General features: G+C 42.5%; 1 protein-coding gene and 1 pseudogene across 9 annotated transcripts; one reads left to right on the plus strand and one right to left on the minus strand.

The window, feature by feature from the left end:
- Positions 1–4,974: 4,974 nt before the first annotated feature.
- Positions 4,975–5,205, minus strand: LOC118009443 (annotated as a pseudogene).
- A 1,834-nt stretch (positions 5,206–7,039) lies between these two features.
- Positions 7,040–40,213, plus strand: CYSLTR2 (cysteinyl leukotriene receptor 2). Of its 9 annotated transcripts, none has more exons than XM_035003402.1 (6): positions 7,040–7,249; positions 7,746–7,825; positions 20,480–21,238; positions 26,839–27,030; positions 33,422–33,494; positions 36,653–40,213. In XM_035003402.1, the coding sequence occupies exon 6, from the start codon at positions 36,654–36,656 to the stop codon at positions 37,689–37,691; it is 1,038 nt and encodes a 345-aa protein (XP_034859293.1). In that variant the 5' UTR covers positions 7,040–7,249; positions 7,746–7,825; positions 20,480–21,238; positions 26,839–27,030; positions 33,422–33,494; position 36,653; the 3' UTR covers positions 37,692–40,213. The 9 variants fall into 9 exon arrangements, 8 of the variants coding, with proteins under 8 accessions (XP_034859293.1, XP_034859294.1, XP_034859296.1 ...); XR_004678929.1 differs by lacking the exon at positions 7,040–7,249 and having other exon boundaries at positions 7,414–7,825; positions 36,653–38,499; positions 38,539–40,213; XM_035003403.1 differs by lacking the exon at positions 7,040–7,249 and adding an exon at positions 31,966–32,126 and having other exon boundaries at positions 7,414–7,825.
- Positions 40,214–72,089: the final 31,876 nt, after the last annotated feature.

Genomic DNA, 72,089 nt, shown 5'->3' on the forward strand with positions numbered 1-72,089 from the left:
ATTTATTTATTTGACAGAGAGAGAGAGGCAGAGAGAGAGGGAGTACAAGCAGGGGGAGAGGGAGAGGGAGGAGCAGGCTTCCCGCCAAGCCGAGAGTCCCCCCCACGCCTTAGCTGCCTACATTAATTCTTAAAGCTCTGGCTTCAGACTCAGACTCAACCCAGGGAAGGCAGCTCTGATGCGGGGCTCAAAGCCAAGCCGGGAGCCCAATGCGGGGCTCAGAGCCAGGCAGGGACCCTGGGATCATGACCTGAGCCGAAGGCAGATGCTTAATGACTAAGCCATCCAGTGTCCCTCTTCTCGGGATTCTTCACTTAGTCACAGCTTTTGCCATATAAGGGCCATATTTGTTAATTTTTCCAAGTACCAGAGAGCCCACACTGGGGAAGGGCAGTACTTCAACTCTCATGGATGCTCTGTGGGTGGTTTTCTTGTTTTGGTTTGGTTTGGGTTGGGTTTTTAAACTTTGAAACATGAATGCTAGGGAGCAGCCCAGTAATTAGATTTTGCAGTAAGTAGTAAACTAGTAAAGTCCCGGGTAGGCTTTGTTTCACTCAACATCAAGCAATGCCTGAGGAGTGATTGCCCAAAGGATGGCTCGGAGGGAAGGAGGTCCCAGAGGGTAGGGTGTAGGTGGATTTATCCCACGAAAGCTGCTGGGGCTGTCCCCACACTTCGGTCCTAGTAAACCATGCTGGCTTTGCCTTTTGTATCTTTAAACTTCTGTGTATCCAGTATAAGTAAGGAATAAACATTAAAACTGTTTGACTGTGTTAACATCTATCCAAGGATTATGATTTGTAAGCAGTTGAGCCACTGCGAACACAATTTACTCTGATTCAGAATACTCTGGGATTAGGATGGGGACATAGCTTTGGTGTCACCATTCAGCCCACTACACTGGGTAATTTTTTTTTTATCTGTTTGTCTTATCATCTGTCCCGTGCATAAACTTTGGTGCTTTCTAAATTCCCTGAGCTTCGCTTCTATCCTTTCCCTTTGTTATTGACCTAAATATAAACATGACTCCCAGGGACTTCTTCCTTGGTGTTTAATCTTGCATCATGAAAATAAGCTACGTTCTCTGATGCCCTAGCATTTTAACAGTAGTTCTGACTTTATAGGAATCCCAGGTTTGTGTTTACAAGAACATACCTGCTAGATTCAAGCTTATGTCTCTACAGCTCTGAGTAAAAGGTTCTGTGACTGGTGCATCAGTGTAATCAGCAAGAAATTGACCCTGAATTTCCCTAATTCACTTTGTCATCCAGGATCAACTGAGATCTCCTTCAAAATCAGAGCTGATTCCTATCTCTCCTGCAGGAGTTTGGCAGGCCCTGAAGAGTTCCAGACAAGTTCTCTGTGCACTGAAACATGCTGTGCATGAAACAGGCTGACTTTTTTGTTGTTTTTTCTCAAGGTTGTCAGGAACAACAAATTAGAAAAATATGTTGATTTATTTCTCTGCTCTCTCAGGATTTTATTTTTCTGTTTGAAGAAATGAAATCTTTCCGTTTCTACTCTAAACAAATGCCTTCATTCCCCATCCTGGAAATCTCGTATTACAGTGAGATTTCATCTCTATGTTATCAGGCAAAGTGGTACAAAGAAAGACTTTCTAATGGGTCCTTTGCAGTGAAGTGACTGCCTGCTTTTGGAATGCTTAGAAATTCCAGACTGGGCTAAAAATAAAATTCCAGCCTGGGAGGCTCAGTTGTTAAGCATCTGCCTTCGGCTCAGGTCATGATCCCAGGGTCCTGGGATCGAGCCCCACATCTCCCTGCTCAGAGGGGAGCCTGCTTCTCCCTCTCCCACTCCCCCTGCTTGTGTTCCCTCTCTCGCTGTGTCTCTCTCTGTCAAATAAATAAAATCTTAAAAATAAATAAATAAATAAATAAATAAATAAAAATAAAAGAAAGTCTTGATGAGATTTCTCCTCTACCAGAGGTTTACAGAGTTAGAGGTAGAGGGGATAAAAAGAGGTTTTCCTTCCTTGTCTTTCTAACCACTGAAGAGAGTCTTATTCTGCTCCTTGGAAACCTGATACGCAAGAGTTAATTCGGGGTGTGTAGGGTTAAATTTTTTTCACTGTTTTTATTTTAATGAGTCGGACATTTGTCAATTTGCTAGATTTTGGGGGGAGGAGGATGAAAACCTACAGTGATTGCTTGTAGACTTTGTTTCTCAAACTGTCTTTTTTTTCCTGAAGGTGAGAATAGTAATGTAATACTTGTACACTGTTAATTTCCACTTGGGTCAATCAAATACTAGAAACAGAGTCCCAGGCCCGGGAATGACCTTGTTCTCCAAGCTGCAGCTGTAGCCCCAGCCCCCTCTCCACAGCTCCACAAAGAAGCGGCACAGATAAGCCCCCGCCCTCACCCCCGGGGTTCTGCAGTGTCAAGGTCACCTCACCACACTGTCCTGTGCACAGCCGTTGCTGGAGAGCTGTGGGATGGTCACACAGTGGTTCTAGAAGCCTCTTTCCTCTTCATATTCACAGCTGCGGCAGCCCAGAGGTTTTGAGGAAGACCTTTTTTTTTTTAATCCTCCAAGTTTCAAGATTTTTGTCACCTGTGGGACCTACAGATGGGATGAGGAAGGATTTGCCATTCCAGCTCCTATCACCAGGCCAGGGTCAAGGCTGGGAGGGGATGGGGCCAGGTGCTAGAATCAGTGGTTTCCAAGGTTCTAGGAGACCTAGGGTGAGGGTGTAGTCAGAGCCAGCCTGTCTTTACCGTGGCCTTTGGGCTGGCAGAGGACACTGGTGGAATGGGGTCCGACGGGTGGGCCCTGGGAACTGTTTGCAGCTTTTTAGGCCCCCGCCTCGGGTTCTGGGCCAGCACCGAGCTCCTTAGCAGGTCCAAGCCTCCGCTTCTTTGGAAGAATCGTGTTGATTTGTAAGGTCTGTTACAGCTCCAGCAAACAAACTATAAGCAAGCAAAACAAAGTTGTCCTTATTTATTTTCAAGGAAGCATTTTCTGTTTTCTATCCAACACAACTAAACTTACCATGCTGTGCTACTCTTGGGCCCTAAAATAGTGCTCTTTATTTTGGGAGATAAGCAAACAATTCAGTTTGGTGCATGAGAAGGGAGCAAGAGAGCCATGAACAGTAAATGTGACTTGGAAGGGAGGCTGGAGTGGGTCCATGAAAGCAGGCAGCTCATACATGGGCATGAGGATCACTGCTCTGGGAGCCATGCTTTGGAGGACCCCTCACGGGTCCTCCTCTAGCCCTTCCTGTCCCAAGGGCGCCGGGAGTCTGTGGAGCTAACCTCCCCCAACTTTGCTGTCTATAGTGTGCTCAGGATACTTGAGAATTCACCAGCCAAATGTCCCCAAGGGCTGTGTGTCCGCCTCCCCAGCTGTGTCAGAGCATACAGTTTGTGGAGCTGTCTTGTCCTAGTGGTGGTCAAGGGCAGCTCTTTGAAGGGGCAGGGATATGGACAAAGAAAGGTGGAACGTCCACAGGCCTAAGTGTGGGACTCCTGATAACGTGTGCGGGAGCCAAGGGTGGGACCAGGACACAGGCAGCTGCAGACATCTGAGGTGGCCAGAACCCCAAGGAGTCGGAGAAGTCTACACAAACATATTATAGGAGTTCAACAACTTACAAATATATGATATTAAAGAAGTAGAGATGGTGATGAACACTATAAAGCAAAATAAAGCAGGTCAAGGTGGGGATAGAGTGTGTGGAGTGGGGAGCTCTTTTAGAAAGGGAGATCAGGAGGGGTGCCTGGGTGGCTCAGTCGGTTCATCGATTGCCTTCGGCTCAGGTCATGATCCTAGGGTCCTGGGATCGAGCCCTGCATCGGGCTCCCTGCTCTGCGGGGACTCTGCTTCTCTCTCTCTCTCTCCCTCTGCCCCTTCCCCCTGTTCGTTTTTTCTCTCTCTCAAATAAATAAAGTCTTTAAAAAAAAGAAAAAGAAAAGAAAGGGAGATCGGGAAAGTCATCTCTGGGATGGCGGCATTTAAGCAGAGACCCAAATGAAGTGAGGGAGTCAAGGGGCAGGGACATTCTGGCCCAGGTGCCTGGAATAGCAGTAGGAAAGGGACAGAGATGAAGTTGTACAGATATGTAGGACGACGGGCTGATAGGTCAGGCCTTTGTAGACTAGAAGGATTTTTTTTTTATTAAGAGGATTTTTATTCTGAGAATTTCGGGAAATCATTGCAGAGTTCTGAGCAGGAGACTGCCGTGATTTGATTTACTCTTAAAAAACTTGACAGTAGGGGGGCGCCAGGGTGGCTCAGTTGTTAAGCGTCTGCCTTTGGCTCAGGTCATGATCCCAGGGTCCTCCGATCTAGCCCCACATCGGGCTCCCTGCTCCTCAGAGAGTCCGCTTCTCCATCTCCCTCCACCTGCCGCTCCCACTGCTTGTGTGCTCTCTCTCTATCAAATAAATAAATAAATAAAATCTTAAAAAAAAAAACCCAACTTAGGGTAGAATAACAAGAGTGGAAATGGGAAGACAGGTAGGATGTTAGACAGCATTCTTTTTTTTAAAGACTTTTCCAATTTATTTAAAAAATTTCTTATTTTTAAAAATGTGGTAAAACATACATAACATAAAATTTACCATTTTTAAGTGTACAGTTCAGCGGCGTTGAGTCCGTTCACATTGTTGTGCAATCACTATCCATCTCCAAAACTTTCTTCATCTTATAAGACTGAAACTCCGCACCCATTAAATAACTCCTCACTTACCCCTTCCTTTAGCTGCTGGCAACCACCCTTCTACTTTCTGTCTCTATGAATTTGACTACTTTAATTTTTTTTAATTTTATTTTTTTAAGAATACGAAAGTATTTTTATTTTTTCATTTAATGATGCAAAACACAAATGCTGATTTGACATCCATTCCCTTTATCACTTTTTCTGTCACATTTACGACTCAACAGATTGGTGGATCCGAGGGAACTGCTATAATCAGTGTATGGAGCATACTGCATTAGTGTTTCAGTAGTTTATTCCAACCCATTTCTTCTTTGGTACGCTAAACCATCTGCATCAGGTTGTTTGATGAGATAGATCCGCAAGAAGATGGAGGTGGCCAAGGTCAGTCCAACTCTCAGCCAGTCGGGTCTGTCATGTGGTGGCTTCTGAATGTAGAACTTTGATCACACTGAGGAGATGCTTGGGAGCCCAGCCAGACCCAACAGCTTGCAGAAGGGGTGCAACGATGTGGGTGGTGCCATCTTGCTCTTCAAATGTACCTGGGTATGCGGTAGATGCTTTCACTTCTCTGGGGTATATACTCAGAAGTGGAATTGCCGGATCACATGGAATGTAATTCTATTTTAAATTTTTTGAGAAACCACACACATTCTACCAGCAATGCACAAGAGTCCAATTTCTTCATATCCAAGAGTCCAATTTCCTCACATCCTTGTTAACACTTGTTATTTTCTTTTTTTTGGTAATGGTCATCTTAATGGGTAGGATGTAGTATCTTATCGTGGTTTTGACTTGCATTTCTGTAATGATTAGTAAGGTTGCATATCTTTTCATGTACTTATTGGCCTTTGTATATTTTCTTTGGAGAAATATCTATTCAAGTCCTTTGCCCATTTTTAAATTGGGTTGTTAGTTTTAATTGTTGAGTTTTGGGAGTTCTATTTTTATTCTGGACATTAATCCCTTATCAGATATGTGTTTTGCAAATATTTTCTACCATCGTGTGGATTGCCTTTTTACTCTGTTTATGTGTCCTTTGATGCACAAAAAGTTATAGTTTTGATAAAGTCAAATTTGTCTACTTTTTCCTTTTAAAGCCTGTGTCATATTCAAGAAATCATTGCAAAATGCATGAAGCTTTCCCCTATATTTTCTTCTAGAGTTTTATAGTTTTAGCTCTTATGTTTAGGTCTTTGATCCATTTTTAATTAATTTTTTGTGTATGGTAATAGGTAAGGGTCCAGCTTCATTCCTTTGCATGTGGATATTCAGTTTTCTCAGAACTATTTGTTGAAAGTGTTTTCTTTTCCCAATAAATGGTCTTGGCACCCTCATCTAAAGTAATTAGAACATATATGTGAGAGTTTATTTCTGGAATTTCTATTCTACTTCATTAGGCTATATATCTATCTTTATGCCAAGACTATACTGCTTTGATTACTCTGTGTTGTAGTAAGTTTTGAAATCAGGAAGTATCAGTCCTCCAATTTTGTTCTTTTTCAAGATTGTTTTGGCTATCTGGGAGTCCCTTTAGACTCCATATGAATTTTAGAATAGATTTTTCTACGTCTGAGAAAAACATCTTTAGGATTTTGATAGGGATTGTATTGCATTTGTAGATTGATTTGGGTAGTATTGATGTCTTAATAATATTAAGTCTTCCAAACCATGAACATGGGATGTCTTTCCATTTATTTATGTCTTCTTTAGTTTCTTTCAGCAACGTTTTGTAGTTTTCAGTGTACAAGTCTTTCGTCTCCTAAGTTAATTCTTAAGTATTGTTTTTGTTTATTCTTCTTGATGTTATTGTAATTAGAATTTTTTTTAATTTCCTTTTGAAATGTCCATTGTTAGTATATAGAAATGCAACTGATTTTTGTGTGTTAATTTTGTATCCTGCAACTGATGAATTTGTTTATTAGATCCAACAGTTGTTTGTGTGTGGAATCTTAAGGGTTTTCTACATACAAGATTACATCATCAGCAAACAGACATAGTTTCACCTCTTTCTTTCCAATTTGGATGTCTTTTAGTTCTTGCTTAATGTTACTGCAGCATTCTATCCAAGAAATGATGAAGATTTTAATGGGGGTGGGGGGAGTAAGAAATGGTTGGATTTAGGACACATTTTGCAGGTAGAATGAATAGAATTGGTTGGGCTTGGATATTGGTTGTGGGAGAAAGAGAGGAGTTAAGAATGACTTCTAGACTTACAGATAGAATAACTGGCTGAATCATTGTGGTGCCATTTGATTAGATGGGGTAGATGCTGCTGTGTATGCTTGGGAGGGGCCATGTTAAATGTATCCATGGATGTGGACAATATAAATAAAAGCAAGAGAATACGGTAGGAAGAGGTCAGAAGACAGACTTCTGAGGCAAAGTCACATTTAGAAAAGGAGTAGAAGAAAAGCATCAGAAAGGAAGGCAAGAAGAAGCAGCCCAAGGGGTAGAAAAAGAATGAGGAGAGTCAGAGAAACAGAAAGGAGAAAGTTTCAAGAAAGTGGCCTTTAATTGCACAATGAATTGGGGAAGGAAGATAAGAACTGAGCAGAGACCTTTTATGTAAGCAATGAGGAGGTCATTGGTGACCTCCAAAAGAACATTTGTAGCAGAATGGAGAAAGCCTCTGCCCATGTGCAAGTAAATCAGAAAAAGCAAGTCGGTGATGGGAAGTGCTCTAAACAGCTCTAAAGTGCTATACCCATAAGGCATGTAAGGCAGCATTGCTGTTACTGTTGTTAAGACACAAGAACCTTTTAGGAGAACTAATAGCCACTTAATACTCCTGAGTCTAGCCCATCACATCCCCAAGATCTGTTGTGAAAGATGCTAATCAAAACAGTCGTTAGAGGGACAGGGTTAATCCAGTCTTCTTCCTTTTAGATGTAGTCCCTAACTGAAATAGTTCCCCTTCTTCTTAAGAAGGAAGCCAGACCAACGCCCCCACCAAGTCCTATAAAGCCCAGACAGACCAGCTGACCAAAGTTCCTTATTCTCTTGCTGTTAGCTGAAACTTTTTATAAAATAAATTTGCTGTTTCACTTTTCTTTTAAATAAGCAAACTGAATTACTTGGAGGAGGAAAGCAGGAGGAATAGAGGAGACAGAGCGAAGCCAGCTGGAACACAGAGACCTTCGGGTGAGCATTTTTATCTTTGTTTTGTTCATTCGTTATTGAGAATTGGACCTTGCTGATCACTTCATGGTCAGAAGCATGCCTTCTGAAAAGTAAGTTTATTTTGTTCTACTGTACATTTCTTTCTACCATATACATGGCTGTTTAAAAGATATTGGGAAAGTACAAAAAAAGGAGAAGAAAGCAAAACCACCACTAAGCTAATCTCTATTGACATTTGGGGGTGGGTATTTCTTTCCATTCTTTTTTGCACGTCTGCATATAATTTTAGTTTGATTTCCACTGTTGTGTCCATATAGCATGGATTACTTGATGTTCATTTTTTCCATTAGAGCATAAACTGTTTCTACATTGCTGTAAATTCTTCACAATCCTAATTTTAAATTGCTGGATACTGTTGCATTGAGATTTACCATACCTCGCGCAAGCATTCCCCTGGTTTTGACCAGATAGCATCTTTCCTATTTTTCATAGATTGGGTCATTTTATTACGTAAAATGTATTTTTTCCCATTCAGGGGAGAGAAGGTTTTTTGGGGGAGAGGAGGTTAAATTTGAGAATGTAAGTGTCAGTGGTTTTGCTCAGAGGTTAAATGAGAAGGAGAGCATGTGTGAGAGCGTATATGTGTATCTGTTTATTACCCCTTTGGGACCTGAATTTGGTTTAGCTGCACATTCAGCCAGAATCACCTGATTCTGAGGAAAGTAAAAAGTATCCCTAGAATAACTGAAACTTTGATTTTGGAGATAAGCCAGTCATCTGTAGTAGTTTTTGTTCTGTTTTGTTTTTTTCAAAAAATTTCCCAGGTTGTTCTAATGTGTGGCCAGCATAATAATAGCTGTCATTCACACCTAGGTCATTTGAAATATTTTCCTGTCTCTGACACATACCTGAGATCAATACATATTAAGGGAAGGAGAGGTACAATTTCAGGCAAGCCACCCAAATCTCCCTTTGTATACTATATTAATAATGCAAAAATAATTTGTAGGAAACATAAAATGAACAAAACCTCTAGAAATTTTTAAAAAGATTTTATTTATTTATATGAGAGAGAGAAAGTGAGTGAGAGAGAGAGAGAGTGTGCACGAGTAGGGGGGAGGGGCAGAGGAAGAAGCAGACTCCTGGCTGGGCAGGGAGCCCAACCCTCTATCCCAGGACCCCAAGGCTCCATCCCAGGACCCCGGGGTCATGACCTGAGCTGAAGGCAGACAGACGCTTAACCGATTGAGCCACCCAGGCACCCCAAAACCTCTAGAAATTTCTATCACCCACCTTAACCACATAAACTCTTGTGATGAGAATCTACAAATTTCAATTTACTAATGCTTTAAAGAGATGGATTTGTTTCCAGTGCATTGGTTAAAAGTTAGAGAGGTTGGGGCTCCAGAATGCTGCAAATGAATCAAAATTATGCCCAGCATCTGTTAGTATTCTGCCTTCCTACTGGCCTGGGGTCATAAGGGGTACAACACAACATAAACAACACCTGTTCTGGAAGAAGAATAACATCTTTTTGCAATGTGCTCATTGCTATGTATCAGGATCACCTTGGGCATTTTTAGTGTCTCATGTGTATTCCAGACTCAGGGACTCCCATTTTTCAAGTTTGTCTTACACACCAGACATCTGAGGCACACTAGTCCTCCAAGGCTAAGCCTGGAAGATAAAAGCCAAACAAGGGCTTGTACCATTACCCAGGGGGCTCTCCTGGATGCAGTAGCCAAGCTGGCTGACGCAGAGAAAGGCAGGCATTTGTTTGGGTTGCTCAGCTTTGCTATAGAGCCTTATCAAATGATTGTCAGAACCGCCAGCACTGCATCCGTGATTTTCTCGGGGCACTGACCATTGCCTCCTTTGTACTGGAGTTACTTATGTGCAGGTCTCAATCCCTCTGCTGACCAAGAATGCTTGAGGATGGAGTCCTTGCACAAAACCTAGCACATGGGTTCCATTAAGAATAGACAGAGGGGCGCCCGGGTGGCTCAGTCGTTAAGCGTCTGCCTTCGGCTCGGGTCATGATCGCAGGGTCCTGGGATGGAGCCCCGCATTGGGCTCCCTGCTTCTCCCTCTCCCACTCCCCCTGCCTGTGTTCCCTCTCTTGCCGTGTCCCTCTCTGTCAAATAAATAAATAAAATCTTAAAAAAAAAAAAAAAAGAATAGACGGAAAGGTATAAATAAATTAATTCATCAATAAATGTGAAGGTTAGTTAACAGCTTATGTTTATCGCTGTTGAAACTATTAACTTCTTTATATTAACTCATCCATGGAGAAAATGGTACAATGTCTGGCAATATTTAAAGGAAACTTCTCCTATTGGAATGATGACTTGGTGGTGGTTTGGGCTGACGCCCTTGACGAAGAAAGAAATGGAAGCTGGAGCAGTGAGTTGGAACCAAAGAATCACAAAGGTGGAAGGGTCCTCAGGAAGAGCCAGGGTCAGGAAAGAAAGCTTTTTGAATCTCTAGTGTTTGAAAAGAGATTTTAAGGAAAGGGGGAAGCAGATTTGAAGAAGAACAAGAAGGAAGAAAAGAGGAGAAGGGAGAGAGGACAGGCCAGGGGAGGGACAGAGAGAAGAAGCAGGTGGAGGGAAAGAGAGGGGAGTGGAGCCTATTTGCTCTAGAGGTTTTAAGATTAAGCCGGAGGAATTTAAAAGGATCCAGTCCACATACCTTTATTGTACATTATAGAAACAAGAATTTTTTATCACTAAAGAAAAACTATGTCCCACATAAGGGTCCTTCTATGAGGCTGTGGAGATAGCATTTTACCTTGTTTGCGCCTCTAGTACAGAAGACGTGATTGTCTACAGAGTACTTGGGGGCATCACAGAATCTTTAGAGGAAGTTGATTTCTTTTTATTTTGCGTTTTACCTTGACAGTAATTTTGTTCTCTTATAAATTCTCTGAGAGAATTGAAGCCAGTTTTCCTCGTTAGCTATAGCAGACACAAATCCTTACCAGGAACTTGTTGGGCATAGAGTGAGAAACACAGCTGTCAACCCTCAGATACATAAATAGTGTCCCTTTCGGGGCGCCTGGGTGGCTCAGTTGGTTGAGCGACTGCCTTCGGCTCAGGTCATGATCCTGGAGTCCCGGGATCGAGTCCCGCATCGGGCTCCCTGCTCGGCGGGGAGTCTGCTTCTCCCTCTGACCTTCCTCCCTCTCATGCTCTCTGTCTCTCATTCTCTCTCTCTCAAATAAATAGAAATAAAAAAATCTTAAAAAAAAAAATAGTGTCCCTTTCTACAGTGTTTAGCACAGAGCACCATTTGGGTCTTTTCTGTCAACCCCCCATTACCCTCATGCTGTTGATTCTGTATTCTTGTCCCTAGAACCTATATTTGAAGAAACAGTAAGTTTGTGAGGAAAAATACGCCAACATCATTTTGCTGCAAAAGATCATTGGGAATTTTTTTCCTTAGAAGATATTTATGGTGAGACATAAAATGAGGGAGGTGAATAATACCTTCCCCAGCTCATTCATTGGTCGTTTACTGGAGCACATTTATGTGCCACGAGCTGTGCTAGGGCCTGGGAATGCCCCAGTAGACAGGTGAGACCCCATTCCTGCCGTTGGTGGAGAACAATCTGGTGGGTGTGGATAGACAGGAACTACGGCTACCCCCAGGGGTAAGTGCTGGGACCGGAAGCCCATGGCGCTGCAGGGCCAGGTGGAGTGGCAGCCAGCCAAGACCTGGAGGGGTCAGAGAAGGCTTTTTCTGGAAGAAGTGATGTCTAAAAAGAAACCTGAGGTGCGGTAAGAGATGGCCAGAGGAGCTGGAGCTCGGAGTGAAGAGACAAGAGAGAGCCAGGTGTGTTTCAGGCATTGAAATAAGTTCCATGAGGCTAGAAATGGATTTTATTATTTTTATTTATTTATTTATTTTTTTAAAGATTTTATTTATTTGACAGAGAGAGACAGTGAGAGAGGGAACACAGCAGGGGGAGTGGGAGAGGGAGAAGCAGGCTTCCCGCCGAGCAAGGAGCCCAATGTGGGGCTCGATCCCAGGACCCTGGGATCATGACCTGAGCCGAAGGCAGACGCTTAACGACTGAGCCACCCAGGCGCCCCTAGAAATGGATTTTAGTGAGGGAAGTTGTGGGGAGAGAACATGCTGGTTGACAAGATCCTCATTGTGATATGCCTGGAGTTGAACTTCATTTTGATGTGATAGTGGGTTTTAAGCAGAAGTCAAATGGTAAGATAGGCATTTTGGAAAGGTTACTCTAGCCACTGTGTAGAGAATGGACTGAGAATAGCAAGAGTGGAGACAGGAGACCGTGTCCTTTGTGCAGGGGAAAGATGACAACCTGTACTGGGGACCACCATCAGCTGGTCCCTGTGATGGAAAAGAGGTGTTGGTGGAGACGGGTGCGTAATGGGGCCGGGTCTGTCTCGGAGGAGACACTGGACAGTAGGGCAGGCCGGGGAAGGAGGAAAGCCCGTGGTTTGCTTTCGTTCCATACTCTCTCCTCTTTAGGCTACAGATGCCCACTGCACACACGCTTCTAGCAGCTTCCTAGGGCACTTTCCCGGGCGATTCCCCTGGTTTTCCGTTTTTCCAGACATATCGGAACATTCTCTCCTTATCTGTTGGTTTCTTACTCTCCTATGCAGATAGCCTACACCCAGCATACTAAAAAGTTCTCAGGCTCTTCTTATCTTGGCAACAGACAGGGTTGTACGAAGCATGATAATGCATCAACTGTGTATGAGTGCGAGGCTCGGTGCAGCTGTGTTGGAGGCTTTCACCTGTGTCGCCTCCTTTGGCCTTCTGGATAACTCTAAGAGGTTGAGTACTTGCTGATGCTCACACAGTTCACAAGGGGTAAAGCTGGGATTTTGCTCTTGTTGTGATTTAAAGCTTTTCTGTGATATCATAATACCTCTATATCATTCCAGGAAGCAAAGGCTGTTTAACCAGCTACTTTTGTAAATAATTTCTTGGCTCTTAGAAGTGAATTTAATGGCGGCATAGGAAATGCCTCGGTAGGAGGGAAGAGAAAGAGAGGCAGTTTTAATTTGAATGAGTGGGTTTGGGGGAGCCCCTGAGTCATGTCATATAGTCACTTTGATTGTGGGCAAGGACAGTCCTAAGGCTGACACAATTCCTAGGAAATTTTTTTTTTTAAAGACAACCTATTTTTTTTTTTTTTTTGAGAGAGAGAGAATGAGATAGAGAGCATGAGAGGGAGGAGGGTCAGAGGGAGAAGCAGGCTCCCCGCCGAGCAGGGAGCCCGATACGGGACTCGATCCAGGGACTCCAGGATCATGACCTGAGCCGAAGGCAGTCGCTTAACCAACTGAGCCACCCAGGCGCCTAGGAAATTATTGGACTGTGGTGGGTGATGGCTTCTGAGATGACACTTGCTGACCTCTGTCTTCCTTCTGTCTTTGATGAGAAGACTGGAGGATTAGAGGCAGATATAGAGTGGCCCTGCAGCCTTCCTGAGGTTAGAGCCTGGGTTAGTCACAGATACCAGCATATCTTCCCAGATACACTGGTGAAGTGCACTAGGGGACAAAAAATTGTTGAGATATTTTTATAAAATTAAATCCATAATCAGCGTCATAAGTTCATTTGTTCTTTTAACAAACAAGGACTGAGAAGTTACAAGAGCCAGGGAAAAGACAGCACTTAGTCAAAATAATGCTTAAAGAAAATGAAGTCATATCTTCAAGGGGCTCAGAGTGGCCCTTACACACTCAGTTCTTTGCATTCAATTTGTCTTTGTTTGTCGTGGTGGCTGAGTGTTACTGGTTAAGAAGAACACGGAAGAAAAGCTAGCTTTGGGAGAACATTAGAGAATGAAACAAGGAGATTAAGAAGACAGAGGTGGGAAGAAGGATGTGAGACATGATGCCAGGCATCTTACTCTTGCGGGCGGAGAGAGGCCCCCTCACATGCTCAGATGCCAACCTTCTGCTAGGGTTCAGCTACTGCTATGCCCCTGGGGATAAATTGTTCTCTGGAAGCATTTGTACCCTCAAAATACACAGGAAAGAATGAAATTGTGAAAAGAGTCCAATTTTAAGGGGCAGTTATCCCCAAATATATCCAAAATACATCGGCACCTTTTTGCACAGGAAAATTATCCAGAAAGGAACTTCACAGGGAGAATGTGCAAACAAGAGGAGAAGAGCAAGCAAGCAAACAGTGGAAGAAAGCTTGTCAGCAAAGGGTAGAAAAAAGGCAAATCTTGCTAACCCGTAAGTCTGATGCTGATATCTGACCTCTGACACTTCCGACATGGTCACTTTTCAGCCATGTGGACCTTTGCCTGAATGTGGCGATACACATTATGTTCTTAAGGTGCCTCTTCTTCCGTCTGTCCATGTACGTCAGTGGTGGTGGTTGTCATTTTACCATACATTCTGTGGTCTGAGCAAGGTTCTCCTTTCTGTGGAAGAAGGCCACAGCCAGTGGGTGCTGCATGGCTAGCCCCACCCCCAAACTGGGCCTAACAGTCAACATTTCAAGAAGGCCCAGCAGCTTTAGGCAGAGCCCAGGCCAGGAAGGCTCTGGTGGCTTCCCTGAGTTCTCAGAAGTCGGGGAAAGTGCTAGAAGGAGAGGAAGGCAAATGCAAACTGAAGGGCACATGAGGATCCGCAGCTGGGCGAAATCATTGAAAAGCTAACAACCCAACTGCTGTGATTTTAAGAAAATGTTCTAATTAGGAAACTTAATATGATAAGGTGTCTGGTCTTTAGAACTAAAATTAGAAACCAAATTAATGAAAGGCAGAATTTTGGGGGTTTCTGAACTTTCTTGGAACATTCTGGAATTTAGTCAGCAGGCAGTTCAGGGAGACGGACCAATCAGCAGTATCCTCCTTTCCGATCCTGGCAGGTTGCTGAAGAATCTGAGGAGAGATGGCAATGGGGGCTGGAAAGTCTGGTTACAAAAGAAACCACTTAGGTCAGACAATTACAAGGGAGAAAGTGCTCAGCGCGCTCAGGAGCCCGCAGAGATCCCCGGCCTATTGCGACAAATGCTTGTGAAAGCTTTCCCATCCTTGCGGTAAGGGCTCACTCAGGTCTTCCCCAGATGGGAAATGGGCCAGATCCAAAGACTCTTGCTCAGGGATTGCAAGCTACTCCAGAAACCCGCAGCAATCCTATGAACAACCACACGTTGAATTTTCTGCCGGCCGAGCTCCAGGGCGAGTCAGGCACAGGTTGGTGGGATCTGGGAGGACAGAGCTCTGTGAGCTTTCCAACTTCCAAATGTGGAGTCCTAACTAGAGGACGAAAACTAGACAGTAAGACTCTGCATCGGCCACAGAGCAGAAACTCCAATTATCCTTCAGGGTGAATTATCAGGCCCTAGGACTCTGGCTGAAAAGTCTCCCTGGCCCCAAAGCTGTTAAGGAGAATCTCTGCAGTACAGAGAAAATGAATTAGAGAATTTCCTCCTCAGGGAACTTGCAGAGCCATAAACACTATTCAGCGTTTACTGGTTTACAGCAGATCTGGGCCAAGGTGTTGACTTCTCAGTGGCTACGAGGCATGGCGAAGTAAATGGCATTTGGAAGACAACGGGTGTTAGCTTGGTGGTTCGTGAACTGACTTGCACTTTGGGGCCCTTTGAGGCACTTTGGGAGAGACAGGGCAGAGGACAGATGGGAGCAGCAGAATGCTCCAAAGTGCTGACTCCATGGAAGCGGGCCCCTCTGTGGTTCACCCCTCCTCCCCGCCCCCCATGTATTCTGGAAGCCTGGGGACCAGCTCAGTTCCTCATTCAAAAGATGTTGTAATCTCAGTTCTTTTTGTCTCTCTTTCTATTTTGGTCTCTAAAACTTAATTTACTTTATCCCTTTGGAAAAATTCTGAAAGCACAAGACTGTTCTGAGGAGGCAAGAAAGTATATGAAGCTTTACGTGTCTGCCGTGACATTTGGGGTCAGTTTCAAGTAAGGGCTAAGCTAGCAGTCTTGCATTTCAAGAATCAGGCACTCGGTGATACTTCCCTGTTTGGGGGGATGTATCAGTTCAGCACTCTGGGGCCTCTGGGATTTCGAGGGACAAACATGTTGTAGAATCCTCTGATCCAAAGGGTTGCATCCTCTGTGCACAACTTGGGGGGCTCAGTCTGTGATCCACACGGTGCCTTCTCTCACCCCAGCCCTGGTCTGGGTGCCATTCAAGCATCATTGCCCTTCAACCTCAGAGTAACCCTGTGAAGGAGTGGCTAGTCTTATCACTGCCCCCATTTTACTGAGGAGGAGTGGAGGCACAGGGCGATGCAGTTACTTGCTAGTAACTAGTCACAGCGCTAGTGAGTGAAAGAATCAGTGCTCACATCCGGAGTCTCTGCCCACACCTGCTGCCCTCCACTGCTTCCCCGCAGCACAGACACCATACTTATTTACTTTTTTTTTTAAATTTTATTCTTATGTTAATCCCCATACATTACATCATTAGTTTTAGATGAAGTGTTCCATGATTCATTGTTTGTGCACAACACCCAGTGCTCCATGCAGAATGTGCCCTCCTCAATACCCACCACCAGGCGAACCCATTCTCCCACCCCCCTCCCCTCTAGAACCCTCAGTTTGTTTTTCAGAGTCTATTGTCTCTCATGGTTCGTCTACCCCTCCGATTTCCCCCGCTTCATTCTTCCCCTCCCGCTACCTTCTTCTTCTTCTTCTTTTTTTTTTTCTTAACATATATTGCATTGTTTCAGAGGTACAGATCTGAGATTCAACAGTCTTGCACAATTCACAGCGCTTACCAGAGCACACACCCTCCCCAGTGTCCATCACCCAGTCACCCCATCCCTCCCACCCCACCCCCCACTCCAACAACACTCAGTTCATACTTATTTACTTTTAAATCAAATCATCTCTCAGGCTCGCTTTTATATTTTTTACTAATACTCTGAGAGCCTTTTCGCCTTTTAAATCGTTTCCCTAGGCCCCAAATTTGAAGTTTCATCATAATAGTTAACATTGTTGAGTGCTCAAACTGTGTGAAATACTTCACACTCCTCGTGCCATTTACAGACAAGGAAAGTGAGGTGCAGAGAAGATACGTCACCTGCAAAAAGATCCCCACGCTCGCAAGTGGCAGATCTAGCTCCAGACCTTACCCCAACTCCCTCCTCTGAATATTTCTGTGAGCTATATAAAGAATGTCCTATTTGCCATTCCACAGTATACAGCAGCTCTGGGGGCTAAAATCTAAGTTATACTCTAAAGTCGTCAGAGAAAACGAAGAGCATTTGCGGGGGGGTTGTGAACTGCAGGGTGATTATTATTTTTTTTTTTAAAGATTTTATTTATTTATTTGACAGAGAGAGAGACAGCGAGAGAGGGAACACAAGCAGGGGGAGCGGCAGAGGGAGAGAGAGAAGCAGGCTTCCCGCTGAGCAGGGAGCCCGACGCGGGGCTCGACGCGGGGCTCGATCCCAGGACCCTGGGATCATGACCTGAGCCGAAGGCAGATGCTTAACGACTGAGCCACCCAGGCGCCCCTGCAGGGTGATTATTAAAGCAGAAGCCTCATACTGTGGAGAACTTCAAACTCATGGTGACATGGGGGAGGATGTAGACATAAGTGAGGGGGAGAGGGAGAGGTCTGACGGAGCCGGGAATTCCCCTGGACCAGCAAATCTCATGGTTCTGTGATGTTTTAACTGCTTTACTCTTGCAATGGTATACAGGTCAGGAGATGCTAATGGTTTCTAGGCATCAGCTAACAAAACCCAAGGTTACAGTCGTGACTTTGTACGTAGAGAGGAAGGGTAGAGTTCAAGGCACATCATATAAAAATAGTGGAGATAACTCTGTCCATTGATTGGATGTGAGATATAAAAGAAAGAGAAAAATGAAAGAAAACATTCCCCAAATGGTCACCAGCTATATTGGTCCACTCCAGCTGCCATAAGGAAATATCAGACTGGGTGGTTTAAATAACAAAAATTTATTTCTCACAGTTCTGGAGGCTGGAAGTCCAAGATCAAGATGCTGACATGATAGGTTTTATTCTGAGACCTTTCCTCTTGGCTTGTAGGTGGCCACCATCTGGCTGTGTCCTCACATGGCAGAGTGTGCTTCTTCTCCTAGGACACTAGTCCTACTGGATCAGAACGCTACCGTATCACCTCATTTAACTTCAATTACCTCCATCAAAGCCCTGTCTCCAAATATAGTCACATTGGAGGTTGGGGCTTCAACATACAAATTTTGGGGGCGCACAAACATTCAGTCCCTAACATCAGCTGAGTGGGATTGATTTGAGAGGGAGGATAGACCCAAGTAAGATTTGAGGTAGAGACAGAATCTCCAAATAAGGCTATCCTGCAGACGACTAGAAATGTAGGAGTATAGCTTAGGTTAGAATTCGGGAGAAACCACTTACATTTTCTAGATCTGAGTTCTTTTTCTTTATTTGTAAAATTGAGATAAAAATGCCAACTCAGCCTATCTCAAAAGATAGTCAAGTGGAACAAATGAGGTAACTGAGAAAAAAAAATTCTTTGTAAATTTTAAGATGAAAATATGGTATTTTCATATGTAAGAGACCTCTGGGAGTCGGAGGCAGAGAGATGGGGTATCGTCTCCATGGTGGGTGAGTTCTTGTGGGGGGTTATAGAGAGTGGTGAGCTGAGGACCCCAGTGGGGCTCCAGTGGTGGTCCACAATTGGGTAAAGAAGAGATAACAGTGGATTCAGAAGGGCTGAACAATCAGAAAATGGAAAACCACAAGTACTCAGGACCACAGAAGACAGAGAAGGAGTGGAGGTTTCACTGATAAGACCGGAAGATCAAATTCTAGAGTAACTGAGAAGGAAGTTGGAGAAAGAGCAGCAGAACCCGCTGTTGAACAAGAACAGACGACCTTATCCCAGTCCTGTATGATTCACAGGCGGCTCTGAGATGGTGGGGATGGGGCAGGGCAGCGATTGCCATATATTAAAAAGAGGAAGATGAGAAAGATGTGACAACAGTGAGCCCAGAAGTTCAGGGAGATAAAGTGTGAGAGGACAAGCAAAAACAAAAAGTCGAATAGGTTACAGAATTAGGTAGAAGAGAACACTGGCATTTGCTTGACCACCCACTGTGTGGAGTGAGCACATTCTTGATTTACAACTCAGAACAATCCTACAGGCTCTCTTTTTTAGCCACACTTTGAGGGTGAGGAAGCTGAAGGGCAGAGAGTAAGAGTTACGCAGCTAGAAAGTGGGAGGGTTGGGAGTCAGACCAGGTCTGCTAGCCTTCAGGTACAGAGAGTACATTCTAGTCTAGAAGTTCAGGTGGATGAAGTTGGAAGAGAGAAGGAGAAATGAAGAGAGAAAGAGACCCAAGTCACTGGAGGGAGTTTGGCTAAGAGTCATAATCAAGGTGTCTCCAGAGAAAAGAAGACATGCAGCTTCCTTCCCGGACTCAAAATCTTCCTCCAGCAACATGCCCTTCACAGCTGCAGAACTGGAAGGTGTCCTCTCCCAGCTCAGCAGTCATGTTCTCCACTGATACACCTGTCCTTGGGCTTCCACCCACCCCTCTGGTCACTGATAGCCTTCTTATTGCAGAGTCCCCTGAGACTTTTTGTCCCCACTGACCACCTGCTCCTTCAACAAGTCTTTCTCCTGGCCTCCTTAACACTGTATTCTTGATTCGTCTCTTCTGGTTTGGGGTTTGACCAGCCTTTGTCAACCATCTTTCCAGGCTCCTGTTCTCTGCCTGTCTCTTAATTGGTGATGTCACCCCAAGGTCTTGTCTCTGGCCCTCTTTCCTTCTCTGTTCTCATGCCCCTGTGTGAGGTCTTCCAACTTTTCTGGCTTCAGTCACCATCAAGTGCTGATGAGCCATACATTCAGCAGGCTCCCTTAGCCCCTCCACCCCAGCTCTAGACTGCAAGGGGACAGTTCCATTTACATGTGTCACAAAAGCCTCAAATTCAAACTCATTCCCTCTCAAACTCAAATTGAACTCATCCCCCGCCTAAAAACAGCATCTTCCTCTTATGTTCTTTTTATTAGTGGAAGGCACCATTCTCTCAGCAAAGACCTGAGAAGATCCACGCCCCCCCCCCCCCGCCCTGCCCACTTTCCTTGACATTCCATAACTGGTCCATCAGCAACTCTGGCCACCTCTCATTTTTCTTTATATCTCTCAGTCCCATCCAGCTATGTCCACCCCCTCTGCCCTGGACAAGCACAGGAGCATTCCTTGCAGTCTCTCCGAACCTAGGCTTGCCTCCTTCCCAACTGTCCTCCACCCGCTGCCAGAATCACCCTTCTAAAAAATACACATCTGCTTTCTGCAATTCAAGGGCCCTCACTGCCCTCAGAATAAAACCCAAACTCCTTTGTGTGGATTTAGGTCACTTTCAAACCACCCTCTGCCCACCTCATCCTCCCTTTCATGCTTCACCTAGACTGTTATCACTTGCCATTCCCCAAACTTGCCCTGTGCTCTCAGCAGCCAGTCTCTTCATACAGCCTGGTGCTCTGTCTGGAACCCCTGGCCCCTCTCCCTAGCCAACCTTTCCCCTTAGTACCTTAAAAACGCTCTTGTTCCCCAAGGCCATTCCCTATGTCATTTCATTCTGATGGCCCTTCTCGCCCGGCTTTGTCTGTTAAGTTGTCTGGTTTATTCACCACTCCGGAGGTTCCTTTAGGTCTGAGGTTGTATTTTCTTCCCCATCAGGTACCCAGGACCCGGTATTTGCTGCGCAGACAGAGACAGAGGAGCTTTGTGACAGAGGGCTGGAGCTGGGTTTAAGCCCCATCCCACCACTAAGTGACAAGTGAACTTGGGCACACAAGCTATTCCATATCTTTGCACTTTAATTTTCCTCATCTATAAAAGAGCCAGTTCAGATTACCTAGGGCTGTTTGGGGACTAATTGAGCTAACACACGGAAGGAGTTTTGCAGAGCGCCGACCGCATGCTGCTCATTTTGAATGGGCAAACATCTGTGGCTGACAGAGGACGTGTACTTTCCCAGAACCCTCAGGCAGGCCTGGCCCAGGCGGGTAGCTTGAAGTGAGGGAAGTGAGGGTAGCTGACGAAATCAGACAACCAAGGGCCTGCTGTTAACTTGCTGGAAGGATTCTCAGTGGGAGAGTTCGAAGTCCCAGAGACAGTGGCCAAACGGAGGACCCAGGACGTCACCTAGTGGTAATCTGGGAGGCTACGGCGGTCAGCTCTCCTGTCCTGGGGCTCACAGCTTAGGTGCTGCACCCAAATCCCATCATTAATTCCTTGTAAAGATGCTGCGGACTGCAACGACCTTTATTCTCCAGCAGATTCTCTGTTCTTCAGCGGTGTATCGTGATCTCACAGCCTCCGGTTGTGTAATGCTTGTCGCTTGTTGCTCCCCGGGACGTGTCTGTGTCGGCGTGTCTGAGTGCCTCGGGCTTCAGGTTCTGAGACAGGTCGCAGGCCCCGAGCTCAGCACTGAAGGTGAGCACACCTGCGGGTGCACAGTCCCAGCCAGGGCTGATGGGGGTGGCGGAGGGGTGGGGGGCGGGGAGAGGGACTCTGTGACAGGAGGTCCTCAGGCCCTGTCCAAAAATGTATTTTTCTTAAAAAAAAAAAAAAGGTATTTTTCTAAGTACACATGAAAATAATCTCTGCGATGTTCTGGACGGTTGCAGCTTTGCTCTGACCACACAGACATTCCAAGCATCAATGGAAGCCATTCGTCCACAGCAGATTCTAACCGGCCATGCAACACATTTGGTTTTCTTCATAACCGAAATATGGAATCCCTGTCTCCTGCTGCTTCTCGCTGTTTCTTCTTTGTTGTTTCCTTACCAGCAAAGCCGCAGGAGACAAAGCCTAATTCTTTCTTTGTCCCCGGCTCCTTTTCAGTACAGGAGCTGTGCACGTGCTCTTTCTCCTTTCCTGCCAAGGCAGTGGAAATTAGGCTGTCCATTTATTTCCTAATTTTCCTTGAATGTACCTCTTCGTGTACTTCTCAGCTTCCTGGCACGTACTTAATTGGTCTGGCTGGTTTCTACAGTCACGTATAGCAGGCAGTTTCTTTTTCTTTTTCTTTTTAAAAACAGTCTAAAATGTTGAAATGTGAGGTGGTCAGATGTATTTTATATGGGCGGGAAAGAGCAATCAAAATGTTTTAAAGGATTCTCTAGAGAAAGTATTGAGGTGAACGGAATTTTGGAACTGAGCTAGTCCTGCTTTTAGCCTGTGGCTGTTAGTTAGATGAGGCTTCTAGGAAGGGAATCTGTATTTTCTTTCTTAAGCTTTCCAGGGATTAAGATGCTCTTGGAATCCAAGCTCCAGCTTCTGTAGGGTATCCTTCCCCTGCAACTGAGGCTGTTTGTCAGCCATCGGCCACTCCCACTCCAGTCTCCTCCAGGCCCCAGAACTAATCCCAATCTCAGGCAGAGGCATAGAAGCAGCTCTGGAACTCAGTTACCCTAGGGGGTGATCTGATCCTGACTTTGTGCCTTGACTCTAAAGTTGGGCATCTCTCTTTTTCATGAGATTTGGTCTCCACCTCATTAGGGAAAATGGACCCCTGTCTTGGCATCCCTGGCCTGAGTCTCTGTGCCCAAGCCCTTGGGCTCTCCAAGACCAAGGGCCTCCAGACTCAGGGCCTCTAGGACTCAAAGCCTCCAAAACCCAGGGTCTCTAAGACTCAGGGTCTCCAAAACCCAGGGCCTCCAGATTCTAGGATTCAGGGCCTCCAGGATTCAGGGCCTGTAGGACTCAAAGCGTCCAAAACCCAGGGCCTCTAGGACTCAGGGTCTCCAAAACCCAGGGCCTCCAGACTCCAGGATTCAGGGCCTCCAAAACCCAGGGCCTCTAGGACTCGGGGATCTCAGGACTCAGGGCCTCCAGGACTCAGGGACTCCAGGATTCAGGGCCTCTAGGACTCAGGGATCTCAGGACTCAGGACCTCTAGGACCAGGGCCTCCAGGACTCAGGGCCTCTAGGATTCAGGAATCTCAGGACTCATGGCCTCCAGGATTCAGGCCTCCAGATTCAGGGCCTCCAAAACCCAGGGCCTCCAGGAATCAAGGACATCAGGACTCAGGACCTTCAGAACTCAGGGCCTCCAGGATTCAGGGCCTGCCTATACTGACCCTCTTCTTGCACTGTGGTCTGGCTCTAAATGGTCTTACAGCTTACAGACGAGCTTCCCCATGAGTTCTGCCTTGCTGCCCGGTTGCTCAGGAGTCCCTGTTGCTAGGGTGTGGTTTTGGTTCCCCCACACCCCTCAACTTCCTGGTGGAACACCTGTTACCATCTTTTTTGATGACCTCTTGTCTGTGGTCATACCTGCTGGATTCCATGCTCTGCCTATGATAAGGGACTTTCCTCAGCATCCGTAGCTGACAGTGTCCCTGAAGGCTTGCTACACCCTAGTCAGGGAGGAGTGCAGGCTGCTTCCAAACCTTCCCAGGCTGCCCTTCTCATTGCAATTCACAAGTCCTGTGGGTCTTGAGATAGGAGAAGTGGTCTTCATGGTCAAAAAGTCTAAGGACTTGATTGTTTTTAGGTCTAATTTTACTTTTTTCAGATTATTCCCTGCTCCGTTAGATAGGAGCTTTCCCTAAGATTCTATCAGAATCCTGGCTCCAAAGTCAGAGTCTTTAAGACCAGAGTAGGTTCTCTGTGGCCATATGGAGAGGACTCCATCCCTTAAAAAAAAAAAAAAAAAAAAAAGGCCATTTGTAATGAAACCCATGGAAATATAAAAATTCCTTTGGCTAGTCACGTACCAGTCTTATTTCTCTCATGCCTTGTCTCTTTGTCCCCTGAGGCTCTGTTTGTTGACGCTGGTTCTAGTGCTCTGCCCTTCCAGATACATAATTGTGACATTTAATCCAGCTCCGTGCTTGCTTCACGGACTTGGGTTGTGCTGCCTGTACCACCTCTAGCGTTTTCGATTCGGAGTCTGATTCTTCTGTCCTAGCCCTGCCAACCAATAGAAAGGTTTTTTAAATTTTTTATTGTTATGTTAATCACCATACATTACATCATCAGTTTTTGATGTAATGTTCCATGATTCATTGTTTGTGCATAACACCCAGTGCTCCATGCAATACGTGCCCTCCATAATACCCATCACCGGGCTAACCCATCTCCCCACCCCCCTACCCTCTAGAACCCTCAGTTTGTTTTTCAGAGTCCATCGTCTCTCACAGTTCGTCTCCCCCTCCAATTTCCCCTCCTTCATTTTTCCCTTCCTGCTATCTTCTTCTTTTTTTTTTTTCTTAACATATATTGCATTATTTGTTTCAGAGGTACAGATCTGAGATTCAACAGTCTTGCACAATTCACAGTGCTCACCATAGCACACACCCTCCCCAATGTCTGTCACCCAGCCACTCCATCCCTCCCACCCCTCCCCACTCCAGCAACCCTCAGTGTGTTTCCTGAGATCAAGAATTCCTCATATCAATGAGGTCATATGATACATGTCTTTCTCTGATTGACTTATTTCACTCAGCATAACACCCTCCAGTTCCATCCACGTCGTTGCAAATGGCAAGATCTCATTCCTTTTGATGGCTGCATAATATTCCATTGTATATATGTACCACATCTTCTTTATCCATTTATCTGTCGAGGGACATCTTGGCTCTTTCCACAGTTTGGCTATTGTGGATATTGCTACTATAAACATCGGGGTGTACGTACCCCTTCAGATCCCTACATTTGTATCTTTGGGTAAATACCCAGTAGTGCAACTGCTGGATCATATGGTAGCTCTATTTTCAACTTTTTGAGGAACCTCCATACTGTTTTCCAGAGTGGTTGCACCAGCTTGCATTCCCACCAACAGTGTAGGAGGGTTCCCCTTTCTCCACATCCCCGCCAACATCTGTCGTTTCCTGACTTGTTAATTTTAGCCATTCTGACTGGTGTGAGGTGGTATCTCATTGAGGTTTTGATTTGGATTTCCCTGATGCCAAGCGATGTTGAGCACTTTTTCATGTGTCTGTTGGCCATTTGGATGTCTTCTTTGGAAAAATGTCTGTTCATGTCTTCTGCCCATTTCCTGATTGGATTATTCTTTGGGTGTTGAGTTTGATAAGTTCTTTCTAGATTTTGGATACTAGCCCTTTATCTGATATGTCATTTGCAAATATCTTCTCCCATTCTGTTGGTTGTCTTTGGTTTTGTTGACTGTTTCTTTTGCCTTGCAAAAGCTTTTTATCTTGATGAAGTCCCAATAGTTCATTTTTGCCCTTGCTTCCCTTGCCTTTGGTGATGTTTCAACCAATAGAAATTTTAATTCTCTATAAGACTGAGTTAAAACACTATCTCCAAGTTCCTCATTTTGCTATATTCCCTTTCCTGTTAGGCTTACAGACTTCCAGGCTCTGTGTGACCATCTTTCTGAACTGCTTCTGTACCCTTGACCTTTCTCCTGAGCTCTAGAGTGTGTGCTCCTCATCCCAGCTATGACCTCACCATTCTCCCTATAACCCAAGCAAGAAAACTCAGACTTGCTTTTGAGACAGATCAAAAGCAGAGAGCCATTATTCATGTCATCAGAACTAAGGCCCTATAGTCATCTCTGAAATAAGAGGTGGCCCTCAGCTCTGCATTATGAGAACTCTCATCTTGTCAGTCTACTCCTAGGCCTAAAGAAATCAATTTACACAAGTCAAACTCACCAGGAAATAATTTTTAACCCAGAATTCTGGTTATTCTGGTTTGAACGTTTATAATGGGGGGTTCTACATTCCCTTTATTGTAATCTTCCAGTTCACGATTCAAAGTCCCCCCTTCCAGAGAGGCCTGTTGAAGCAGGTGGGTTATTAGAAGGTTGCCTGGTAGAAATAGACTGCAAGCAAAAGAGTGGAGTGGTTTTGAGAGATTTTCATCATAAACATGTCAGAATGATCCAAGAGTTATCAGTATTTCTGTACAGTATGCCCTTCTAGCAAACACGAAGAGGAGTCTCCTTTTTATACTCCATATGAACATAAGAACATCATCCTCATGGTCAGTGGGATGACAGATGTTGAAGCGAGGTCATTTCTACATACATTCCTGAGGGTGGAGGAGCTGGGGGGCATTTACTCAGTACCAAGTACTGTGTGAAGCTCTCTCTCTTTCTCATTTAATGCTTACAATAACCCCATGAAATTGATGTTAGATATCCTTGTTGTGGGTTGAATTATGTCCCCCCAAAAAGACATATCCAAGTCCTAATCCCAGGTACCTGTGAATGTGACCTTATTTGGAAATAGGATCTTTGTAGATGGATTTAGTTAAGATGAGGTCATACTGGATTAAGATAGGCCTAAGCTGAATGACCTGTGTTCTTGTAAGAAGAGGAGAAGACACAGAAACGCAGAATATGTAGTAGGAAGATGATGTGAAGACACGGAAGAAAATACCATGGGAAAGTCAAAAGATTGGAGTGATGCATCCACAAGCCAAGGAATGCCAAAGATTGCTGGTAACCACTAGAAGCTAGAAAAAGCAAAGGAGAATTCTTCCCTAGGGGATTCTAAGGGAACATGGTCCTACTGACACCTGGATTTCAGACTTCTAGCCTCCAGAACTGTGAGAGAATAAATTTCTGTTGTTTAAGCCTCCAGGTTTGTGGTACTTTGTTAAGGCAGCCCTAGGAAATGAATACACTCTCCATTTTATAAATGAAGTAATGGATGCTCAGAAATGCTAATTTACCCAAAAGTAAGTGCTTAGAACTCCCTGACTCCAAACACTTTAACACTTGCTGGTTGAACTGGCCCATTACGTGGGGGTTCTCTTTCTCTTCTATAAAAATTCTGTTCCAGAAAAATTATATAATAACATCAGCATTTCCCAAGTAAGATTGTATAGAACATTAGTTCTACGGGGTATTAGAATGTGTTAATGTGCACAAGAGTTTTTAGGATCAAAAAAAGGGAGGGATACTGTGTGTAAATCAGGCTTTTTTTTTTTTTTTCTGTCTTCCTGCAGGACCCCCATAGAGCCTTTAACGTGCATTATGAGTCCCCAAGAGAGGAATACTAGAGTTTACAGTATTTCTCAAGCTGATTTAAACATGGAAGGCTTGTCTTTTACAGAGCATCTTATGGAATTCATATTCTGTGGAAGATACTTCGGGAAGTGCTGAATTAAAGAAAAAAGTTTTTCTTTTTTGACATCATTTACATGTCAACCATGTTTTCTGAGTTACACCTTCACATAAGTGTCTGAAGGAGAATTGAAAAACATCCTTGCTGCATCAGAAATGTATTAACAAGCCATCTCTTTGGGTAGGTTAATATTACTAATGTTTTACCCTACCTTTTTTATTGTTTAGATCATTACGTGGATTCTCAGAGTCAGTGTCTTCTAGTCAAAGGCCATTGGGAACATACCTGTAGTTGAACAAAGTTGGGTCTATTGACTTGTGTCAAGGGGGAATGCACATGAAGGGAAACTGGGGCATCTCAGAAAGAGGATGTTAGGAATTATAATAGGATTTATGCCTGCATTAGATAATTTGGGGGTAAGATTCAAGGAAGCAGGACTTTGCAGGGACAAAAATGGTTATTAGTTCATGTAACAGACTCTGAAAAACAGGGACCCATACTATCATACTCTGATAATGAAAACATGTCCCCTGAAATCCTCCTGTTCTTTTCTAGACATCCAGGAAGCTTCCCTCCACCCATACCTCAAGTCATAGGCTGTTATGTAATATTTATCCAGGTGCAGTAATAAGTGTTTACTCTAGCAGAAAATTTTCTTTGGCTAGGCAAGGAGAAATTAAGGACTGTGTTATTATCCATGACAACTCTACCTAATGAATTTACATTTAAACCTGGGCTTTGCCAAAGATAAACAAAGCCACATGCTAGTTAAAGGAGAGATTTTAATCGGTAATATACTATTGCAGTAGAGAAGAGTCCAATATGAACTGAACTCAACTTCATTTTTTACAGAGGTGAGTGGATGTTTTTAAGGAAGAATGAAGGAATAGAGAGGGGGTAAACAGGTGCTCGGCAGAGTCAGGGAAGTGAAAAATTACAAAAAATGGGAAGGGGAGGTTGGCCCATGTGAATTCCATCTGGGTTTGCTAACTGACACTTTCGAAGCTTAGGATCCTACCCTCCCACAGAGGCTGGGAGACAGGAGCCCTATCTTCAGGTGTTGTCTGGAACAAACAGTAAGTTCTTTTGATAGCCTTGAGTTTTTTCAGGCTCTACAAGAAGAGGAGGTTTTGGTCATCCTAGAGATGTAGCCCTGAACTGTTAAAAAAAAACCAAAAAAAAACCTGTTAGTCCTTCATTAAGGAAGGCATGTGATGTAATGAGCACTGGGTATAAGACCGATGAATCACAGACCTGTACCTCTCAAACCAATAATACATTATATGTTAATTAATTGAATTTAAATAAAAAATGTTAAAAAAAAAAAAAAGAAGAGTGTGGCAAACACAGGTTGAGAAGCCCTCATAAACTGTAAGAACAGTTGTTGCATATTTATGTGGTTAGGCTAGGCCATCTACCCCTTCAGAAATGTTTTCTCCTCCATCCTACCATTAATCCTTATGTGTTTGGGCATGAGGCAGAGTTCTCTGGCTTAGAGTCATGTTATATCCTTAGCATTTACATAAGCAATCTTTTTTTTATCTTGTAGTAGAAAATCTATTGAATGGGAAAATGATCATGACATTTTGTTTATAGAAAAATTATTTATAGACTACAAAAGCATTTACAATCTACTGTCATTTTTATAATTAAAAAAATGTTAACACTGAAAAACAAAAAACAAAAAACTGTTAATCCTTTATTCAAGTCTTTATAGAGCAGGTTGGAAGCCTATCAGGAAGAGGGCTCAGAGGAGCCTGGCTAGAGTTTGATCAAGGAGCGAGTCTTTGTCAGCTTCCAGAGCAGAAGTTGTACACTGTAAATAAATAAGACTCTTGCCAGGGTGAGAAATAAGTTATGAGTGATTCTTTCCAGTTGCATTATTCCAACTCTGGTAGTTGTTGCTTACACAGTATGCACACCAGGCAATTGGTTCTCTCTCCTGAGAGAGACTTCTCTCAATTAGCCTGTACCTGCCTCTCTCAGATGTCTCTGTGTATTCTTTTTAGGGAAACACAATTCCTGGAGGGGTGGTAATTTTAAACATCTGACATCCTCTAACAATGACCTTGAGTACACAGGGTAAGTTAGTGTGTGGCAGGTGGGTGTAAGCCCGATGTCCACATAAGAAGTAGACGAGTGGTAACGGGGAATTTAAGAATCATTTCTCAAAATAGGAATGAGCCTTTTTCTTTATTTGAGCATCTGTGGGTGGAAAGTCATTTGATGTGGACAGGTGCCTTTAGTGGAGTCAAACAGGTCCTGCAAAGCAGGCTGGAAGGTTGTTGAAGAAAATAATGATTTCCATCCGGGTTAGACCCAATCTTTGTTCCCACTCCCAAAGGGTTAGGTTTTGCCGATAGGGTTGTAAGGACTTCAGCAGAAGCATTTTGTTGATATGGGGTCAATATACAATTTTTATAAGACTGAAATTGGGGTTAATTATGTGAGGGGAAACTTAACTATCAGAAGGGATATGGAGAAGAAAATTTACATCTTGAAGTGTTTTTTTATTTATTTGTTTTTTGTTTGGTTGGTTTTAGTTATTAAATGTTGTCAGCAATCAGTTAAATTCAGAACAGTAGCTATGATCTAAGAAAAAACAAACAACCCAGAGGGGTGCCTGCGTGGCTCAGTCAGTTAAGTATCCGACTCTTGAGCTCAGGTCTTGGTCTCAGGGTTGTGAGTTCAAGCCCCACATTGAGCTCCATGCTGGGTGTGGTGCCTACTTGAAAAAAAAAGAGAAAACAACTCAGAGAATTCTGTTTTCTCTTAAGTGGCAAAGACTGTAATGGGTCTCAGGATGAAGATAAGGGAGATCATATTAGTTAATAGACAGGGTAAAAGTACAATGATGAACAAAATGAGTAGTAAGGAGAAAGAAAAGGGTGCTAAAGAATTAGAAAATTAATTTTGTTCTGTCTTGTGTGAAAGCTGTCTGCTTCTGTAGTCAATATCTGCCCTTCTATAAATCAACAGCTTCTGGAGAATTTCTAAAAATCTTCAGTTTGAGGTTTTTCAAAGGAATGGACTTCCAGTAGTTGAGGGAAAGTTCTGTGTGTCTTTTTAGTTGGGAGACATGAGTCCAAAAGTTAAAATATTGGAGTGTTAATACAGTGTCTGTTGTTAAAGATAGCAATAGGATCCTCTCCATCTAGGGTCAAGAGAAGTTTTTCTCTGATGTCTTTTCTGGAAGACCAAATATCTAGGTTTCAGATCACACGGAGACAGCTTTGGAGAATATTTTGGAAATGCAACTTCCCTGTAGTCATCACATTAGATCACAATAGAATAGGATCAAGGATTGGAAGTAATCCCCAAATGCACAAGGCAGCTTGTTATGTACTCGGGAGGAGATAATTTCTGGGTTCCAGGGGGGATTGATCTCATTGCCTGTAATCAAGGCCAATGGAAACACTTCAATCCTTAGAAGTTTGAGGGTGTTAGAATTCCATTAGTTCTTGTTACATTCCCTGTTGTCTGTGGATAAGGACAGCGACGTTTCTAAGTAAAAGTTAAAGCTTTACTGTTCTTTGATGACTCTATCAGTGAAATGTGTGTCTCTTACAGAAGAGACAAGCTGGGATTCCCAAATTAAGCAATTTTTTTTTTTCCTACCATACCCCAGACAGAGCTCTATAGCAAAGAAAAGCCTTAACACGCTCTGAGAATAAACAATAACCAGAACACATTCATAGACCTTCTGGAGATGTTCAAAGGAGCCTTGGGACTGTGGTTGTCCATGTTCTACCTTTACAGACTTGCTAGCATTGTGTTGACGGCAGATAGGGCATGCATGGGAGCATCCTTAGCAGTAGCCTTCAGATTACCCTGCCGGTGTTGGTTTAATACCATCGCCAGTTCATCTCGGTTGTTGTAGGTAATACCATGAAGCAGCCTTGCTAAACTCTACTTTTATTATGGCTGTTTCTTTGAGTGGTAGCAAACATCTGAGGGTTCTCTGATTCATTGTTTACTTTATAGGGAGTCTTGTAGTGTCAGGAAATCTCTATTTCTAACGTATTTTGAATTCATGGATGAATCCAAAATCATATTCCGGGTATCCATATAAGTATTTGTTCTTTTATCCTTTTGTCAGCAAGTCTGGGTAAAGGCACTTAACTTGGTCATCTGACTTTATTTTATTTCAAGATAAAGCTTATATTTCAAGAGTAAATTCAAATCAGAGATAGCATAGCCTGCTTGGCAATTTTCTCTTTCTTTCTAAGTATGAGCCAACAAAATTAAATCAGGGATATGCAAGGGAGAATCTAGAAGGTCCATGCAAGGTATGGACACCTCGGTTACTAAGATAACCAGTCATGGGCTTTTACACACACACACACACACACACATAGGAGGAAATCAGGGTAGCTTGGTTTAATGTTACAGTAATGGATCGTTATGTTTTAAGGGAAACCAGCAGAATTGTATAGGAGCTTATGTGATTTGGCTGAGAAGTCCCAAGTCATATCTAATAAAAGGAACAGGGGGAAACTATTTTTTTTTAAGTAATCCCTACACCCAATGTGGGGCTTGAACTCAGAACCCAGAGATCAAGAGTCCCACGCCCTGCCTACTGAGCCAGCCAGGTGCCCCCAACAGGGAGACTATTAAGTTTAGTGGAGACCATAGAACTAAGTTGACAAAGTTGACTTAAGGCTTCTAGAAGCCTTGCTGGAGCTGCTATAGCTCTTAAACAAGATGGTTACATGTGGCTAGTAGGTCTGATGAAAGACTGAAATCAAAAGTTGACCTCTGACGATTCCCATGTAACTGAATCAGAAAGTCTAGTGCTTGTTCAGATTGGTCATGACCAAAAAGGAGAAAGGGTTCGTGAATCTAGAAACCTGGGAAAAAATCTTTTTATCTCGGTTATAGTAATCTTTGCATTTAAATGCAAACATGCTTCTTTTAACTTAAAAATATGTAATCCCTGAAAGATATTTGCATTAGCATATTTTACCTAAGTATAATCAACTTTTTTGGGGTAACTTATCGGCTTTCTTATTACTTGTTTGGCAAACCAAAACGCTCTCGCAATAGTTTTAGATTAATTAAAATTCAGAGGATTTTTAGAAATCTAATTATTCCCACTGTTCCTTCCTTTCATAGGATGAAGGAACAAAGCTTGTATTACCCCTTGGCCATTTTAATAAAACCCCAAGATGGTTTGGGCACAAAAAACAAATTAATGGCTTTATCCTAAATTTGGGTGTCTGAATTTGGGAAAGAAAGAATCAGGAATAGTTGCTTAAGGAGAGAAGATATAACTCGTAAGTATTTAGAGTCAAGAAATAATTATAGGAAACATTGTAAAAACACTGAGAAATTAACAATAGTTATTAAAAACTTTATTTTGAAAGCAAGGAATCTTTTAAAAAATGACTTGAAAGTATATCAGAAGCACTGAAATTTAACAGAATATTTTATTGATGAAAATATCTTTACTACTGAGTATAAAATAACCTAATTATTTTATGTTATAATTTTACTCTTTTTGTACATTATTCATGTTTAACAACCTACAGTTAAGGATTTATTAGTATGTCCTCATATGTATGCATTTAGGCATTCACAAATATATAAATACACTAATAAGTAATGAATTTAAAGTATTAAACTATAGCTTTAAAATTAAGTCTATTAAATAAAACAGTGTGTGTATAAATTAAATTTGCCCTCTGAATAAACTATTCCAGCTTTCTTAATAAACAGAAAATCATATTCATTATCTTGTATACATATTTGTATTTCTCTGTATTAACTATATTAATTATCATCTTGACCAAGGTAATCAACCTTCCTTTTCATCAAGCATAAGAACAGTTAGAGGAGAGAAAATAAAGACTAATTTAGATATTTTTCTGTCTACTAGCATTTGTCATACAATCTAAACAATTTTAAAATATAATAGAATTTAAAAGTATAATCCAAAGGCATTTACACATTTTGTTCATCTATTACCCTTGTAAAAAATAAAGTAAAAATTTATATTCATTCAATTCATTATATTGAATAACCACTGTTTTGTATCTATTTCTTATTTAGAAATTGTTTGGGCTTCCAAAGATTATTTATTAACTATTTGTCTAAGGTCTTTAAGTTAGTTAAAGATCAGGAAATTACAGTTTTAGTTAAAACATTAAATTCTTATGATTTGTCCCAAAGTAAGAATGTCATAAAATTAAATCTTTAAAAAGAATTCATTGTTATCATTCATTTTAGTTAAATACAATTTTATATGTATAATTTTAAATTTTAAACAAGTTATGGAAATAGTGGAATATTGCTTAATTCATAAATCCCATGCAGGAAATTCAGTTTAATCAAAGGCAATTTAACCCTGGCCTTGTTCAGATCAAAATATTGTGCTGACACTTGTTACCATATAATAAATTAATTTTTTAAAGACTTTGAAACATGCCAAAATTGGTATCTTCTTTTAACTTGAAAAGAATGCCCTTTCTTGTTTTCTTACAACTGTAATAATAAAAGCTATTATGTAAATACACTTTTAGTGTCCACAAAATGAAATACCTCTTAATAACTTTGTCTTCCTTTATTTCAGACATTGTGCCTGTTTATTTAGACCATATGTTCCTAGAACGTGCACATAAAGAGTGAAGGACTCTTTTGATCAGGTAATCATTCATTTCCTAAGAGAGGGAAAAAGAGAAAGAGGAATTGAAAGAAAGAAAAAAAGGAAGAGGAAACTGCTTTAGATGAATATGACATTAACACTAAAAAAAGACAATTTTTACGTGAAATATATTGAATATTGAACCAGACTTGAATGCATGAAATAAACCCTACTTGGTTGTGGTGCATAATTCTTTTTGTAATATTGCTAAATTTTATTTGCTAATATTTTGCTAAGAGATTTTGTGTCTATATTCATAAGGAATATTGGTTTGTAGTCTTTGGTTTTATACTGTGTCTGGTTTTAGTATCAAGGTAATACTAGCTTCATAAAATAAATTGGGATGTGTATCCTCCTCTCCTATTTTCTGGAAGAGATTATATGGAACTGGTGTTAATTCTTATTTAAATATGGTAGAATTTGGTAGAATTCTCCAGTGATACCACCTGGACTTGGAGATTCCTTTTTAGAGTTTTAAATTGTAATTTTCTCAGTAGTTCTAATTATCATTTTGTATGTGGTGAGTTGGGGTAGTTTTTTTTTTTTTTTTAAGGAATTAGTCCGTTTCACTTAAGTTATCAAATTTATGTGTGTAGAGGTGTTCATAGTATTCCCTTATACTATTGATGTCTGCAGTGTCTATAATTATGTCCCCTGTTTCATTCCTGATAATGGCAATTTGTGTCTGCTCTAGTTTTACTTTTGTCTGTCTTGCTACAGGTTTGTCAATTGTATTGATCTTTTCAGAGAACAGTTCTTTCTTTCATTGATTTTTCTCTGTTTTGTTTTTAATTTCCTTGATTTCTGCTTTTACCTTTATTATTTCCCTTCTTTTGCTTGCTTTGGATTTATTTCACTTTTTTTTTTTTTTTTAAGTAGGCTCCATGCTCAATGTGGAGCCCCATGAGGGCTTGAACTCATAACCCTGAGATCAAGACCTGAGCTGAGATCAAGATTCAAACACCTAACCAACTGAGCCACCCAGGTTACCCAAGTTTATTTTACTTTTAAAGGATTTTTTTTAGCTTCTTGAGATGGTAGCTTAGATGACTGATTTAAAACTTTTTCTTTGGTAATGTATGCATTTAGTATTACACAGTTTCCTTTCAGCACTGCTTTTGCTATACCCCACAAGTTTTGATATGGTGCATTTTCATTTTTATTCAGTTCAGTATATTATTTGGTTTCCCTTGAGACTTCCTCTTTGACCCATGGAATATTTAGAAGTGTGTTGTTTAGTTTCCAAGTATTTGGGGATTTTCTATATTTCTGCTATTGATTTCTAGTTTGATTCCATAGTAGTTAGAGAGCACACTCTGTATGATTTCAATTCTTTTAAATCTGTTGAGGTTTGTTTTATGGCCCAGGATGTGGTTTGTTTGGGTATATGTTCTGTGGGCACTTGAAAAGAGTGTGTCTTCTGCTTTTGTTGAATAGAGTATTTTATAAATGTCAATTGGTTCCTGTTGGTTGATGTTGTATTTGAGGTTTATCATACTCCTACTGAGTTTTTGTCTATTTGCTCTATCAGTTATTGAGACAAGGTTTTGAAATTACCAACTATAACTGTGGACTTATGTATTTCTCCTTTCAATTCTATCAGTTTTTCCTTCACATAGTTTGCAACTCTGTTGTTTGGTGCATACACATTTTGAACCTGTGTGTCTTTTTGGCAGATAAACTATTTTATGATTATATAATGTCCCTTTCTCAGAATTTTCTCTGTTCTGAAGTTTACTTTATTTGATATTAAGAGCCATCCCTGATTTCCTTTAATGTTTGTATGACACATACGTTTTTCATCCTTTTACTTTCAACCTGCCAATACTGTTATTTGAAGTGAATTTCTTATATACAGTATATAATTTATATATATAATATATATATATTCCAGTCTGCCAATCTATATTTTAGTTGGTATATTTAGACTATTTATATTTAATGTAATTATTTATATTTAATGTAATTATTGATTTGTCAGGGATAAGTCTGCCATTTTTTTGTATTTTTCTATTTGCATGATCTATTTTCTTTTTCCTATCTTCCTGCTGGTGACGTGAACACTTTTCAGAATTACATTTTGATTTATCTCTAGTGTTTTTGAGCATATCTCTTTGTATAGCTTTTTAATGGCTGCTCTAGGTGTTACATTACACATACATCATTTACCACAGTCTATTGGTGTCATCATTTTACCAACTCAAGTAGAGTGTGGAAACCTTACCTCCTTTGTGTCCCTTTACCCTCCCCCATTTACAATATAATTATCTTTAAAACTTCCCCTACATCATATCAAATCACATCAGGCAATGTTGGAGTTTTTGTTTCAGTCATCAAACATAACTTAGACTCAAAAAGAGAAGAAAATCCTATTGTACTTACCCATATTTTTGCTTTTCATGATCTACGTCTTTTTTGATGTTCTAGGTTCCTTCTTTTATTGATTCCTTTCTGTCTAGAGGACTTCTTTTAGCCATTCATTTAGGGTAGGTTTGTTGCTGGCAACAAATTCTCTTAGTTTTCTATCATCTGAGAATGTCTTGACTTCTTCATATTTGAAGGGTATTTTTGCTGGATAAAGAGCTCCGGGTTGGTAGACTTTTGTTTTAGCACTTGAAAATGTTGTGCCACTTCCTTTTGTCTTCCATACATTCTAATGAGACATCTGCTGTTTGGTAGATTTAGACTGCAGTATTAACATAGGCACTGGACCAAAGGTCCCCCAAGTTTGAGGCTTCAGCTTCAGTCAAATAAAATTAATGTTTAGTTTACATTCTAGAAATTTATCATGAAATATAATGGAGCATACAGTAAAGACTTTTCTGGTATTTTTTGACTCAAGTAGCAAAGAAAAGCTAGTATTTCTCCATTTCATTAAAATCTGGAAAGATGTAGGTAGTGAGCAAGAAGTAACTTCTTTTTTTTTTTTTTTTAAAGATTTTATTTATTTATTTGACAGAGAGAGACATAGCGAGAGCAGGAACACAAGCAGGGGGAGTGGGAGAGGAAGAAGCAGGCTTCCTGTAGAGCAGGAAGCCCGATGTGGGACTCAATCCCAGGACCCTGGGATCATGACCTGAGCCGAAGGCAGATGCTTAACAACTGAGCCACCCAGGCACCCAAGAAGTAACTTCTTATGTCTGTTTCTTTTTAATCCAGCATGGAGAGAAAACTTATGTCCTTGCCTCCATCCATCTCCATACCAGAAATGGAACCCAATGGCACCTTCAACAGTAACGACAGCAACAGGAACTGTTCAATTGAGAACTTCAAAAGGGATTTTTACCCCTCTGTGTACCTGATAATATTTGTCTGGGGAGCCTTGGGAAATGGCTTTTCCATCTATGTTTTCCTGCAGTCTTATAAGAAGTCCACGTCTGTGAATGTTTTCATGCTAAACCTGGCCATTTCAGATTTCTTATTCACAAGTACACTACCCTTCAGAGCTGACTATTACCTCAGAGGTTCCAATTGGATATTTGGGGACCTGGCCTGCAGGATTATGTCTTATTCTATGTATGTCAACATGTACAGCAGCATTTATTTCCTGACTGTGCTGAGCATCGTGCGTTTCCTGGCAACTGTTCACCCCTTCCGGCTCCTCCATGTCACCAGCATCAGGAGTGCCTGGACTCTGTGTGGGATCATATGGATCCTTATCATGGCTTCCTCGGTAGTGCTTCTGAAAAATGGCTCTGAGCAGAAGGGCGGTGCCATATTATGCTTAGAGTTGAATATCGGTAAAATTGTTAAACTGCAGACCATGAACTACATTGCCTTGGTGATAGGCTTCCTGCTGCCATTCTTCATGCTCAGCATTTGTTACCTGCTGATCATTCGAGCTCTGTTAAAGGTGGAGGTCCCAGAATCGGGTCTGCGGGTTTCTCACAAGAAGGCACTTATCACCATCATCATTGCCTTGATCATCTTCCTCCTGTGTTTCCTGCCCTATCATGTACTGAGGACCCTGCACCTGCTTGTGTGGAAAGTGAATAAATGCCAAGACAAGCTGCATAAAGCTGTGGTCATCACACTGGCCTTGGCAGCAGCCAACAGCTGCCTCAATCCTTTGCTCTATTACTTTGCTGCGGAAAATTTTAAGGACAGACTAAGGTCCATACTCCTAAAAGATCACCTACAGAAGAAAAAGTGCAGCATTCCTGTCTGCATGTGGTTGAAAAAGGAAACACAAGTTTAAGGGGTTAGGAGGTGAGGCCTGTTCTTGTATCCTTATGCTGACCTTCATTCACACATAGTCTCAAATGACCATGTATTTACACCATTTCCACAAAGGTCAATCAAGTCCTACTCCAAACATTTTATTAGGTGTGTTTTCAGTGGTTGAGTCTAGATGAGAAATGTAGCAAGCAAAATCTCCACTAGTCTTGCAACCTAAAATGTTAGACTGGGAAAAAATACTTAGCAATTGTGTGCTTCTTTTCATCAGATTCTGTACCACCAGATCTTGGTCCCACCAGGCATTCTAAATTAACTTTAAGATAAGCTCAGATTCCCCAGCTTCTCCAGTTCCTCTTGCATCTTCAATCCCCTAAGATATAGCCAGTTAACAAAGCTAAAGGAGGTTCCAGAGCAGATAAGAAAAGCATCCTAAGAATTCACTGAAAAGACTTTGTGAAGAAGGCTGCCCTTTGACAAAGCAGAGTCAAGGTCCCAAACAAGAACAGTGAGAGAAAAAGGGAGAGAAGGACTGGGGGCAAGAAAGAGCTGGTGAAAAGTAGGGAGAAGGAGAAATTTCATTTTGCACTGGGAAAGAGGCTCTAGTACACTGAAGGCAAGAAGGTTCTCTTTGCCTGTCTCTTGCCAGGGGGCTAGAAAAGATAGGAAGAGTAAGAGGAGGAACTGGGCCATTGCCTAGGGGTGGCGGGATTATGTGTGAAATAGCCGAGAAGAGGGGGTCAATTTTACTCGGGATTTAGGTTTGGACTGACTTCACTGCAGTTCTCAGTCTTGCACATTAATCTATTGGGATGGGAGCCAGAAGAGAGGTGGTTGCTCTAAGTGTTTGGCTGGGCACTGAGAGAGAGGGTGGGGTAGAGGACAAGTTGTAAAGGTTGTTGTACCCCTGACGTTCTATTAATATTTTGGCAAAATATGAATAGGGTGGCTTTCCTTTTGAAGGAGTACGGAAAAGAACTGGATAGTGGGAAGGGGTTCTTTCTGTCCACTGAAACAAAGCTAGGGAGACTACCAACTTCTTCCTCCAGACCCCAGACCACTGTACCACCAACAATTGAATGCTCTCTCCATGCTGGGCAGACTGTGCCAGACACTTCACATTCAGTAACCCTACTTAACCCTCACACCAAAGTCTTATGTTTCTACTTTACGAATGAAGAACCTGAAGCTCAGAGAAATTAAGAAGCTTGTTCAAGTTCACACAGCTTGTAAGGGTTTAAAAAATATCTGTGGAGAAGGGTTAGCTGGTGCTTACACCACCGCTCTCCCTACAAATCTCCAGGAAGATTGGTAGAAAGTGAATAAAAGTTCCCTTTCCCCACCAGGCACCTACCTCTCCTCATTCTCACAAGATTTTCTCTTTGGAGTTATTGACCTCAGGGGGAGTGGAGTGTGGGAGGGAGGTGGTCACCTCAAGCTAGGGAGAAAGGGAATATCTTCATAGTAAACAAGAGCCCCAGGGCCCTTCCCTTACTCAGCTGTCAGAATGCTGATAGACTCATATCCTGTCAAAACAGGAGCCCGCAGGATCCCCCTGTGGGGAAACTGTCGGACACAAGAAAAAGACTAACAGATACAGACTGTTGAGGATTTCCCAACACAAAAGCCAACACCTGCCCTATTACCTACCTGAAAGGGAAGCCCACAGTGCAACTAATCCCTTCCATTCAGAGAGCATCTAGTCAACCTGTTAGAGCCTCACTCTTAATTATGAACAGTCAATGACCACTACACTTTGGGGGCAGGGGGCAAAGGCCCAAACATGAAAAACACCTACAAATAAATGAGAGGGTAGACAGAGACATTTTCAGTATGAAAGGTCTCAACACTTTTATCACCCTTGCACTTTTTATCAGAAACCCACTGGAGGATTTGCTCCTCCAAAATAAATGATTAAGCCAAGATAGAAGAAAACATGGCATCTAAGAAACAAGGAATCCAACACAGGAGAAAGGTGAACAACATAAGATGTTGGTGGTAGCAGAAAAACAAGAAACTAATTGATTTGCGTGCATTGGAGGGATTTGTACTTTTCTTGAAGAACTTGGGATGAAGTGGTGAAAATACATAGAAAAATAAGCAAGGGAAAAGACACTGTGATCAATGAATGCTAGCAGAAAAACAGTTGTTTAAGAACAGAAGTATAATCGTAGTACACTACATGGCTCAGCTGTGACTAATGTTTACACAGAGAATAATGTAAATAACAAAATACTGTGATATAACTTTTTTAAGAAATGAGAGGATATGTATGTGGGGGAGGGGTGTAAGAAGTCTAGGTCTCCATCTGCCATCACAGAAAATGCATAACAACTAAAGCTAGAGAATGATAAAAGCTGTAGAAAAATCTTATTTAGCAATAGGAGCTACAGTCCAGAAGAAACTGTGAAAAGGACGGACAGGGATGGCCTCTGGAGAGTTTGGGGTGGGACAATACAGTGGAGATTTCTCTTTTCCTTTTAAGAACTTTTTAGCCATCTAACTTGTAAATATGTATTGTTGAAATAAAAATTAAGTTTAAATTAAACTTTAAAAGTCGAATTAATTCTGTGGGTTTTGTTTGTTTGTATGTTTGTTTTTTAAGAAATGAGACAGAAAATAAAGGTCACCAGAAATGGGCACTGAACATTGACAGGAGAAAAGAAAGCAGGAAATGGCTAGACTTGGATTTGGGCCTCTGAGGGAGGCCCACCCAGCCCTGCCATGGGAAGGGAGGCCCCTCTCGGGATGATTGGAGTCACTTCCCAGGATCAGAGATGATTTAGTGTATCAGGATATTTTTTAGTCACAAGCAGCAGAAAACCCAAGTCCAAGTGGCTTAAACAATCACTATCTCACATAACATCCTGAGAGAAGTTGGACTTCAAGCTACTGAGCAGGGGCTTCTGTGAGCCTTCTCCAGGTATTGGCTTGGTCTGATGGCTGAATCCCCTCATGGGAACAAGCTGATTACAAGCAGCCTGAGGCTACATGCTTCCCTACTTATATCCAGGAGAAGAAACAGGGTATCTCCTGCTCTAAGCATTTAACCAAAGTCATTGGGCTTCCTTTTGACCAGAACTACGCAGATTACACCCTGGCTCCTAAACTAGACCAAAGAAGGGATTGCTCTGATGGAACAAGGATGGTCAGAGTCTACACCGGCAGGAGGGTTAAACCCACTGAAATCTCAGCTAGGAGAAGAGGTGAAATGGAACTTGCAGAGGCCCATATCTTGCACTGCAAGTGAGGTGGAAAAGAACTGCCAGCCAGCCAGGCATCCGAGCCTAACGTGGCTGGTACCTACGCAGCAACCCCGTCAGCTCAGGAGTGTGAAGGAATGATGTGTTAGAGGAAGGATGAAAGGTAAAATATGAGTTTATATTGTAAAGTCATAAGGATTTTCAAAGGGTGATTAGAAATCAACAACTCTCCAAGGGTAGTTGGGATAAAGATAAAGATAAAGTTGGGAGGGCGCCTTGGTGGCTCAGTCGTTGGGCGTCTGCCTTCGGCTCAGGTCATGATCCCAGGGTCCTGGGATCGAGTCCCACATCGGGCTCCCTTCTCAGGGGGAAGCCTGCTTCTACCTCTCTCACTCCCGCTGCTTGTGTTCCTGCTCTCGCTATCTCTGTCTCTGTCAAATAAATAAATAAAATCTTAAAAAAAAAAAAAGATAAAGTTGGACTACCTGAGAGCAATCAACGTCCTCGGGGTGAACAGTAATGGAGGCGTGGGAGTCACTGTGTCTTTAAATCTATGGTGCCTGGGCGTATGTGTGTGTGTGTGTGAGAGAGAGAGTGCACGCTTAATGACTTAACTTTTTCTTTTTCCAAGACACTCCCTTTCTCCAGTCAGGGTGAAGCATCTCATCTGGTAAAGAATGTTGTCCCTGAGGAAGAAAACAAAATGGAATTCTTTATTTACTAAAGTGAAAGCCAAGAGTGTCCCGAAGTTTTAGATACAGTTTTTTGTTTGAGAGATTAGATAGCCCCTCAAGCAAGTACATAAATTGTTCAACTGGGAGAAAGGATGTTTGTTGTGTCAGCTTTAGAGGAATTATGATACTGCAACCCTGCTTTTTCAGTGGGGACCTAAGAAGCAAATGGCATTAAGTTTTGTAACTATTTTAAATGACCGATTGATTCTCTGTGTTGGATTTAATTAAGATGATTTACAATTTATTCTGCAGCAGAAATGATGTCAAACTGGCCAAAAACAGGTTTAGGAGGAGAGATTGACAAGGGATATGGCTTTCTATAGAGATTCCATTTTTCTTCCTGGAAAAGGGCTTGAAAATACAGACCCCGTCAGGGGAGAATGGGGGTGAGGTGGGGACAGGGTAATCCAGAGGATATGGTGATAGGAGATCCTTCCTCTGAGACATTTTGTCCCCAAGTAGATAGGGGCAGCTACTCAAGGCTAATAAAAGCCACAGGGAGAATTTTAACAATAGAGAACTTGTTAAAAAGTTAGTGTGTGGGCGCCTGGGTGGCTCAGTCGTTAAACGTCTGCCTTCAGCTCAGGTCATGATCCCAGGGTCTGGGATCGAGCCCCACAATGGGCTCCCTGCTCCACGGGAAGCCTGCTCCTCCCTCTCCCACTTCCCCTGCTTGTGTTTCCTCTCTCCCTGTGTCTCTCTCTGTCAAATAAATAAACAAAATCTTTAAAAAAAAAAAAAGTTAGTGTGTATTTGAAAGCTCTAATAAGGAAAGAGTATAGCACTGACGTGAGAATCCACAGAGAGTTCAAAGATACACAGCCAGGAATGGAGGCTAATTTACATGGGGAGTTGGAAAGGTCTCAGAAGGTTTAGCTGCATGATATGCTGAGGAAGCTAAATTCTAAGCCCAGGGACCCCTGGCCCCTCCCCTGCTCCCTTGTCCCCAAAGATCCCTGCATGCCAAGCGTGGGGCAGACATAGCAGGGCCTGTGGGACATGGAAGGAAGCTACTACATCCTGGGCCAGAGGGGCCTCCTTGGTGTGTTGGCTCGTGTAGAACATCAGGACCTTTGGATAACCCTCAAGTCAGGGAAAAACAAACTGTTGTATAACTCTCAAATTGGAGAGCTCGTATAACAGCCAAAGTGGAATTTTCTATTAGCCTTGTGGGATGGATGCTTTAAGTCTGATGTAAATTAATTTTCTTAAAACGACGCATGAGGCTTTCTTTATTCACAAGATCTTTCATACAAACAAAAATGTTTGAATTAAGGAAGAATAAAACTGTTGCCTCAGTTCTTACTCCTTAGCCTAAGAATTAGATTTTTTTTTTAAGATTTTATTTTAAGTAATCTTTATACCCAATATGGGGCTCGAACTCACAACCTCCGAGATCAAGAGTCACATGCTCCCACCGACCGAGCCAGCCAGGCACCCCAGAAATAGAATCTTATTAGTACCACCACACTTATTTATGTACCCCTGATCCTGGAGGTAACCATTATTCTGAATTTTGTGTTAATAATTCCTTTACCATATAAGTGTATCTCCAAGCAACACTTAAACAGCGTAGGTTTGAACCATGTGGGTCCACTTATATGTGGAGTTTTTTCTATAAATACAGTACAGTACTGGAAAGGTATTTTTCTTTTCCTTATGATTTTCTTAATAAGATTTTCTTTTCTCTCACTTACTTTATTGTGAGGATTCAGTATGTAATACATATAATACACAAAATATGTATTACACACCATTTATATTTTATCAGTAAGACTTCTGGTCAAGAGTAGGCTATTAGTTAAGTTTTGAGGGAGTCAAAAGTTATACGTGGATTTTCAGCTGTGCGAGAGGTCAGCGCCCCCAATACTCACATTGTTCATGGGTCAACTGAATTTAGTTTTGCATGTTTTTGCACTTTCTAGATAAGGACTCATATGGTAACTTTTTTTTTCCATTCAGGTTTATCTTTTTGAGGTTCAATCTTGATAGTGCTGCTGGGATGAGCATAACATTTAATTATCCATACTTCTGTTAATGGAGACAGATTATTGTCAGATTTTGTCTATTAGAAACAATGCTTCTAAGAATATTCTCATACGTGTCTATCAGTGCACACATGTAAAAACTCGTCTAGATTATGTATTTGGGAATGTACTCATGATCAACAGTTCTGTGTAATACCCAACTTTTTCCCAAACTGGCTTTACAAATTCAAACCCCTGACAGCGCTGTATGAGAACTTCCATATATCTGTCTCTTTGGAAGCATTTGAGATGGCTAGACTTTTAACCTGTTGAAACCTGATGAGTTTCAAATGACTTTCACTGTGGTGTTCATGTTTCACTGTGATTTTCATATACTACTTACACTTAGGGGAGTTAACAACCAATGAACTCTCACAAAAGTTCATTGTAAATGAACTTGAAAAATTTCAAGATTGTACTTTTGGCAAAAGAAAAACGGTAACAGAAAGGCATTCTGAAATGCAAGAAGGAATAGTGAACAAAGATATAGATAAATAATGGGTAAATCAAGAGTTCTAGGTTGACAGATTGATTGTCTTCTGCTTTTTGTTGTTGCTAAGAGAAGTCAGCTGTCCAATTCCTTTAATAATAATAGCTACCATTTTTAAATGCTAGATACTCTTCTAGGAAATATGTGTGCATTTTTCATGTAGTACAAAAAATTGAAAATGGTATTAATCATATTTTACAGATGAAAAAATTAAGCCATAGAGGGGTAAAGTAACTTGCCAAAATGTACTTGCAAAGGATAGAACGCGCATTGAAACTCAGTCAGCGCATCCCAGAGCTCATGCCCTTAGCCACTGCACTTGCCACTTAGCCCTTATTTGCTTATGTACTGCACTAAACTATAGTGTGATATTGCTTCATAAGTGAGTTGACTTTCTTTCTGGTTGGTCTTGAGATCTTCTCTCTATCTCTTGTATTCTGAATTACTTTGATGCATACCATTTTTGCTGCCTCTCATCCATGGTGATTTGGTATGTTTTGTGATTTTTGACTCCAGGCCCCGCTTCTTTGGAACTTCATGAGTAGGAATTTTTCGAGGCTTATGTGGCTTTCCTCCAGAGAGGTTTTATGTTTATTTCTGCCAGGTTCCTGGATGCATTCCAATCCTGGGACCACATTAAATTAAATTCACTACTTGATTTTTTTTATACCACATAACACCAAGACATAAGTGAGAAACTGATGGGTGCTATAAGCAAGGAACAGACAGAGGAACCACCAACAGAACACAAAGAAGAAAGAATTCTAGTTCAAGTGATGGTTTTATGGAAAATGAGCTATTTATCTTAACCTTTAAAGAAAAGGCACAGTTTAACAGACAGACATTGAGGAAGGGAAAAGGGAAGGGCATTTCAGTTGAGGGACATGGATAGAGACCCAACCCAACAAAATCTAGTGCTTTTTGAGAATTGTAAGCACTCTGATGTGGACTGGTGAGCATATAGCTTCCTGGGGTGGGGGACAGTGGTAATGCATAAAGCCTGTAAAAGCAGGTTGGGTGGGATCATGGATGATTGTGAACATGATTTGAAAGGCACTGGGGAGTCATGGAAGACTTCTGAGGAAGACTATATAATGACTAGAGTCATCTGCATGTGAGAAACATTACTCTATAAGGAACGTGTAGACTAGATCTTCAATATAAAAACAGGACAATGCCCTACAGCCAAGCGGAATTTATTCTTGATTATCTTCAATTGTATATGATTCATTCTGTCTTTTCTGCTGGAGGAGATAAGTACAAATTAATTTTATTAGGTTTGCCTGCAAGGAAATGGCATAAGTCTTTTTTTTTAAGATTTTACTTACTTATTTGAGAGAGAGTGTGCAAGCAGGGAAAGGGGCAGAGGGAGAGGGAGAAGCAGACTCCGCACTCCCCCCACCCAGCAGGGAGCCCAACACAGAGCTCAATCCCCCATGACCCAAGTGGAAGGCAGATACTTAACCGACTGAGCCACTCAGGAGCCCCATGAAATGGCATAAGTCTTTGAGCACTCTTCGAAAATCGATGACTCTCTTCACTAGTCCTCAGTTGCCTAACGTTGGCCACATTTGAACTTGTGCTTGTTAGTTTGGGCTGAATCAACTCTTCAGCTTTTAAAACAAACAAACAAACAAACAAACAAACAAACCCACACCTGGAAATTCTTATTGAATATATTTATAGTCATGCTTGATTATCTGTGTTTTTTAAAAGCTTTGCTAGGTCTCCTGATGGTGTGTATCTTCAGATACTCTCTTCAGAATGTTGCAGACCTCCAAGTGCCCTCTTTGGAAAAAATCAAATCATTTCTTAGAAACAGTTCTCCATTTCATTTGAATATATGCCAAAATAGCTCCTGAGTATCTGAGTTCTATTTCAAAGGAAAATACAAATCTGGAAAAGAAGCATGTTTATAAAGGATAGAGTGTTTTAACACGGAGTTAAATGAGCTGAGACCCAGCCTCAGCTCGGACACTTTCCAGCTCTGTGACCTTGGGCAAAGAACTTAGCTGTCTTTGCCTTAGTTTTCTCATCTGTAACATGGGAGTGACACACTTGCCCCATCTTGCAAAGTAGTGGTGAGGACAAAATAAAATATGAAAACACATGGCAATCCTCTTGGAATCTATAAAACCCTACAGAAACGCAAGCTATCATGTGCTACTAGATGTTTTGTGTAAACTGAGCTTTTATTATTTACTTTTAATTAATTATGAGTCGGTCCCTAATTTGTTCTTCATAGTTGAATTTTGTTATTTTGAGTGTTCTGAAAACGCATACTCATGTTTCTACTTAAAAGAATGCAGTGATTATGCTAAGCATAATGCAGCGCAGGACGGTAGGGAGCCCAGAAGACAGCGCTGGCCCTCGTGATGAGGGGGACGCAAGCATCCTGGAACTGCTCCAGGTGGCCCCCCAGAGGCTGTCAGAAAAAATGACTTTAATCCTCCGCGTAAGAAGTGATGTCATGGAAGCCAACTTCATCATGACTCAAAGCAACGCTGGGTCTCCTTCACCTCTCAAATGCAGATATCTATAAACAGCTTCTTACATAAATATATTTCATTATTTCCAGAAATAAGGGAACAAAGCCAGAATCTCAGAAGATAAAGGTTAGAGATCAGAGATGTGTGCTAGAAATCAAGAATAACCCAAAACCTGGTTCTGACTGAGAACCCGGTCCTGACTACCTGTTCTTTAGGGATGGTTGAAATTCACAAGCTTAAACTAAAGGTTAGGGGTTTTACCTTGTGGTTTGTTTCATTTTGTCACAAGGCCCCAAGAAAGAGAAAGCCACAGAATGGTGAGGACTAGGCTATGGGTCACAAACAAGACCCAAGGCTAAGGTTTAGTGCAACAGGGAGGCCATGGGCTCGCAGTCTGGGAGTCCTCTGTCCGAACTCTGGCTCTGGAGTTCTCAGGCAATCTCTCGAAATTTCAATTTTCTAGTCGGTAAGCCTGAAAATATTAAGCTCTTTCTCATAGTGCTGTGAAGATTACCAAAGACAACATATGTAAAAGCACCTAGCAAAGTACTAGGTACAGGGTAGGCCTCACAGAGATGTTCTCCCCTGAACACCACCATCTGCCGTCTATAAGCCAACTTGGACAAGTCACATTGCAGACATTTTAAATTTAGTCTGTCCTTACTTCCCAGAAGGGAAGCCTTTGGGCTATTTGAATAATAATGCAGAGAAAACTGCTTCATTGTAATAATTCTGTGCATTTGCCTTGCACATTTGCTCCTGTAACCCGTGTGAAGTCAGGTACTTGTGTGGTCCAGTTACAGCATGGAGGCACATTCAAAGAAACACCAGAAAGAGTAATTAAGCAATTAGAATCTTTATTACATCCCTTCAAGAAACTGCCCAAGAGGATTTGTTTTCTTTGCATACAGCAAGTCTCCCCCCATCCTTCTTTCTGTCATTACCTCTCAAACATTTGGCAGCTCCTCTAGAGTCTCTCTATACACCCCCTACTCTGCACTGTTAACAGCCCTCCGCTTCTTCCCATTGTTTTGTTACCTTGGGGTGGTACATAATGTTGTAATCTTACGTATACATTTATTAAATGATTAGCATTTCCTTGAACATTAAATAATCAACAGCCTCCCAAATATTCTCAGACTATGTACATAACTAATAAATAAAAATACATAAATTTAATAAGGTATTTTTTTCTAAATATTTAAACACTGCAAACCTAATCCAATACTTTTAAATTTTTAATTAAATTCACAAATATATTGGAGTCTTGTAAATATTTTACCACCATAAGAGACAATACTTCGAAGGCGATAATGATTACAAAAACCAGTGCATTTACATTAAACGAATAACAAAATTATTAACGTTATAGGAAAAAACCCGCCTCATCTAAAAATGTGACACTCCCAAAATGCTTTCACAACTATTTTATACACATACATTATTTTTGATTGAAATTTCCCATAACAGATCACACACTCGTACACTTAAATTCTTGCCAGTACAACACTTACCCATAAATAATGTCAGCAACTATTTAATCAGTTGAATTTTATACTTAAGACTTCCCCACAGCACTGGTAGGATCATTTCCATTTTACAGATGGAGATACAGAGCCACAAACAAGTTAAGGCATCTTGGACTCTGAACTCTGCCCTCCTTAGCCCTTCTGCAAGCAAAACTGCCTTTCCCAGGAGTCGGAGGGCATGCTCCTCCCCAATCTGGCCCACCGTCGGACTGGAGAGGTAGGCCATGGCCAGGCCTGCTCCAGGTCCAACAATGTGACAGAAAACAGAAGTGACTCGTTGGAGTGTACATTAGTCATCAGCTCAGATTGCCATAACAAAATACCACAGACTGTGTAGCCTCAAACACAGACATTTATTTTCTCACAGTTCTGGAGGCTGCAAGTCCAAGATCAAGGTGATCAAGATGCCCTCGGGGTTGGTTACTGATGAGGCCTCTCTTCCAGACTTGTAGAGAGATACCACCTCCCTGTGCCCTCACACGGCCTCTTCTCTGTATATACAAACGGAAAGACAGAGAGACTGAGAGAGAGAGACAGACACAGGGAGAGAACTCTCTCTGGTGCCTCTTCTTCTTACGAGGATACCAGTCCTATCAGATTAGGGTCCTACCCTTATGACCTTAATTACCTCTCTAAAGGCCCCTTTTCCAAATATAGTTGCATTTGGGGTTAGGGCCTCAACATAAATTTGGGGGGTGACAGTCCATAGAATAATGCAGCAATACATTTGAGGCAACAGGACCTTCCTCAGCCCAGTGGTTCCGGGCTCTCCTCGTGGCAGATTCCTCTCTTCTCGTGGGCTATGTGAACTCAGAACCTGGGGAACCCCTACGGGAAGAATAAGGGAGGTGTTAGGAAGCTTGGTGCTTTGTATTCTTGATCTTGTACATGGTCTTCCCTCTGACTGTTGGTTGGCTTGCAAGTGAACTGAAGCGAAGCAAACATCAAGACAGTCCAAACTGTCACTTTTTCTGACCTTCAAAACCAGACTATCTCTTAGGAAAACTCCTTCAAGAGGCAGTGTGGTGCAACGTAAAGAGCTCTATATCTGGAATCAGAAGTCCTGGGTTCAAATCCCAACAGCTTATCATGGCCTATGAGCTCCCTCATGATTGGAGCTCTGGCTCTCCCCACCTCACCCCTCATCTCCACCACCCCCCTTACTCCCTCCAGCAATGCTGGCTTCCTGCTTCTACTCAAAACCCACAAGCGCACGCCCACCTTAGGGCTTTTGCAACAGCTGCTTCTTCTGTCTGGAAATCTCTCTCTCAGGTATTCGCTTGGACCATTCTCTTACTTCATTTATTACTTTACTTAAATGCTGCCCCTCCCAGAAAGCTCTTCTCTGACCATACTATCTAAAATGGTGCCCACTCCTCCCTTCCATCAGGTCCATCCCCAATACTGCTTGATTCCTCTTTACAATATTTATCACCACCTGATGTTATCATACACATTTATTTGCTTGTGGCTTGTCTTTCCCAATATTTTGCAAATTCCACCAGGGCAGGCTCATTAGTCCGTGCCAAGAACAGCCCCGGAAGCAAAGAAGCCACTCCATACATATTTTGAATGAATGATTATGAATGAATGAGGCACCTAACCTTAGTTTCTGCTTCCCGAACTTGACTCTTCCTTACTTAGGCCTAGCGCTCGGGGGCCTCTGGCCTGTCCTTGGCCTCACGGGTGCAAGCATCTCAGTGGACCCCAAGGGGCTGTCACCCTGCAGCTCCCACAGCCATGCCAACTGTGGCCGCTTTCAGCCTTCGGCAGACAGTGGGGGACCAGGCTGCCGTGGGCACATGAGAGGTTCCAGAAAGGACAGCTACTCCAAAACGGTACAGAGGGTCTGGGTGAGGAAAAGCAGAGAGGCTCAGGGACAGCTAACATCTTAAAGGCTGGGAACCATAGCGCATTGCATGCAGAGGGACCTTTGCAAGAAGAAAGGCTGGGAGGGGTTTGCTAAACTTTGTGCCCAAGACGAAAGTGTTTCTGGGCTAATGGCAGAAGACAGATGAAGCAAAGGAGCCTGAACGAGCCCCATTGTCAGGACAGAAAGGAGAGAGTGACCGTCCTTGCAATAAGGCTGGCTCACTGCCCTCTCCCTGGGGACGAGAGTGGTTCCTGGCACATCATAGGTACCCGGTGAATTTGTAGTTTGCTTGAAGATGTGTCCAGAGGGCATATCGTAGGGGTGTGTGTGGTGAGACCTAGAGAAGGTGGCGCATGGAAAAGACAGAGAACACGGACAGCATCAGATGAAGAAGCTACTTAGAAGAGGCATCAGTGATGAGATGGAAAGCCAAGTGGCCACAGGGTCACTCCCTGGTCCCAGTGGTAACTGGCTATGGGAACCTGGCCAAGCTGCTTACTTCTTCTGTGCCTTATTTTTCTCACCTGGAAAGTGAATCGAAATGCTACTGACTTTGTAGATTGTCTCTGAATCATATGCGTGAGAGTCCAGCATGGCCCCAGCACAGGAAGGTGTGCAATGCATGAAGGAGAGGGGAGGGAAAAAGGGTCTAAATGGAGAGGTAGGACTGGCCGGGAAGAGAGCGGTGGGTCAGTACGGAGGATGCGGGTAGGGCAGACTGAGGAAACTCCGGAGAAATGAGGGTCACAAAGAGGGCTGAGCCTCCAAAGGCTCAAGAAGAGGGGGCTTTGTAAGGGGATGGCTTGGAGGGAGCAGCCGAGGAGGAGGAGAGCAGAGGGGGAGGAAGAAGGAATCTGGCAGAGACCCTCAGACACAGCAGCCCGCCCCACTGCTGCAGAGCTGGCTGGTGTCACCCCCCTGCCAAAGACGCCTGGGGAAGCCCTGTGCCCACCTGGGCAGACGTGGGGCAATCAAAGCCCAGGGAAGTCTCACAGGTCTCTGCAGGAGATTAACAAGGATTCATCAGGCTTGGATGCCTGCTGGGGAGGAGATGGAACACAGTTAATGTGTCTCATCATCAAAAGCAGGAAGGAAATGAAACATTTTGGAAGTCAGCGCAAGACAGACTTTATGTAAATTTGAAATCAAGTGTTTGGTTAAACAGTTGCTCTCGGAGGGACTTCTTGATTTTGTATGTTCAAGATAGACATCACCTGGCATACAAAAGAAGGCCCGTGAGCTCAGGCTTGTCCAACTGTGCAAAGTCTGACTCATCTCATAGATTAATCCACCTCTCATCAGGTTCTTTGCATGCTGAGTAATAATCCTCATAACCCTCTTGTCAGACTCTTTCTCCAAGGACCAGGTTACCTCTTAGAGCATCCCATGTTACAGGCTGGAGTTGCTACCCAGAAATTTGGAATGAACTCTCTCAGGGAACAATGTAATCACTATCACTTACTGAGTTCTAGACGGAAACTATTTTCATAGAACACTAAGATGTTATTTGCATTTTTCATTCTCATTCTTTCCTGGCTGCACGGAAGAGTTTTCTAGAAGCTACATAATGTGCGATATCACAACAGTCTGGATGAAGACATATAAGTGAATGCCAGATATTGAAGAGATTGGCAAAAATGGAAAATGCTGTCATTCTTCTAGTTTTTTTTAATTTTGAAATATAGTTTTTTTCATAAAAACATGTTTTTAAAGTTAGCATGTGATGGGCTTATTATTTTCTAATGAAATGAATATTTTAATGAGAAATTTAACTGAAAAGTAAATTTTAGTTTTTAATGTGGTAAATATCTGCATAAACAAAGCTTTTTAAGTCTTCAATAACTTGTAAGAGTTAAAGGGACTGTAAGACCAAAATATTTGCAAAGGGCATAAGATCAAGACTTACCTTTTCTGTATATTATTTTTAGTCTTCAGAACAGACCCCTAAGATAAAGCCTTTGATTTCCAGCATACAGAAAACAAAAAGGAGCCTCAGAAAACACAAAACCCACGCCTCTAATAAGAGACAGATCCGGGACTGCATGTGCTCACTTTTCTGCCCTGCCTCCTGACATCTGCTGTGTAGCGAAAGGACATTTTAAGTCAGTGAAAGAAAACCACAATTAGTGATTTGCAAGAGGCAAACTTCACTCTCCACTGCTTTCTGAAAAATATTCTCTGCGTTACTTTGTCTCAAGGGAAGGAAACCAATTTAGTTCAAAAAGGCATTTCTCCATCCCTGGCTTCGCTCCGAGCACTGCTCTGGGCATTGCTGCGAGAGCTGGGCCAGGCGTCTGAAAGACCTGGGCCTCCACATCAGCACAGTGCCCTCTGCTGGCCCCTCGCGGGTCTGGTCCTGCGGCTTGGCCCTGGCTCCCCTTTATCGGGAGAGCCCCAGGGACGGCTGGCATCTTACCAGGTTGGGAATGCCTCCAGCGGCAACCAGTCTTTGATGGGACAACACGAGGCTGCCTTCAACAGTGAGTCCTCCCTTGGAACCTCTCCTGGTTTGCAGGGCCATCTTGCTGCATCACTCCCCACATCCGAAGCTCAAAATACACACAGAACTGCTCTTCTCTACTCTTGTCGCTTGGCGAGGAAGAGTGGCATGAGCTTTGGACCCACACAAACCTGGATTTGAATCCAGGCCCTTCAACCTGTAGCTCAACAAATTACTTAGCCTTTCTGGGCCCCACTCATCTCATTTTCAAAATGGAAGTGTTAATATTCACGTTGTGGGGTTCTTTCGAGCCTGGCGTGGGATAATCAGAAGTACCTGGCACAGGGCTGAACGAACAGTATTGGCTTCTGGCTCCCGCCTCCTGCTCTGGGCCGCAAAAGGAGCCATCACACTGCAAAAGGACTCACTGTCACTGAGGGGGGCCGTGGGCTGCGTGAGGCTTCACCACCACCTGCTCACACGCTGGTCCTCACTGGGGTTTAGCTCCCACATGGGCAGGCATTAGTGCCGCTCGCAGGATAGAAAGTCGAATCGTGAGGTCTCCTCTCTCAAGGAGCTAACATTTTAGTGCAAATAAATCCTTCCAGGAACATTGCTCAGATCATTCTTTCCTTAAAAGACTTTATTTATTTATTTTTTATTTTTTTAAAGCAGCTTTAGGTTCACAGCAAAATTGAGCAGAAAGTACAGAGATTTCCCATTTATTCCCTTCTCTCAGATATGTATGGCTTCCCCCATTACCAACATCCTGCACCTGCTCATGAAGCTGCTTGGGCACGTCACAATCACCCAAAGCCCATACTTTACCTTAGGGTTCGCTCTTGCTGTTGTACTTTCTATGGGTTTGGGCAAATGTGTGTACACCAGGTGCGTGTGGACTAAACTGGAAGCAGGGGTCAGAGTGAGAGAGAGATTTGAAGCTGTTACGTTGCTGGCTTTGAAGAAGGAGGAGGGGGCCATGAGCCAGAAATGTAGATGGCTTCTGGAAGTTGGAAAAGGCAAAGAAATGATTCTCCCCTAGAGTCTCCAAATGGAACACAGGCTTGCCGTGATTTTAGCCCAGTGAGACTTGTATTGGGACTTCTGATCTACAGAAGCAAAGGGAGTAAAAGTCTGTGTTGTTAATAGGTTTATGGTAATTTCTTACAGCTGCAGCAGGAATTGAATACTCAGAGAAGTATATTCCTCTGGGGATCAGAACACCCCAGTTGGCTGGAATGTGAGAATAAACCCAGTGTTGAGAAGCAGGAGTCTCACCAATGGGGCCCTTCAGGGCCGCACTTTATTATCATTGACACCATTCACATGATAAACTCGGTTTTGTTTTTTGTTTGTTTGTTTGTTTGTTTTTACATTTCAGCCATCCTCAAAATAAGGCATCTGTAGCACTAAAATGGTTCCTTTCCTTATGTAAGGGGTTATTTATCACATTATCCTATTTGAAGTGATTATTGTCATTCATCAAACTGAATTTAATTAATTTTCATATTTCAAGGGCCTGATAGCTGTTAACTAGACCCACTTGGCCAATGGCTCCATAAAACAGTCTGGGTTTTTCCCTCTTGCATTTAGTTGCATTTTAAAAGGCTATATTGACTTCTCTAGAGTAAAACTGCTCTGTATGCCAGGCCATATTGGCAAATTCTCTGGTGGGAAGAGAATCCTCTAGTAAGACACAGATCAAGAACGTGTGGCAAACAGATGAACAGTAAGAATGCTGCGTTAGCTGATGGAAGAGGGTGGAAGAGCGAAGGCATTTGGTGAGCAGTGTCTTTCCCTTTAGGCTCTGCGAGGTTCCCGCAGGTGGAGCCGGCCTGCCAGACGGCCGAGTGGAAACCGTAACCACCAGCATCTGCCAACAACCTCAAAGGTGCTTTCTGCTCTGCGGAGCCTATTCCTGACCTTATGTGTCTGGGGAAACTTGCAAGTGGCTTTTTCATATTTGTTGTCCAGTCACCTCAGAGGAAGCTCATGTCTGTGAATGCCTTCATACCAGCCGTGGCCGTTTGAGATCTCCCGTTCAGGGGCACGCTGCCTTCGGGCCTAGCTGTGACCTTGGGGCTCCGTCTGGGTGTCTGGTGACCCAGCTTGCAGCGTCATGGTTTATTTTTGTGAATCAGCATAGACAGTAGGACTTATTCCCAGATTGGCCTGAGGGTAGTGCTGGAAAGGGCTTCAAAGCAAAGGAACAAGTCTATTGCTGGATTTGCGTGATGCATAATTAGAATGATAGCATCATATAATGTATTACGACACTGACCTAGAAAATTTAAGTGTCTATTTACATATATACACACTACTAGACCTACAGAGAATTTGAGGCGCAATTTTTTTTTTTTTAAGATTTTATTTATTTATTTTTTGAGAGAGAGAGAATGAGAGACAGAGAGCAGGAGAGGGAGGAGGGTCAGAGGGAGAAGCAGACTCCCTGCCGAGCAGGGAGCCCGATGCGGGACTCGATCCCGGGACTCCAGGATCATGACCTGAGCCGAAGGCAGTCGCTTAACCAACTGAGCCACCCAGGCGCCCGAGGCGCAATTTTTTTACAGCTCCAGCAAGATTCTGCCATCAACATTCTAGAACCTGTGAGTAGTACTGCGATCAATAGCTTTGTAACTGTAAACCGCAACAACCTCTGGACTCATCCTGCACTTCCAAATATCCACCACAGCTGCATATTGATGCAGCCTTTCCCACGTGACAAGGCACTTTCACACGCATTATCTCACTTGATCCTCACATAACACTCTGGTTTTAAAGTGAGGAACCTAAGGCTAAGCGGGTAAGTGATGTGCCCGAGATTACAGACCTACCAAATGGTGGAGCTGAAGTCAGCAAATAAGATTTGCTATTTCTTCGGTATGGTAACACCTTTTGGGAACTCAAAAATATCAAGAAGTTGTGATGGTCATAAAAAGAATGGTTATCATTGACTCAGCATATTACTGTCCCCCAGGCTTTGCATTGGGCACTTCTGTGCACTTCTCAAGTGATCTTCCTGCTCACTTTATAGATGAGGCATCTCAGGCTCAGAGAGGTGAACCAACAAGCCTGAGGCCACACAGCTCACATCTGTAGAGCCAAGTCTGAACTCTGTTCTGACTCCAAAGCCCATGCTCTTCTCTTTTGACTGTGTAACCCATTTGCATGTTCTTGCAAATTTAAATCCATGTTGCTACCTTCTGTAACAGTATTTGCCTTTTGCACCATGTCTGGTTATGGAATAAAAGGACTTGTTCCTTATTAGAAAAAAAAATCCAAGCCTTAGGAAATAGGTGGGCTGGAGAGTCTAAGGGTCAGCAGACAGCTCCCTTAGTGTCTGAATCACACCAGATAGCTGGCCAGCCTGAGGCTGCTGGAGGCGCGACTTCAACTCCGGGAGGATGAACAGGGTCTTCTGGAAAGTGTTGCATCTTCCCCACAGCAGAGAAACGATGAGTTCTAGAGGCAGGACACCTGAGGGTGAATGGCCCTGCTCTTTAGGAGCTGTGTGGCCTTGATGATTTCCTTACCCTCTCATGGACTCTGCGGAAAACAGGGATTAAACTAGATAATGTTGGGGGGGTGCAGGAGGGGGGTTGCAAGGCAAAAAGGGAAACTATTCTTATGACTCCCTTCTGGTGAGTCAAGGCTCCTTTTGTCGTCTCTGAGCGAGCACTCAGAGCCACTTTCTTATGTGCCTTCTGGAGGGCTTGTGCTCTGCTGGGACATGTCATTTCCTGCAAGAGTTTCCAAACCTCTTCGCCAAGAAGCTACCTTACATGAAACCGCTGTTGTTTGTGTTAAGAAACAACTTGGCTAATCTCAGGAACAGCCCCTGTTCTACAGGCCCCAAGGGCATGGATCTGCGTGCAGATTTTCAGGACCCGAGGGACTGGAGGCCACATAGAGTGAGCTTCCGAGGTGGGCAGAGTCCAGCTCCGTAGATTCCCCCCTGGAATATCAGCCCAGCTGGCCTTGCCTCTTTAAGCCTCAGGGTCCTTATTTACATAATGAACTTAATAGTGGGCCACCTTCCACGGCACCCGTAGGAATTGCAGATAATGTGAATGAACTGCCGAACAAAAAGTCCAGAATATAATAGGTAGTTAGTAAGAGTTGTCTGGGGGCACCTGGGTGGCTCAGGCGGTTAAACATACGACTCTTGATTTGGGCTCAGGTCATGATCTCAGGGTTGTGAGAAGGAGCTCCGCATGGCACAGGGGAGGGCTCCACGCCCTGTGGGGAGTCTGCTTAGGATTCTCTTTCCCTCGCCATCTGTCCCCTCCCCACCCCTGCGCTCTCTCTTCCTCACGCCCATGTTTAGAGATATACGTCTATAACAGACACAAGGGCAGAAGTGCAGCAGATGAAGAAAGGCTGAGTGAGAGGCTCCTTACTGGGCTCCGCCCCCTCTGGAAGAGTTGCCTGGGTCCACCCACATTGGAGGTTCAGATATTCCACCCACACTGGAGAATTTATGAAGATGACTAAGGGATTTGCCGAAGATGGCCAAACCTACCTGTATTAATGAGAACAATATTCAGACACTGCTGTGTGGTGACCCCTACTGGATTCTGGCATCAAATTCCTATTTATCCTCAGGACTGGGGGACTGCCTGGTGTGTCAGAGGCCATCGAGTGGCCCTCACTGTAATGTTTCTTTGCCACATCCTAGGGACTGTCTTGTGTCTGATGTTGGATTTTCCCTCATTGCCTCTACTGAAGTGTCTCCTTCCCGCTTCAGAGCTGGTAATGCTGACTTCTTAGCCTTTGTTTATTCAATTGCTAAAAGTACAATTTTTAAGTCCTACATCTGCATCGAACTGATTTCTGTAAAATGCTTTACTTCCCTTGCCAATGCTGTGTGGACACTGGTCGCCGCTTCTCAGGCTGGACAGAGGTAGACCTCATTTGGCCGAATTGTGGTGCTTCTTGAGAAGCAGTGTTTCAATTTCTGGGAAGCAGCTTTGTCAGCATGACTGTTCATCACTTCATATCCAGTTTTCAGTGGTTTCATTAGAGTCTGTATGACTTTGGCCTCAAGTTTAAGGAAAAATGAAACAGATGCAGCCATGTGCCCTGAAATAGTGTCTATCATGCAGGCACATAAGTGAGTGAGAGCTATGTCCTGAGCTCTGGTTACACGCAGGGGGCTGTGCTAGGCAAGTTGGGGACTATGTATCTGTACAGAGTGTTTCCTGACCTCAGACACCTGTGATAGGATGTGGATGCAGATGTGACATGCTGAAGTGGCGAAGGCAAACCTGATCAATGTTTGCAGTGTGCAAAGTGAGAGATAAATCAACACACCTGCAGGTTCGGGGACGGTATCTGGAAACTAAGAATTAAGTGAGGGGTATTCAAGGATCTACAGGAATCGAGGAAACGAACATCAACGTGGGAAGCATCCTGGGTGGAAGAAACAGCTCAAGTGAAGGCACCGAAGTGAGAATTTGCCCAATGTGTTTAGGGCGTGGAGAGTGTGCCTACATATTTGCTTCATTTCTTTTAGAAGAGTGGGAATCAAGTTGGTAAAGATAAATTGGGGTCAGTGAAAGGGAGGTTGAGTTCTATGCTGGGGAATTTGGGGTTATTCCTTTACGTAGTGAAGTCACTGCAAGTTTTCAAGCAGACAAATGGCGTACTGAAAGTGGTGTTTTAGGAAATGATATCGGTGGTGGGGTGCGGAGGGGTGTCATCAAGGAGCACAAGAGCAGACTGAGGGTGGGGGAGTAATTTGAGGTCTACTGCCAGGAGCTGATATAAAATCATAAGAACCTGAACTAGGATACTTGCGGAGGGAAAGAGGAATAAAGGGCAAGTTAAATACAAGTTGGAGGGCAAAAAAATATGGACTTAGATGACAGGAGAAGCAATGGCATCATGGTGTGAAGGCAGGAAATTGGAACTTGTCTGCAGGCAATGTATCGTCTGCTTAACCAAGTTAAATTTGAGGTCTGGTGTCACGACCAGCAGATAAAGGTGAAAATGGCCAGCAAGTTACTGGAGATAGAACACAGGGGTTGAGAATGAATTCTGGGCTGCAAACCCGATTTGGATGGCATTTGCATGGAGTGGATGGTGAAGTTATGTTGGCTTTTCTCTAGATTGTGTGTGCCTGTGTGAGATTTAAGGCAGAGGAGAAGACTGAGGAGATGCTGAAAGTCTTCAGAGAGATCAGGGCAATGGAAGGAGCAGGGAGGAAAAGCCAGGAGGATGGGACGAAGAGAATAGGCCAGGGTGTTAACTTTGAAAAGGAGGGCTCCACGGCAGGGCACGCTGGTCCCTTGGCAGCAGGATGGGGTATGGGTGGGGAGAGAGAGGGCAGTAAGTCAGGAAAAGAAAAGCAGTCTGCAGAACTATTTTGGCTGTGAGCCTGGCTGCCTAAGTAGGGTAGTCCAAGAGTTGTGGCAAATGGAGGACTAGCTTAGGCTGATGATGGTATGAGGGTATCCCAGCAGGTTGGGTGGAGGGGGGACCCATGGAATCAGAAGCTGGACCTAAAGCATCTGGGCTTCAGAGGGTCCATCCGAAGAAACAGGACCCCAGAAAGAAGTGGGGTATGGACAGGATCTTACATAATGATAGTACAATATCAAAGCCAGGAAATTTACATTGGCACATCCATAGACAATATTCAGTTCTCACTAGTTTTATATGCACTTGTGTATGCGTGTGTGCATATATATAGCTCTATACAATTTTATAACGTGTGTAGATTTGTGTAATCACCATCACAATCAAGATACACCATGGTTCCATCACCAAAAAGTTCCCTCATGCTACCCTTCTATAGCCATACCCATTTCCTGCCCCTCCTCCCACTGCCTGATACCTAGCAACCAGTAATCTGTTCTATAATTTTGTCATTTCAAGAAAGTTATATAAATGGAACCACATGGTATGTAACCTCTTGAGACTGACTTTTTTGTTGTTCAGCATAACTTCCTTGAGATTCATTCAAGCTGTTGCATGTACTGGTAGTTAATTCCTTTTTATTGCTGAGTAGTAGTCCCTGGTATGAATGAACCACCATCTGCCCACCAAAGGATATATGGGTTGTTTCCAATGTGGGACTATTACAAATAAAGTTTTTATGAACATTTGTGTACACATTTTTGTGTGGACATAATTTTTCATTTCTCTGGTATAAATGTCCAGGTTTGTGATTGCTGGGTTTTTAGGTAAGCATATGTTTAGTTTTATAAGAAACTGTCAAACTATTTTCCAGAGTGACTGAATCATTTGCATTCCTACCGGCAATGTTCAAATAATCCAGCTGCTAGGCTCCTTGCCAACATTTGATATCACTATTTTTTCTTTTTAGCTGTTCTCATAGATGCGTAGTGATATTTAATTTCATTTCCCTAATGGTTAATTATAGTGAACAGATTTTCATGTTCTTATTTGCCATCTGTATATCTTCTTTGATGAAATGTCTGTTCATGTCTTTTGCTCATTTTCTAATTGGATTTTTTGTATTTTTTTTATTCTTCAGTTTTGAGATTATTTTTTCTAGATGTAAATCTTTTGTCAGATATGTGATTTGCAAATATTTCCTTCCAGACTGGATCTTCAGTTTTCATCATTTTAATAGAGTCTTTTGCAGAGTAAAAGTTTTTCATTTTGATGAAGTCCACTTTATTGATTTTTTTCCTTTTATGAATTGTGCTTTTTGGTATCACATCTAAGAACTTCACATTTAGCCCTAGGTCCCGAAGATTTCCTCGTATGTTTTCTTCTAAATGTTCTATAGTTTGATGTTTTATATTTAAATCTATGATCTATTTTGAGCTAATTTTCATCTAAAGTATGAGGTTTGGGTCAAGGCTCCTTCCTTCCTTCCTTCCTTTCTTCCTTCCTACCTTCCTTCTTTCCTTTCTGTCTTTCTGTCTTTTTTTGCTTATAGATGTCTGATTGTTCCAGTACCATTTGTTGAAAAGACTATCCTTCCTCCATTGAATTGCTTTTGCATTTTTGTAAATAAAATCAGATGAGCATATGTGTAGGTCTCTTTCTTGATTCTCTGTTCTGTTCCATTGATCTGTTTCTGCCTTTTTACCAACACCACACAGTCTCAATTACTATAGTAAGTCTTAGAATTGAGTAGAGTGACTCCCACTATATTCTTTTGCAAAATTGTTCTAGCTATTCTAATTCTTTTGTCTTTTCATATAAATTTTAGAATAAACTTGTCTATATCTACTAAAAAAAATTCTTGCTGGGATTTTGATAGGAATTGTGTTAATAAATCAGTTTGGGCACAACTGACATCTTTATTATGTTGAGTCTTCCAATCCATGAACATGATATGTCTTTCCACTTGTTTAAATATTGTTTGATTTCATTCATCAATATTTTGTAGTTTTCAGCATACAAGTTCTATACATATTTTATTTTATTGGAAAAACCCAATAAAGCAATTTTAAGATCATCGATAGAGATGATAAGTACTGTGACAAAGGGTTTTGAAATGGAACTAGGTGTCAAAAGCAAATGTTCCATATTTATCTTTTCTCTCCAAGGCAGCAAGAAAGAAGGGAAAGAAGTAAAAGCTGCCAAGGGTAAGGCCCAACAAAAAAGGGCTCTGGGCAGCCCCCAACTCCACAGGAGTGGGGAGCCCAGAGTAGGGCAAAGGGCCCCTGAGAGGGATGTGGAGGAGTACGGCCTCTACCTACTGCATAGTGCTGTCAAGAAGCACCCAGCTCAGGGTGAGGCATGGAGGCCTTTTGCCAAGGAGTATATGAGATTCCCTAGTTTCCCATCCAATGATGGAAAGGTAGTGTTATGAATGTGAAACCACCCAATGACTAGGGGACTCAATCCTAGAAAGTGCACCTATCGCAACCTGCTCAGATGTCACATCCACTGTGTTAATGGGCTCCTCTTAACAGCTCAGAGTATTTCTCCTTGTTGCCAAACAGCTGTGGCAGTAAACAAAGATGCCATTACTTACTCTTACCATTTCTTAACTGCAAAGTCACCAGGACATGGACTCCAGTTAAGTCTACAGTGGTCCCTTCTACAGGGCAGGGGGTGGGGGGGGACTAGCAACAGGAAAAGCCATTTTATCTCTTACACTTTTGCAAAGATAAAAGTAAAGCTGAGCTCAAGTATTGAGAGGTTTTGCCTTCAATTCTCATCTTCTCTACGATAAACAGAGAGAACCAGAATATTAGCATTCAGAAAAACAAAGATGAAAATGCAATATCCATAAGGAAAATGACAAATCAAACTATATTATATCTGAAAGGAATAAAATTTTGTTTTTAAAGGCAAATATTATCTTTCTCCAGCAGGATATAATTTTTGGCTCTTTCGTCACAAATAAATCACGAAGAAACAATAGCATTTCATTATTGCACAGAGCCATTCCTGAAGAGAAGGAAATGATGGGGGTACAGGGCTATGTCGGGTTTTTGTTCAGGTTTATGGAATATATGGAAAACACCAACAGAGACATCTATCCCAATTCCATTCAGAAACCCACAAATGAATGCAGCAGACCGCAAGACCCAAAAGTGGAAAATGGCACACTAGAATATTGGTCTCCATGAGCATAAATTACAAATTTTAATAGAAAGCTATCTAATATAAACTGGTTACACCTACTATTCAAGCTTACTTGAGAGGGCTCAGAACTAACACTAAAGATGAAATGGGCACAATAGCCAGAAGAGTCTTCAGTTGGGCCTTTGGAAGGCGGCCCTAGAGAAACTAGGGTATAATTTTGTCGAGTAGGAGGAATGAGTGGAGAGCAGACACACTGTCCTATGGCCTTTCTGGAATCTTGGGGAAGTCACTGTGAAGGAATGCCGCTTCCCAAATGAAAAGCGCGAACTCCTTGGCAACGCATTTCTGTACGCAAATGTTGACTAAGTAAGACATGGGGGAAATAACAGATGATTTGTTCATGTCTGGAGGAAGCCCAGGAAGGAGGCAAACAAGAGCACAGGAGCTGTGACCAGAACAAAGCCAACACTCAGCAGCTCTTGCTTGGGGCCCGGCGCTGTCTCAGTGCTGAGCAGCCATAGCTCACCAGTTCTCAGGACAACCCCATGAGCCAAGTGCCGTTAGGGTGCCAGTTTACAGATGAAGAAAGTGAGGCACAAAGAGGTTAAGTAACTAAGATTATTCAAGTAAGACAGTGGCAGAGCTAAAGTCCATGTTGGGACCCAGCACACTAGGAATGTGGTTTAGCAGGATGCTAAATATGAGTCAGAAATAGAAAAATGGTGCCAGGTCCTCCCATGTTCCACAGCCAGATGCCACAGCAATTTCCCCTGTGTTGGACCCTTGTGATATGTCCCCCACCACTGCCACTGATGGGAGACTCCCGTGGCTGCTACAAAGACTTAAACAAAGGAATGTGATCTCTGAGAGAGAAATTCCCTATGAGGAAAGAAAGGGCCGGGGAGGGGAGGTTGGGTTAAGAGACACAGAAAAATGCTAAAGAAACCTCAGGCTGGAATTCAGGAGGCTATGGAACAACAGTTCAACCTGTACCAAGTCTGGAATGTCTATCGAGAAAGTCCAAAGTGTCTCCCGGGGCCCAGATGAAGTGACCTAATTAGGCAGGTGGCCAACAGAAAAGACCAAAATGACCAGGCAAGAGCCCAATCATTGTGTGAAACCAAATCCTGTTGACTAAATACATCGCAAGCCTGGAAATTACCTTCCTCGTGGTTTACTAATATTTTGGTAAAATGGCCTTGCCCAATAAGCATACAACTAACATAGTTGTTCTGAAGGCCATGAGGAGGGCAGTCCCATGGAGAAACAAAGGGAAAGGTGACTTTCCCAAAGCCTCACCCCTTAGAGAAGAGCCTGTGCCTCCTCCACACCGTCTGCAGAAGGTACTAGCAACACACAACAGGGAGTGTTCTCTTCAGTCGTTTCGTTGCAGTGATCTCCTTTTTCTCTGCAGTCATGTTTAATAGGAAAACAAGGTTCATCTTCCCCAGTTTTGGCTTTGAGATTGCATCAGGATGTATATAAAGTCTGGACCACATGACATTGGTCAGCCTGCCAGGTCCACCATAGCTGAGCCTGGAGATTTGTAACAGAGCACCATTACCAGGCTTCTCAGAACTTCCCAGAGAGCCCAGGACAGCATTTATACATCCATTTCAGGCCACGGGGTAGGGGGTTGGGGAGTGGAGCTTTCTTCTTACCTCTCTTAGAGCTCCTTTGCAAAGTGGTGTTCTTTTCAGAAAGAGGTAGCCAGCACCTTGCTGGACACAGAAGACAAAAGTCAGCCCCCAAATGAGCCAACTCTTTGATCCCTCACTGAAACTCTCCAATCACGAAAGAGTTTCCCACGCCTCAGCACCCACCCAGGACCTCTGGTTCCTTATCTGTTGCTTATTCTGCCTGACACGTCCTTCTCTAATCCCCTCCTTCCTTAGCACCTGCCTAATTCCCACCCGTTTTATAGGAATTGCCTTGGTCACCTTCTCCAGGAATTCCACCCTGACTGCCCCAAGGTTACACCATAAACCACTTATATATATGGCCCCCAACACCCTGTGCTCACTATAACATTTACCAAGCTATATTACAATTTCTTATTTACTTTTCCTTTTTCTCCCAATAGACTATAAACTCCATGAAGGAAGGGTCTATGTCGGGATCATGGCTCAACCAGTACTCAATAGTGTGCACATTCTGGGCCTTGACAGACATTTGCAGGATGAGCTAATGTTGGAATCTAGCAGGTATAGAGAAGTGAAGCCATTATTCCGGAGTAGAGTGGGCAAGAACACAGTTAATGATGTCAGACAGGCCTGGGTTAGAATACCAGTTACCAGAACACCACTTCCTAGCTAAGTGATACTAGAACTACCCGAACTTTAATTCCCGCATTTACAAAATAACAACCACAACAATGGCAATAGATCATAATTACTGGTCTTGTTTTTATTACAGTACCTACCTCAGGATTGAAATAAGGATTAAGGAAGATATTCCTAGTGCTTTCAACAGAACTTGGCACATTCTAAAGTCTTGGCAAATATTAGCAGCACGTCCTCACCTCCCCTGACATGAGCCAGTCCTTTCTCTGCCAGGGTGGGTTTTGAAAAGAAAAGTCATTAATATGTTTAGAAAACCCCGAAATTTATATTTGAAGAAAACAAAATAGAATTATTTTCCAAAGACAGCCTCTAATCGGCCGGAAACACTTAGTCATCTTTTACAAAGACAAGTAAAGATCTACCACACTCTCATCCCGGGATGACTCACACCAGCCGAGGGTCTCATCTCCAAGGATGCATTTCAAGTGTTTCTCAAGAGCTGTTTTTTACTCACAAAATTCACCATTAGGTGGCATCTGAGCCAGGGTCCCTCAGCGAGAAGAGCAGCCTGACCATTAAAGGCAGGGCTGTTTGCAGAGGCCGCGCTGCTTAGAAGCGAGTATCTGACTCATCCACGGAGTGTTAGCCCAGAAAATGACAAGGGCTTATTTCAACAGCATGTAAAATGGAACATCTTTGGGCCCACAGTAGTACAATAGACATGGTAAGCCTGAATGTAATCTCCCCGGAAATAAAAAATTATGGTGGTTGACAAATGAAGACGTCAGAGCTCACAAAATATTTTGGACACATGTTAAAATTTTGATATCAAGATAATGAAATCATATTGCAAACAGCCTCATCTAGTCCTGCGTCTCCCTTGTTTAAAAGCCTGCAATGATCCCATGGGGTTTCTCAACCACTGGGGCGGCAGGGGGTGGTGTATGTGTATGTGCGGTGGGGGAGGGTGCTTGAGACTGATGTCAGAATTTCCAGGGGGGCAGACATGGTTTGAGAAAGAACATTTAATATGTCTATTCTTTTCATAATACAAACTCAGGAAGGAAAGCTTGATTAAATCTATCTGGTAGCTGTATGCAGAAGATAGAATGAAAAAGCATTGCAAGGGCATGAATTTTTTAAAAAAGGTATCAGACATAAATATAATGACAATGAACATTTATTAGGTACTTGATGTGCACAGTGTCATCGGCCTTACATGCTTTATTTCAGTTAGCTCTTACAAGCACCTCACGAGATGGGAATTACTAATATTCCCACTTGACAAATAAGAAAACTAAAGCTCAGAGAGTTTACATAATTTGTCTCAGGGCACACAGCTAGAATCCAGAGACAGAGTGCATATCTCAGCATTTTGAATCCATAACGTACAGGAAGTCTGAGGTGGTGGGCAGGTCTCCTGCATGCTCTGGAGTGGCCGTTCCTGCCTCTTCTCCTCCCAAGTGCACCCAGACCTCTTAGTGAGCTAGGCTGCCTGCACCAGAGCAGCCTCCTGGGGTGGCTGGACATTCCAGGATCTGAGGTGTCACTTAAGGTTACATTGAAGTGGGGGAGGGACTAAGGGATAAACAACTCCTTCAAATAGGTGGGTGCAAATCAAAGCATTCACTGGTCCAAGATGGAAGCCTCCAAATTTAGAAATCTCCAGCCCAAACAGTCTTCAACTCGTGGTTGTTAAAATACAGTACTGCTTGCCTTGAAAGTGTTGGGAATCTCTCTTTTCCATCTTTCTTGGTTTAAGGGCAGAAACTTGAGCTCACCATGCTCTCTCACACGCCAGGCTTTGCACATGCCCCCTTTGCCACTTGTCATGAGCTCAGATCCTGCTTCCTCTGCAGAACTGCACTCGTCCTCACCATGTTCCCTGTGCCCACCTCTCTGCTCCCAGGGGAGTCTGTAACCACCAGCACCAGAACACTTCTCTTACTGCGTCTTACCGTTTTGCCTGCCTCCCACACTAGACTACAAGCTTCCTAAGGGCCCAGACTTGCCCTCAGTCATCCTCGGCTGCCCAGTCCAGCCCGCTGCCTGGCACAAAAGAGACACTCTCCATTCTGAGTGTTCACCGAATGAATGAATTCTTAAATACCCTGTTTGTTCGGAGGTAGAGAGTGGGACATCTTAAGCTGTAAAACTGGTTCGTATTTAAAAGCAGGAACAAGCTCTATGCAATCAGTTCTTGGCTCCAAGATCCGTTCCAAGATAGGACACACTGGATATTGCTGAGGCTTTTATTTTATTTTATTATTTTTTTAAATTTTAATTTAAATTCTTGTTAGTGAACATACAGTGCAATATTGGTTTCAGGAGTAGAATTCAGTGATTCATCACTTATGTACAAAACCCAGTGCTCATCACGACAACTGCCCTCTTTAATCCCCATCCCCCATCTAGCCCATTCTCCACCCACCTTCCTCCATCACCCCCGTTCTCTATCGTTCAGAGTCTCTTACAGTTTGTTTCCCTCTCTCTTTTTCCCTATCTCCCACATATTCATCTGTTTTGTTTCTTAAATTCCACATATGAGTGAAATAGTATGGGATTTGTCTGTCTCTGACTGATTTATTTTGCTTAGCATTATACTCTCTAGCTCCATCCATGTTGTTGCAAATGGTTAGATTTCATTCTTTTGGATGGCTGAGTAATATTCCATTATATGTAGATACCACATCTTCTTCATCCATTTGTTGGTCGATGGACATTTGGGCTCTCTCCATAGTTTGGCTATTGTTGATAATGCTGCTATAAACACTGGGTGCATATATCCCTTTGAATCTGTATTTTTGCGTCCTTTGGGTAAATATCTATTAGTACAGTTGCTGGGTCATAAGGTTAGCTCTATTTTTAACTTTTTGAGGAACCTCCATACTGTTCCCCAGAGTGGGTGCACCAGTTTGCATTCCCACCAACAGTGTAGGAGGGTTCCCCTTTCTCCCTGTCCTCACCAACATCTGTTGTTTCTTGTGTTATTAATTTTAGCCATTCTGACAGGTGTGAGGTGGTATCTCACCATGGTTTTGATTTGCATTTCCCTGATGATGAGTGATGTTGAGCATCCTCTCATGTGTCTGTTAGCCATCTGGATGTCTTCTTTGGAAAATTGTCTATTCATGTCTTCTGCCCATTTCTTAACTGGATTATTTGTTTTGGGGATGTTGAGTTTTGTAAGTTCTTTATAGATTTTGGATACCAAGCCTTTATCAGATATGTCATTTGCAAATATCTTCCCCCATTCTGTAGGCTGCCTTTTCGTTTTGTTGTTTCCTTCCTGTGCAGAAGCTTTTTATCTGATGAAGTCCCAATAGTTCATGTTTGCTTTCATTTCCTTTGCCTCCGGCAACGTGTCTAGTAGGAAGTTGCTACAGTCCAGGTCAAAGAGGTTGCTGCCTGTGTTCTCCTCTAGGATTTTGATGGTTTCCTGTCTCACATTTAGGTCTTGCTGAGGTTTTTAAAGGGAAATCTGGTACGTCAGCCACAGGGCTTCCTCAAGAGCCTGTGGGTGCTTGACTAGAGATCCCTGTTTGTAGCAAGGTGTTGGGGGGTAGTCCCTCCGGCCCCCATCCTGATGCTCCCTCTGATTCTCAGTAATAGCTAGGGGTTCTTCCTGAGGAAAATCCAGCTGTAAGCAGGTCTGTTTTATTCACAATTAACTTTCAGGCCATTTGTCCTTCTTTAACCATGTGGTTCTGCAGGGCTGTAGCTCACACCCACTGTTCTTTCTCTTGCAGATACAGATACACATGTTTTTAAACTACAGAGATGTAGCATTTTAGTTTCAACTCATTGCTCATAGTGTCAATTCAGTGCTCTCCAAGGGCAAAAAACCACCCCAGCAATCTTGATGCCTTGAAAGAAATACCTTCTGAAATTAGCCTCTCCTGAGAGCTCCATCTCCTGAATTTAGAACAAGTTTCTAGCATGCCCCCTATAGAAGCAAAATAAAATACATATTTTCCAGTCCTGTCTTGCCAAAGATTTCAAAAATATATTGTGAATATTTTATGCTTACAGTAAAGAAGAAAGAGTAATATAACAAACATCTGTTCTCTACCACCCTAATTTGTGATGTGTTAACATTTTGCTATATTGTCCCCAAATTATTTTTTTAAGAATTACAGATACAGTGGAAGATCCCCATTTAGGGAGGGAGGGCATCCACAATCACATTTCCTCTCTCTCTTTCTCTCTCTCTACTGTCTTGAATTTCAGTATTTATCATCCATCCCTAATATTTTTAACATTGACTGCATATGTATGGATCCATAAATAAGATCCATAAATAAGAATATGTATGGATCCATAAATAAATAAATAAAATATTGTTTTGAACTATTTTAACAGTGTGAAAATGATATACTACTGCACTGATCCTTCTGTAAATTGTTTTCTTCACTCAGCATTATTTTTGAGTTTTTTAAAATATCGATACACATAGGACGAGTTCATTCACGTTTCTAAATACTGAATTGTAGGAATTGATGTTTTCTTTATTCTGTGGTTGGTGGACATTTAATTATTCTGCATTTTTTTTTTCTGTAAAAACAATACCACAGTGAACTGTCTTATACTTATTTGTGCAATTTTTTTTAAAGATTTTATTTATTCATTTGACAGAAAGAGACAGTGAGAGAGGAACACAAGCAGGGGGAGTGGGAGAGGGAGAAGCAGGCTCCCTGCGGAGCAGGGAGGCCGATGCGAGGCTCGATCCCAGGACCCCGGGATCATGACCTGAGCCGAAGGCAGACGCTTAACGACTGAGCCACCCAGGTGCCCCTATTTGTGCAATTTGAGAAAATATCTCAAGTAGAATTGATGGGTCATAGGATGAGATATCTTTAACTTTACTAGATATTGTCAAATTGTTCTCTAAAAGTGGTTGTATCAATTTACATGGCCAATAACAATGACATAGTTTCCATTTTTTCATGTCCTTGCCTCCTCTTTATGGGAAAAATTTCAAATTTACAGAAAAGTTGCCAAGATGATACAATGAACACGTCTATACTTTATCTCAACTCAACAGTTACTAACATTTTGCTACATTTGCTTTCCCTTTCTCTCACTTCAAAATTTCTCTGCCTTTTGTTTTCCATATTTCAACATGTATATGTATATTGAATAAATACATAGTAGAATGAGGACATTCTCCTATGTAACATAATGTAATTATTACAATTAAGAAATCAAACATTGATACAGTTCTATTATATAGTCCTGATTCCAATTTCCCACTGATGTAATAATACTCTTTAAAATTTTTTCCCCAGTCCAAACTCTAATCAAGGATTGAATATTACATTTAATTGTCATGTATCTTCAGTCTTCTTTAGTCCTCTTTAATTCAGAAAAATCTTCCAAACTTTTTTTTTTATTTCATGATATTGACATTTTTTATCCTTGCCAACTCTTGATAATGTCAGACTTTTTATTTTTTACCAGATTGATGGGGGTGAAACAGTATCTCATTGTGATTTTAATTTGTTTTTCCTTGATTCCTAGTGAAATTGAGGAATTTTTCATATGCATATTGGCAATTTAAACATCTTCTTTTTTTATTTCCTTCTTAATATACTTTACCTGCTTAAGTACTATGTTGTTTACCATTTTTTAAAGATTTATAAAAGTTCTAGATATATTCTGGATACTCAATGACTGTCAGTTAAAGGCAGTGTTAGCTATGAGGCTGGCCTATGTTGTCAGAGGTTTTTAATTTTTTTTTTTAAAGATTTTATTTATTTATTTGACACAGAAAGAGACAGCGAGAGAGGGAACACAGCAGGGGGAGTGGGAGAGGGAGAAGCAGGCTTCCCGCTGAGCAGGGAGCCCGATGCGGAGCTTGATCCCAGGACCCTGGGATCATGACCTGAGCCGAAGGCAGTCGCTTTACCGACTGAGCCACCCAGGTGCCCCAGAGGTTTTTAATTTTAATATTTAAATGTATCTATCTTTCCTTTAATGATTTGTGACTTTGTAATAAGTCATTCTCTATCTCAATGTCATAAGACATTCTCATAAAGATAATTTTACATATTTTATCTACTTGAAATCTATTTCTATTTTAGTGTATGATGCAGAACTAACTCCAACTTTCTATGTGTAATGTATTAGTGCCATTTATTGAAGAGTCCATCCTTTCCCCACTGATCCATAATGCCACCTCATGTATCAGGTTTCTGTATATTGGCATTCTGCTCTTTCTACTCAAGAGTGGAATCGGTGGGTTATAGGTTATGGACATCTTTAACTTTACTAGATATTGCCAAATTGTTCTTTAAAATGGTTGTATTGGTTTATGCGGCCAATAACAATGACAAAGTTTCCATTTCTTCATTCCTTCACCAACTCTTTTTTGGAAAAAAATTCCATTGGTTTATTTTTCTATCCATAAATCAATATCGCACTACCTTAGATTAAATACATCTTGGCAATAAATGTTGTTATCTGCTTAGGAAGTTCTCTTTCACCTGCTGGTTGCAAGATGAGGATGAGAGACATGTGTGACAGAGTCAGACTTCCTCAGTTGTGCCTTAGCTCACCTCCATTCCCCACTCACAGATACATATTGGCTAAATAAAGGCTTATTGGTGAGTGCTACTGAGATTTTGTGGTCGTTTGTCTTGTGGCATTATAAGGACATTGTGAAGATTAAATGAGCAAGTACCTGGAAGTGCTTGGTACAAAGTAAGCCCTTCTATAAATGTAAGCTATTATTACAATTTCAGTTAATAGCAATGAATCCATTGAGTCATTCAAATTGGAGATGTGGGGCTCATCATTGATTCCTATATTGTCCCTCCACACACAGTTACCAAGTCCACTATTCAACTTCCTTGATATTTCTCACACCAGTTACCACTTGCCTTCCCTGCTGCCCAGGCCCTGGTTCAGGTCCTCATTGCCACGTATCTTGACAACTGACCTCCCTGTAGCCACTCTTATTCTTCTAATCCTTTCTCCATGCTACTGCCAGAATGATATTTCTAAAATAAATTTGATCATGACAGTCCTCACTGCCTTCAGAATAATATACTTACTTACTACCTGTGTGACTTTGAGTAAGTTATTTAAACATCTCATGCCTCTGTTTCCTAATCTGTAAAATGGGGATAATTACAGTACCTCTTACAGCTGTTGTGAACATAAAATATAACTGACGTGTAGTGCATGGTGCATGATGAAGACTCGGGAAATATTACTGCTAGTTATTAATTTCTCATTTTCATTATTTGATGATACCTATAGTGGTTCTGTGGTGCTGGTTGTGTCTCCAGCATCCTCATCATTCTCTTTTCTTTTATCTTAAGTCTCAGCCATGTGCTTTGGGTTGGATTGGCTCCATCTCAACTCTAAAGTCGGTCTCAACTGACTTAAACCAACCAGAGTATCCCGTTGCCTTAAGCCAAGTCAGGCAAATGAGAACCAAAACAGGTTTAATGCCAGGCCTTCATTTTGCATCATTGAAAAGTGGACTTTCCTTCCCTGAAGATCCTGAGCAAGAATATTCGCAGCTCCAGGAGCTACATGCTGCCCTTGTAGGACCACAAGTGAAGTCAGCTTTGTGAGGGAACAACTCTATGAAGGGCAAAGTGGAGGCTTGGAATGAAACATGAGTGAGCTACTGATACAAGCCTCACCTGCAGGTAGCCCTATATCTTGACTTTTCATTAACCCATTGATTTGCTTTACTGTTTAGGCCAGTTTTAGATGGGTTTTCTGCTACTTGCAACACAGAGTCTAACATACAGTACCTGAAAATGAATACTTGAACACCTCCTCTTCTTCAAACCATGCTGTTCTAAATGAAGCTGACTCTAAG

The sequence above is a fragment of the Mirounga leonina genome, unplaced genomic scaffold (genome assembly GCF_011800145.1).
Source record: "Mirounga leonina isolate KUSES-001 unplaced genomic scaffold, KU_Mleo_1.0 Mir_127, whole genome shotgun sequence".
NCBI classification, from domain to species: domain Eukaryota; kingdom Metazoa; phylum Chordata; class Mammalia; order Carnivora; family Phocidae; genus Mirounga; species Mirounga leonina.

Excerpts from the sequence above, each read along its gene's own strand:
- CYSLTR2 (XM_035003402.1), top strand. The coding sequence starts at position 36,654 with ATGGAGAGAAAACTTATGTCCTTGCCTCCATCCATCTCCATACCAGAA.